Raw genomic sequence first — 72,089 nt, forward strand, 5'->3', positions numbered from 1 at the left:
ACAGCATTTTCTTAAATGCAAATGGTGTTTCGATGTTTTCGATGTGTGAAGTGCAAGTGAGATAGTTTGATTCGTGTTAGACAACGAAGAAGTGATTAGTTCAGCACCATATACAAATATGCAACCTATTCCTTTTCCATTTTTTTTTTAATTTGATTAAACCAAAACTAATTTTTTGTACACAAACATGCAAATAAAACCAACTTCTCCACACAGGTTTTTCTTCGCAAATTTTGACTCTACTCCGATTTCCGACCGGAAACGAGGCGAATCAAGCTCATTTCAACTCAGTTCAGGTATATAAAGAATTTAGGCGAGCTTCAAGCTCGCTTCAACACCACATGTTAATGTTGCAGCCTACGAACAAACCCCTCCTTGAAGCAATTGTTAAATGAACTTTTTTGTAAAGAATCTCAATTTCCAGATGTTTTCTTAACATTTTGTCTTGAAAATTGTCCATTTTTTTTGTTAATTTTAACTTTTGACTTTCTTCTATTTGTGTGTTTTTTTATTATAATTCTGACAGATCTTCTTTCAGTTGTACCAATTTTTAAATACAAAAATCTGGTTTTGTTGGCAATTTCTCACTGTACTATTTTGGAATACCAAAAAAACTCACTTAATTTTAGAAAAATCCAATTGTAGCTTTTTTTGTAAAAGATATAATGTACAAAAGCTACTACAAAAAATTGGCAAAAACTTATGTTCGATGAGAATATCTAATATATCGGGTCAGCAGTTATTTTAAGTCTTAAACAAAATAAAAAAAAAAGACTGACGCAAATCTGCATAAGGCCTTAACACCCAAATTTGAACTCATCAACCCACCAATGGTTTGGGCTGTAGGGGCGAGAACAGTCTTCATTACCACACAATTTCAACCTTTTTTAATGTAGACACAATATTGTTAATAATATTTTGTTAAATTTTTAGAAAAATCTTTAATAAAAAACAAGTATTTCTTGAGAGAAACAATGGAAGTTTATTTAATTGCAAGAGGAAAGTCTTGAATCATTTGCGAAGCATTGGCCGACCCTTATATTTTGCGTGGCCCCAAATCTAAATGAGTCTAAAGGCATACAATCTCAATATCACTTTTTAAACTTTTCTTGTTAAATTGAAAACAGTGGTACGCTGACGATAGAGATACTTTTAATTTGACAATTCTGATCATTAACGTATTCTTCGAGGTTAAATAAGTTCCATTAACTAACGATGATTTTTTGATGACAATTTCGATCATTTCGATGCATTTCAAGGAATTAGTCTGAGAGGACATGATTTCGCTTCTTCCTCGATCGTTTTGAATTCTTGTGTTAACGGAATTATTAATACTTTTTGCAAAATACTGTGTTATGTTAATGTCAAATGCATGCCCGTTTTCAAAGATCGACCAGCAATCTAAAAAATTAGGGTTTCGACAACACTACAGGCAACAGCAGTTATTTATTTAATATTAAAATCTCATACTTCTTATACAATAAAATATGGCCTGAACCAAAAATACGATAAAGGTTTTCAATATCCATAATTTAAAAACTCTGTATAGCATGAGATTTTGTATGATTCTATTTCTACATAACTCAAAAAAAAGAAACTAAAAACAACATCATCAAAATACTTTATAGTTTTATTTTTCCTTTTCGTAAAACTGAAACTGAATCAAAAACATTAAACCTAACCCACTCCTTCACAAAATAATGGCGCATTGAAAAACAACTAAATTGGTCGGTTTTTTCGACTCTACACAATGCTCGTACGACATGATTCATAATATTGAAACAACAAAATATAGGTAGCCATAACTTTTAACTTGAAAAACATAAAACAAAACAACAACAAAATAATAAAGTAATATTATTTCCACTCGTACATGCGACAAACAATAGGTATTCCGCATCATATAAAAGCCACAAGATGTAAGAATACATAAGAGTATAAGGATGGTTAAGGACCAAAGTTATGTCACTAAACTTATAAGGACTTTGGTATAAAGAAGGACCTTTCTTATACATGCGCTGGCTGCATGGTTGTGGTTATTTTTGTATTGAAAATTGTATTCAATTCTTATAGCTTTGAGTTATTCTTTCAATATGTCGTAGATGGAACATACATAGTTTATTATGCTGATGTTTTGAATAGGTAGGTTAGGTACATTTAAATAGGGTCAAAGGAGGTTACTTTTGTAGTTCGATTTTGGTTTATAAAACTTTTGATTGGTTTACTACTTTTCTCTTATCTGCAAGTGACTCTTAAGAATAGTTGCAAAATTTTTAAGATCAACTTTAAAAATAATTCAACAGAGAAAACAAAACCGTGCACAATCTTAAAGAAATTTGTAAAGGGCCATTATTTTAAAGCTTGATAAAGTGTAGAAAGAGTGACAAATTTTATTTCATTTTAAATGTTGGCCTTTGTCAATTAGTGTGGACTCCTTGAGAATGACGATTGTTTTTAAATAATTTTAAACCTTGTCCATAGAAATGTTTTCAATTGATCTACAAATTTGGGATTGCATAATATTAATCCCTTGTTAAGCTCAACTAAAAATACAATCTGACGGTGTCGAATCAAAATATCTTTTTGGCCAATTGAAGTCGTCGACGTGAACGATTGCTTGCATTGTTATTCGATTATGACGACACATATTATAAGTTCAATACTTCCTGTAAAACACTTATTGAAAGAAGCGAAGTTTTTAAAAACTACATTTATAGATTTAATAAAATTTTAATTTTTTATTTTTGACAAAACAATTTGTTTATAAAAAAAAACATTACGATGGTTATGCTAGTACTCACATATAGATCCGAGATTTGGTTGCTTAATAAAAGGCACTCCGATCTCTTAGTCGCTTTCAAGAGAAAGCTCTTTAATTGGTGATTCTGAATACTCTACAATCTTAAAATGTTTGTAGATATTGCGACAAACATTAAAACAATAAGCTCGATAGACTCCGGTGGGCTGGCCACCTAGGAAGTATGAGCAGAGACGAACCAGGTCGGAAAGTCCTTTGTAGTACATTTAATGGTTGGCGATCTGATGCTGGTAGTAATACCCGTGTCATAATGGTTAGGGCGTTGGACTGTCATGCCAGAGGTCTAGGGTTCGATCCCTGCCTATGCCATCTTTTCACGGGTACTGCATCTTGCGAGGAATTGACAAATTCTCCAAGAGTAACTCTTGTCATTAAAAAGTGCTTTCTCAAATTAGCCCTTCGGATTCGGCATATAAACAGTAGGTCCCCTTCATTCCTCACAACATTACTCGCACACAGGAATGGTTGAGAGTTGTAAGTCACTAGGCCCTAGTTCCAAAGGACTGTTGCGTCACCCAATTTTTATAAGATCTAATGCTGGTGTGGACCAGAACGCCCAGGGGTTATGCAACTGGATGGCATCGGCTAATGACCGGAATAAATGGAGAGAATTGAGGCCAATATCAATGTTCTGTAACTCAGGCGATAACCTTTCTTTTCGTTACAAAATGAAACAGCACATCACTCGATTATTGCCTTTGGAAAAAAAATTGGTGTCTGTTACTGAAAGTGATAAGTTCGATTCACAATTGAATTATCCATTAAAAGGTGAGCGGTAAGTTCAACTGTCAATCTTCTTTGACAAGAAAATCAAAAACAATGAAGAAAGTTGGAAGTTGCAAAATATTTTATTAATATACGGTCTAATGTGGAAGAGCGAAATAAAAAGATGCGTATACATAGAATACAAAATCGGGACAACACTGACCTATTTGAAATGACGGAAGAGCTATTTCAAGAGTTGAAGATCCGTTCACATATGGAACTGAATTGCATCTTGGTCCCACTAAAGGGACCTATTCTCAGTGGCAATAGGTTGAACATTATTGTTCCGGAAGATAGCCGAAATATTCAAAATACTCAATAATCAATAAAGTTTAGGAATTGATACTTTGTCTCCGACATGTTTTATTCACCTGCTTCTAATTAAGTAAGAAGTTTTTAAATTTTATGAAAAAAAGAGGTTGGGATGCAATCTACACTGATGACTTCCCATCCCGTCTGTCGATTTGTCTTGCTTAAATTAAGTAGATTTTCGTTCTTTAATTTTAATTTAATCTCTCAAATTAATTTAATGAATGAAATTAATTTGAGAGATATCGAGAACCGAACATCAATTTTTACCAATTTTGAGTACTTTTTTTGTCTAGATTTTATTTTTTATTAAAAAACGGACTGTGCGATTCTTATAAGAACATTTTTGAAAATAATATTTTCTGTAAGATAAGAAAAAGTTTTTACAAATCAAAAAAACTTAGAAAAAAAAATTGTCACCTCCAAAATTTAACGACTAAAATATGATTTCATCTCCAAAACAATTTTTTGCAACGAAAAATAGCGTTTTTTGACATCTGATAAAATTTTGAGAAAAATCGAATTGACAGTTAATTTTATAAGAAATAAAAATCTAAAAAAACTTTACTTAAAGTTTGTAAAAATTGAATATTGATTCAAAAATATTTTTAAAAACTTGAAATTAAGGCTTCAAACTTATTTTATCTTATAAGAAATATTGTTTTCAACATTCTGCAGATGTAAAAAAAATCGAATTGAAAGTATTTTTAAAAAAAAATGATTTTCGACTTAAATATATTTTTAAAACTTTGAGATATTGGCCTTAAACTAATCTAACGTTTATTATCAACTCCTGTTTGAAGAATCAATACTTTCCTGAGACCTGGAAAATAGCGAAGGTCATACCAATATTGAAAGCTGGTAAAGACAGGGAAAATCCTAGTAGCTATAGGCAAATCAGTCTTCTTAGTAGTTTGAGTAAAGTGTTTGAAAAAGTAATAAAAAAAACTCAACTTATCAATTGAAGAAAAACATATTTTTCCAGACCAACAGTTTGGATTTAGAAGCCACCACAGTACTTCACATCAAGTGCTTAGGATTTGTAACATTATTAAAAATAATCGTTCTGAAGGAAGATCTACAGGTATGGTCCTATTTGGCATAATGCTCTTATTTACAAATTGGAAACATTCGCGATTCCAAGTTTTTCCATAAAAACAATTCAAAGTTTTTTATCAGCAAGATGTTTTCAAGTGTACCTACGTTAATAAATGTAAATCCGTGTTAGTTAATATTCACTATGGTATCCCTCAAGGTTCAGTTCTTGGTCCTGTCTTATATAATGTGTACACGTCTGATTTTCCACAGCTACCTTATTGTGATTTAGGGATTTATGCAGATGACACCTGCATACACTCTTCGCATGAGTTTGGTCTCAATATTGAGACCAATCTTCAAAATGCACTTCATATTTTAATGAAATATTATCACAAATGGAAAATTAAATTAAATGCTGAAAAGATAAAATCAATCTTTTTCACGAGAAAAAGAAAGCGATTATTTCTTCCCAGTAATTAGCTGGAAGTCAATGGTGCTACTATAAAATGGGAATCCAATGTGCATTATCTAGGAATAAACTTTGACAAGCGGCTTATCTATAAAGAATATATCAGTAAAATAATTAAAAAAGTTAATATTGCAATTAAAATGTTGTACCCGATTATAAAGAGAAAATCGCATTTAAGTTCTGAAAATAAGATAATTATACAAAACGTTGTGTTTCAAGCAATGTTGTTGTATGGATGTCAGGTTTGGGGTAATTGCGCAATCTCCCATATTAAAAAACTCCAAGTGTTTCAAAAAAAAATTTTAAAAATGGTGCTTAATCTACCCTGGCATTATTCAACTAATGATCTTCATATTCAAACAAGTGTTGAATTGATTTGCACAAGAATTCGAAAATTAACTGATAATTTCCTAATGAACTGTGATATTTCTGACAACCTTTTGGTAGTGCAATTAAACACTTAAAAATGTATTTATTTATTTTTGTTATTTATTACTTTCTATTTATTGTTTATTATTTATTATTTGTTATTTATTATTTATTATTGATTATTTATTATTTGTTATATGTTATTTATTATTTATTATTTTGTATATGTTATTCATTAATTTATATTGACTGAGCTTATTTATTTTTAATTATTTATTACTTACTATTTGTAGGGCTTATTCTTGATTAAGTTTACTTTAGATTTAATTCAATTTAAAATATTCATGCAAAATTTAAAATGATCATGCAATAAAATATTGAACTTAAAAAAAACTCATAAATAAATTCACATGCAAAAATAAAAAAAGAAGACAAGTTAATCATTTGGGTGCTTTATTCGAACTAAACTTCTTAAAATTCACAAAACTCATTAAGCTTAAAACTATATAACAAATTATATAACAAAAATTAACTGTTACAAAATATCAAAAGCAGTATTTTTCGTCATTCGATTCTGCTGTTATTAGTTGAGCTTTTTATAAATAACATTAAAATAAACTTAAAGAGCGTTTGCAAAAAGAATGAGAGTTTTCTCTTGAGCATATGTAATGTACATATGTGCATATGCCAAATATCGTAAAACGAAGTGTTACTGGATGGTGTCTTCAATATTCTATTTTATTTACTCATTAATTTTATTAAAGTATTTCAACTCCTACATGTTTATGGTTATTTATTTATTATTTGTTATTTATTACTTATTATTTACTATTTAGAATTTATTATTTATTATGTGTTATTTACTATTTTTTTTTATTATTAAGTTAGTATCTGCTTTTGGTTTTTTAGATTTTGTTGCTAAATAATTTGCTTGTTTCTTTATTTATTTACTATTGATTTATATGTTATATATATATATATATATTTAATTAACTTATTTATTTATTTATATTTATTCAATTAAAATGCAACTTTTTTAATACTTTACGTATCCTTTGTGTTTTAAAATTCAATCTATTTCTTACTGAAATGTTTGTTTTACTTAAATGAAGGTTCTTATCATATTTTCCTTCAAAATATAAATGTTTTCTTTTTGTAATTATAATGTTGTAAAAATAACTTATTCAGTGAAAAGATACATTTTTAATATCAAATCTCTGTGTAAACTGAGCGGTAGCAAACCAAATAATATTTTAAAGAAAAAAATAAATATCTATCTATATTTCTTATAAATTGGAAGCTATAATCTCAAATTTTTGAAAAAACATTTGTGTCGAAAATCTATTTTTACCAACATTAAGTAATGATTTTTTTTAGGTTTTGATTTTTGGTACAAAAAAACTGTCAATTCCATTTTTCTCTAAATTTTACTAGATTTTGAAAACGTTATTCTTCGTTTCAAAAATTTTGTTTAGAAATAAAATCATTTTTTTTAAATGTTCGAGGTAACAAACAACGCTACAATATAAAATTAAGAATTTAATCAAACCGCTAGCGTTATTGGTTCGTGAGATATTTTGGGTTAAGCAAAATGTTCATCTTTTTTCAAATTGCTTTGGTAAAACCACAATGCACACAATTTTCTCAAGATCCCCTTCTTGATCTTTCTGCATTATTGACTGTTTTACAAAATCTATTTGAAGTTGACATCTTAACTGGTTCTTGAGCTTTGGACGATGATAAAAACGAACGTACACTCGCACACACAGACATCTTTCTAAAAATCTTTTATTTCTACTCCAGGGACCTTGAAAAGTTGAGAAATTTCGAAATGTTCAATTCAACAAATCGGACGCGTTACAACACTGTAGAGCAGATGATGATGGTGATTGTTAATTTTAGTCTTTAAAACGATTCAAAAAAGAAAATTTAACACTTATCTGCGTTAAACCTAAAACGTTCGAATTTATTCGACCCCATGGTTTAGGTTGTAATCATGAAGACAGACAGATGGACGGTATTGCCGGAAGCACTTCTTTGACATTCTTTACCATGTTTAATTAAAATTTCGTTTTCGCTTAATTTTATTTTATTTAAGGACTTAATTCATAATTGAGACCAAAATGATTTTATTAAAGCAGGTTTATATGAAACAGTCCCAATTGTGGTAGGAGCCATTTCATTGGGAGTTAAGTCCTTTGGAAGGGCTTGATTTAATAACACTATTTTTAATTATGTCAAAGTGCGGAGAAAAAGTCTAAAGATATCAATTTTGACAATATCAAAAGTGGACTTCCAGCTTCGAAAACCATAAACAAAATCTTTTGTTTATACACAGATGTTTTATAGAGTGTTTTTAAGTATAGTTTTTAAATGTATTTTAAAAAGAAAAGATATTGATCATGATTTTATATGGATTACTTTCTTCCATCTCCTTTCTTTCAACTTACTATAATATGAGAATTTTTCTACGAGTATATTCTCGTATGAGGAAAAGAATAATTCAAGAGTCCGATTTCTCATTTATTTGTCTCCCTATAGCAATCTGGTTGAAATAATCTCTGCTGAACGATCAAGAATGAAATTGAAATGTCAATCACACAAAGAGAAATAAGAAGAAATACAATAAAGTATAAAAAAGAAATCATCCAAATCGAATAAAAACACCAAATACAATATGACCAAGACCAAGACCAACCAATGCTTCAACAAATATACTATACGTGGGATTGGGACCTTTAATAAAATACATACTATCCGTATTTTAAGGATACTATACGAATACGAGTATGATTTCAGACTTTCATTCTGCTCTTTTCAATACAAAACATTAATAAATCCTGTATGCTTGTAGATACTAGATAGATCCTTCGTACATTAAGCGAGTATGTGTAGAATGAAATGAAAACGTATCTCATAGTTTATAGACAAGAATGGAAGTACTATAAGTCTTTAAGCTCATACAGCTGTTCAATATCGAGGTATTCTTCCGTATTCTAAAGGGATTTTCAACTCCAACCAAGACGAGCGACGTAATCGCTATATGTTATATTGTATACCGGTACCTGGTTTGCATACTTGTAATCTTATGACATTTTGTAATTTATGATGTATAGAAGTGTGTAGACTTCGTTCCTACTTCTTCTAAATAAATGAATGTTGGAAAAGAAAATGGAAATTAAAATTATTTAAGAAGTGAACTAGAAGAGTGTTCGAGAGACAAAATAAATCAACATGTTATTCTCGGTTGAATTAAAACAAATTTTACACTTGTGTTTTCTGAATTATTTTGTAAGTATGTAACATGTAAACAGACTGTAAAGTTTTTGTCTTATGGAACCTGAAATATTATTAAGTGCGAAATATTTGTATGCCCTTAAGGTACATACCTTCGTACCTAACACGAAGATTTTGATTCATGGAATGTGTTTACTTGACACACTTAAACCAGTGAAATTTTGAGAATCTTAGGAAAAAAATTCATATAGATTCTCTTGGCAACTTAACCCGTGTTTTGTTGGAAAATCGGTCCATAGTATAGTAGGATTTCACACGAATAACAAAAACAATATCCATAGTATGAATAACACCGAGTAGAATCTTACTATGGATGGGTTATTGACAATTATACGAGTCTCGAAAGGATCTTATGCGATTTCGTTCTCAAATGTTGGTACGATTGATATGGCATTTGTATCTCAAAGGCTGTGTTCGTTGAGTAGATGTGCATTTCGAATCATGTGTGTTTTCCATTGGGGAAAAACAATCAATCTGCTACTGTTGATATTATTAAGTTTTCTTAATGAAAATGGATAAACTGAGCTTATTTTGCAATAGAAAACAATAGAAAAGATAATTAAGATGTTTCCACCAAAGGTTTATCTTAGGTTAGATTAAATAAATCTTTTTGGTGTTTCCACCGCACATGAAGATTTAAAAATGATTAAGTATGACAGCACTTTTAAAAATGCAAATGGTGTTTCGATGTTTTCGATGTGTGAAGTGCAAGTGAGATAGTTTGTTCTTTTTTTTTTAATTCAAAAGCACTCCCGGTGTTATTAGTACCCTTTATATGTTTATATTTAAACACAGTATAAGAGCGTTAGGAAAATAGGGAAGGACTTAAAAGAAGATATCGGTGTACATTGGTCTTAAAGTTCTAAACATCGAAATGAGGAAGGAAAAACAGAGTTGGCCAAAACATTCCACATTCTCGTTTGCGATTTAAGAAAGAATCTCTGTACTTGACAGTAAGCCCAAAATTGAGCTCAAGGGTAAACTGATGAGAATTCCTAGAAGTGCGAGTATTACGCCTGAATTGTTAAAGGGGTGGAATGCAACTGGCTAATTCGACAGAACATTGTTTGTAAAAATATCTATAAAATAATGAAAGGCATGAAACATTGCGACGGTGTTCTAGCGATGCAAATGTTTCGATTATAGTTCTGTCGCCTATCATTTTTAAAGCCCTTTTTGAATTCTATCCAAGAGATATAAACTTGTTTTGGGGGCACCTGCCCAGATTGCGAATTATATTCAAGCTTTGGACGGATAAAAGCTTTGTAGATCAGAAGGTGTGAAACATTTCTTGCATCTTAGGAGAAATCCTAAGCACCTGGCAGCATTTTTGGCTATATCAAATATGTGATCATTCCATAAGAGGTGATCTGTGATATTCATACCGAGTAATGAAAGTTGATTAGTTTCCTGGATGCAAGTGCCGCTCATGGATAGCGGCATCGCGGGTGGGTTACGCTTTAACGACAGGAGACAGCATTGAGTTTTCAAAGCACTAAATTCTACACGGTTTTTGATTCCCCATTGTACAATGCTGGTGAGATCAGAATTTAATGAGGTTATCATACGCTGCCGTTTAAATTCCAATTCTGAAGGACAAGGTTGTGAATCTAGAAACGAATATGAAAAGCTGAGGGTACTGTCGTCAGCGAAACAGTTAAATGGATTGGAAGTGACAGACAAAAGATCGTTTATGAATATAAGGAAGAGAGTCGGAGACAACACGGAGCCCTGAGGTACACCAGCATTTATTTTATGAATTTCAGACTTCAAACCATCCAATACAACTTGTATTGAACGGTTAGAAAGGTAATTTCTAATCCAACGAAGAAGGGATTCATCAATACCAAAAGCACGCATTTTCAATAAGAGAGCTTGGTGCCAAACTCTATCAAATGCTTTTGAAATATCAAGTGCAATAATTTTAGTTTCTACGAAACGATGTAAAGATTTGTTCCACTGTTCGGTGAGATGAACCATGAGATCACCAGTGGACCTATTGCTACGAAAGCCATACTGTCGGTCATGAAGAAGCTTTCGATCTTAAAGATATTTCTTAAGCTGAAAATTAATCAGCGTTTCCATGACCTTAGAAAGAAGGGACGTAAGTGCAAGTGAACGATAGTTTAAGGGAGAGGAGTATTCACCTTTTTTAGGGACAGGATAGACAAATGCAGTTTTCCATTCACTCGGGAAGAGACCTGTAGAATAGGACAGATGGAAAAGCTTACGCAGTGGTTTTGCCAGCGTTGAAGAACACCTCTTCAGAACAATAGTGGAAATACTATCCGGGCCAGCGGATTTGCGTATGTCATGGTTTTTCAGTACTCTTTCGACTGCACGAGTGCGAAATAAGATTCGTCCCATAGAATCATTTACGCTCTCAAGAACAGGAGGACTCATGACACTATCCGGTAGCGTTGAATTAACAGCAAAATGGTAAACAATGAAGAACTGAGTTGTTCAGCACCATATAAGAATATGCTACTTACACCATGTCCAATTTTTATGTAATTTGATTAATACAAAACTAATTTTTTTGTACACAAACATGCAAATAAACAGACCATAATATATTATCTGTTAAGTCAACTCCTCCACAGGTTTTTTCCCAAATTTTGACTTGACTCCGATCTCCGACGGGAATCGAGTCAAATCAAGCTCATTTCAACTCGATTCAGGTACATACAAATTTGAGGCGATCTTCAAGCTCGCTTCAACATCACATGTTAATGTAGTGGTCTACGAACAAACCCCTCCTAGAAGCAATTGTTATATGAACATTTTTTATAGAACCTATATTTCCAGATGTTTTCTAACCATTTCTTCTTGAAAGTTGTCAATTTTATTAGTTTTAATAAGTTTGTTTAACGTGAAACTAATAATTTTTAGTTTCTTATTAATTTAAATTTATGACAAATTTCAATTTTCTTATAATGATTTCCTTTATTTAATTAAAAAATTACAACTGTGGCAAGTTCTGTGTCCAAGAGAAAAAAGGGCACATTTAAGATGTTGCAATGCAATTTATAGGTTAGTTAAGTTAAGTTGAGTGAAGTGAAGTTGTATATATTTCATTAAAATATGTTTAGAAAAAGTATTATGCAAAATGTACTAAACATCCTCCCCACCTTGAGGAGATGCGGTTTCCTCAATTTCAATAGGAAGTCTTCTTAGTTTCATTGAAGCGCGTTCAATAATGCCAGTTGACGTTTTTACTGTTGCTTTGCGAACGATGTCATCCTTTCCCGGCTGCACCTCTATGATTTTTCCCAGCTTCCATTTGAGCGGTGGTGAGTTTTCTTCAACTATGAGCACGACATCACCGATTCTAAGATTGTTCTGTGACTGTGACTGCTTCCACTTTGTTCTCAGTTGCAAGTTTTGGAGGTATTCTGTCGACCAACGTTTCCAAAACATTTGAAAGTACCATTGAAGGAGCTGATAACGACTCAATGAATTGATGGATTTCACTTCAAGGACGTCTGGTTCTGGCAAGCAAGTAAGTGGACAACCTATAATAAAATGACCTGGGGTTAGTGCATATAAATCAGAAGGGTTATCAGATATTGGAGTTATAGGTCGTGAATTAAGTACGGATTCGATTTGAATTATGATCGTGTTTAGTTCTTGAAAAGTTAGAGATGCATCCTGTAATATACGCTTCATGTGAAACTTTGCGGACTTAACGGCAGCTTCCCACAATCCTCCGAAATGAGGGGATCTTGGAGGAATTGTTTTCCATGTGATATTGTCCGCAGCACAGGTACGAATAACTTCATTTTGAACGTTCGGAGATAGGAGCATTTTATAAACAGATGAAAGCTCATTACGAGCTCCAATAAAATTAGTGGCGTTATCACTATAAATTGTAGAAGGATAACCGCGACGCCCGATAAATCTTTTTAGAGCTGCAAGGAATGCAACTGTTGACAAATCATCAACAACTTCCAGATGAACTGCACGAGTACTGAAGCAGACGAATACAGCAACATATCCCTTAATAGGGGACGTTCCTCGGCGTCGGAAGTGTATGTTAAATGGCCCACATAAATCAACTCCAACAATCAAGAAAGGACGGCATTGTTGAACTCGGGATCTAGGTAAATCTCCCATAATATGTATTTCTGGCACAGGTTGAGCACGAAAACATCTTATACAACGACGACATACCCTTTTGCAAATAATTTTTCCGTGTATTGGCCAGAATTTCTCTCGAATTATGCTTAGAAGGGTTTGAGGCCCTACATGTAAGTATTTGTTATGATAGTATGTTACTATCGCCTTAGTAAACACATGATCCTTGGGTATTAATATCGGGAACCTTGCATCATAATCCAGATCAGCGTTACTTATTCTACCACCTACACGTAAAAGGTTATCACCATCAATAAAAGGACGAAGTGATGCTAGATGTGATCTTCCAGGTATAGGTTTTTTGTTTCGTATAAGCTCGATTTCTGAGGAGAATTGTTCTTGTTGAATTGTTCGGAGTATGCACTTCAATGATGTTTGTAACTCCTTTGGAGTGATTTCCCCATACATTGGCTGTAAGTACTCTCGTTTGACCGCTAAACAGTTATTTTTATATCTAAATAAATATGCCACAACTCTTAGTGTTTTGAGATAATTGTTGTGAAATTTTATTGTTTCCCAAACTGGTTCGACCTTAGATCCAAAAAGAATAATTTTTTGTGTTTTCCGTTCAAGAACTGATTCATCAATTGAATGTTGGCAATTTTCTGCTAGCACTGGCCATTTATCTGCATCTAGTTTAAGATACTTTGGACCATAGAACCAAAGATCTGATTTTAGTAGTTCAAGAGGGTACGCACCTCGGGATATGATGTCTGCAGGGTTCATTTTCGATCGTACATGATTCCATTGATCCACCGTTGTCAGATTTTGAATAATCGCTACTCGATTGGCAACGAAAGTTTCGAAATTTGAAGATGCTTCTGAAATCCAACTCAACACAATAGTGGAGTCTGTCCAGTAGAAAACCTTAGAAAACTTGCCTTTAAAAATATTTAAGATTTTTTCTGTTAGATGAACCATCAATACAGCTGCACATAATTCCAAACGAGGGATTGAAACCTTCTTTACAGGAGCAACTCTAGATTTTGAACATAAGAGGTTTACTGAAATTTCTCCGTTTTCCTTACTGGATCGAATATATAAACATGTACCATATGCGTATTCAGAGCTATCAGCGAAAGCATGAAGTTGAATGTTTTCAGACCCATAAAAAGCTCTACGATCAAATTGAAACTTTCCGACATTTTCTAATTCTTCTCTAAACCTTAACCAACGACTGTGGTATTCCATTGGCAAACTTTCATCCCAATCAAAGCCATGTTGCCAAAGTTGTTGCATAAACACCTTTGCTAAAACTATAATTGGATTTATTAGTCCCAAGGGATCAAAAAGCTTAGCAATTTCAGATAGCACTATTCTTTTTGTAATGGAGTTATTGTTATGGTTCTCAGGGCAGTCATAAAGCAGCTTATCAGATGTTGGATCCCAATAAGTTCCTAAAGTTTTTATTGCGTGTGAATCAGCAATTCTAAAAAGTGATTCCCTATCAACTTCATCTACAGCTTCCAAAATTCTATTGTCATTAGAACACCACTTTCGCAAAATAAATCCTCCTCTTGCCAGCAGTTCTATCAACTCTGACTTTAACTTTAAAGCTTCTTCAAGTGTTGCCGCACCAGTTAACAAATCGTCAACATAAAAATCCATTTTAACAGCCCTAGCAGCATTGGGAAAATTTTTACCTTCATCTAGGGACAGTTGTTGTAATGTTTTTGTTGCAAGGTAAGAAGCGGAGGCGGTTCCATATGTTACCGTATTAAGTTGAAATGTTTTCACCTTATCAGATTCATTTTCTCTCCAGAGAATAAGGTGAAAACAACGATCATCTGGGTGCAGTACAATCTGGCGGTACATCTTTGATATATCAGCAGTAAAGACGAAAGCAAAAAATCGAAATCTAACTGCAATGGAGAAGAGATCTTCTTGAATAACTGGACCAGTGAGAAGAGTATCATTGAGAGACACTCCTGTTGTAGTTTTTGCAGAGCCATCAAAAACAACTCTCATTTTGGTGGTTGAGCTAGATGGTTTCACTACACAATGATGAGGTAGAAAGAAATGAGGTTTAGAGAGATCTACATTTGGTGCAATTTCCATATGGTTCAAAGTAAGGAATTCATTTACAACAGCAGTATACTCTTGACGAAAGCTACTATTTTTGCAAAAACGTCTTTCCAAAGATTTAAAACGATTTAAAGCTTGGGAGTAAGATTCACCCAACTTCAAGGAATCTGATTTAAAAGGCAATCGAACCTGGTATCTTCCATTATCAAATCTACAAACATTAGCCTTAAAGTGCTCCTCACACTCTAACTCCGATTCTTTGAATTTGAACTCTGTATTAATCAGGTCACTTCCATTTTCAATTTCCCAAAATCTCTTGAGTTCCTCACATAATGTTATATCTTTTTGATCTGGGGTTGAAAGGTAGGAACCTTGTTTGTATAGTATTTTTTCCTGATTATGCTGATATGGTCCCGAAACTACCCATCCTAGTACAGTTTTTTGAAGAATTGGTAAATTAGGTCCCAATCTTATTTGACCAATGGACATCAAATCAAAAAAGATATCAGCGCCTAGTACTAAATCAATTTTTTGTGAGACATGGAACGATGGGTCAGATAAAACTATATTTTTTGGTATATTCCAATTGGATATATTTATATTATGCTCAGGAATATTATTAGTTAATCTTCTTAAAATAATGACTTCAACTGTGGTTTTGAATTCCGATGATCGTGAAGTTAAAGTTATATAACCTTTAAACTGGGAAGAACAGAGGCTCTGCGATATTCCACTAATTAACTGACTAGCTTTAACCATTTTTAGTCCGAGAAGGCGAGCAAAGTTTTCGGTTATCAGATTTAATTGGGAACCTGAGTCTAATAAGACGCGACATGGAACTAGTCTATTTATGCCGTCATACACATTGATTAAAGCAGTAGCGAGCAGTGTACTTGGATTTGTACTTTGGCCATCAGAAAAAGATGATGACGTGAGAATGTGTTTAGAATCGGCACCGGAGGAGGAGGGATCAAAAACAGCTGAGTTTGTGTTCAGTTGATATGTTGATTCATCGATGATAACTGGGTTTGATGACGGAGCACTGTCGCAGTGCAATAAAGTGTGATGCAATTGCCCACAGATATGACAACCATTGGCACAACAATGGGATGATGCATGTTGGTCTGTTTTTAGACAATTTTCACACAAGTGTAGTTCTTTAGTTTGCTGATAACGATCAGGCACAGGTAAATTTAAGAATTTAAAGCATTTATATATAAAATGACCAGATTTGTGACAGAATGAACATCTGATTTTCGATTCTGTTGTTGTAATAAATGATTTTTGCACAGGGCGTTGATTATTTAGATTACCCTTATTGTGAGTATTATTCTTAATTGAACTAGTGTTAGATAAAGAATGATTTAAGATGTTACCTTCTATTATTTGGCACCTTTTTTTTATGAAAGCATTGAATTCTACTAGAGTTGGTAAGCGGTCCACAGGGGATTCTTCATTCCAACGATTGGCAGTAAAGTTGTCCAATTTTGATGTCAATAAGTATACTATTAAGTCATCCCATTGTTCGACGGGACGTTTCAAATTCCTCAAGCAGGTCAGATGATTATTGTTCTTGTCAATTAAACTTCGCAACTCCTCAGCTGATGGTTTCGAAACTCGTGGCAAATTAAAGATGCGGTGGAGATGCTCTTGAGCAATGACGCACTTGTTTTCATAGCGTTCCTTTAGCCTCTGCAGAGCCTCTTCATAATTTTCTTCCACAATTTTTAGTCCGTCAATTGGAAATCTTGCTGCTTCACCTAACTTGCTGACCAGATGATGAAATTTAGAGAGATTTTTGAGGTGTGGATTGTTGTGTACAAGAGAGCTAAAGGTCTCAAACCATGACATCCATGTGGTAATGTCGCCTGTAAAAATAGGAAGTTCAATCTTTGGAAGTTTAACTGGATCAAACCTGTTTTGAGTCATATTAAATGATGTTGATGAGTCCAACGATAGACCTTCCAATTTATTTAACATAACCTGAAGTGATGACGATGTGGAGTAGTATGATTCCTCATTATCCGATCGAGTTGTAGTTTTAATTTCGATGGGATCTCCTTCTTCAATTTTTAATTGAACTTTCTGAAAGTTCGCGAACGATTCCATGAGTGCCTCGTGTCGAAGTTTGATTTCTGGAACTGAAGTTAGATCGGGTTTTTGCTCAACTCTCAACACAAAATCACTGCAGCGTTTTATTTGATCGATGAGAACAGATCGTCGTGTTCGAAGTTGTTCCAATTGCTTCTGCTTCTTTTCGTTCACTGAACCTTTCTGTCCATCGTCTTCTTCGTTTTCTTTACCCATGTGGTTGTGGTTAGGTTATAAAAAGATTTGTATTTGTATTATTTGACGTGTTTCTTGATGAAATCACGTCGGGGTCACCAATGTTTAACGTGAAACTAATAATTTTTAGTTTCTTATTAATTTAAATTTATGACAAATTTCAATTTTCTTATAATGATTTCCTTTATTTAATTAAAAAATTACAACTGTGGCAAGTTCTGTGTCCAAGAGAAAAAAGGGCACATTTAAGATGTTGCAATGCAATTTATAGGTTAGTTAAGTTAAGTTGAGTGAAGTGAAGTTGTATATATTTCATTAAAATATGTTTAGAAAAAGTATTATGCAAAATGTACTAAACAAAGTTTTTTTCCCAAGTTAATATAACATTTGATTTTCACAAAACTTTCTTCTTTTTGTGTGTTTATTTATTATTATTCTGACAGATCTTCTTTCAGTTGTACCAATTTTTAAATACAAAAATCTGGCTACTGCGGCTACTACTTTTATTTTAAACAATAAATAAAAAAGAATGACTCGGTTTTGGAACTACATGGCAAGAATTGCATTCGTAAAAAAAATTCTAACTTATTCCAACAGATTTAAATCAGATCAGATTAAAATAAACATTATTATTAACTTTACATAGGTAATCGGTCTGATTTGTCGAATTGAAAATTTCGACATTTTGGTAAAAATTGACTTTCGGTTCAATATCTTTTTAAAAATAAGAAATATTGTTCAGTAAAATTTTGAAAATACATAGCTAAATAATGTTCCATGAATTTTGTGACCTATTAGTTCTAATTGGAGCCTGATAAAATTTAAAGGGCTTTTAGATAAAAGTGCTTTTAGTGTTTCTGTATGAAATCGGATATAAGTTATTTAAATATTTTTTTTTGTTGGTTGAAAGTCCGTCATTTACGAAAATGGGTCACTTAACTATCGCACAACGCATAAATATTGTTAAAACCTGCTACAAAAATGGTGATTCTGAAACCGCCAAATATCGGACTTAAACAGGAGACTATAGTCAAATGGGTGCTTGAACAACAGGCGATGGACGGCTGCGATTTTTCGAAAAAAAATGTCTTCAACGATGAAGCGCATTTCTCACTCAGTGAGAGGTAGTATTTGGGGTTACTTGAAAAGAGGGCTTGAAAGGAGGACATTACATCTACAAAATGTCACTGTTTGTTGCGCTCTTTGGTCCGGAGGTGTGATAGGACCTTACTTCTTTAAAAACCATGATGGAACGACTTTCACCGTCAATTAGGAGCGTTATGGTCATATGATAACCGACTTTTTTGTCTGTTATTAAAGAATACAATTTGGAGAGTGGCATGGCACACAACTAGAGCGAGTATGGTCTACCATACTACCGCTGAAGTTCTTGTCGTGGCGATATCAACTGAACCCAAGATCATACGATTTGATACCGCTGTACTTTTATTTTGTGGGGTACGCAAAAGACAGTGATTATGCAGGTAAACCTTAAACTCTTAAGCACTTGAAATCAACATTTATTAAGTTATGGCTGAGATATCCCCCAATATGTGTCAAAAAGTGGTCGAAAATTGACTCAAAAGAATCGGTATTTGCAACCATTCGCGCGGTGGTCATTTAAATGATGTAGTGTTTCACAAATAATGTAAAAGTTCAAACTTTATAATAAAAAGAAATATTATGTAGACAAAAACATTTAATATTAGTTTTATTTACGTTTAAATTTGAAACCGCCCTGTATAATCTTGATTTCCTATTAACGTTGATAAAACGCGCAATTATTCTGACTGGGAACTTACCTTTTGCCTTGTCGGAACCAAATGTCATCCAAGGCATGATATTCAATCATCAACAAAGGTTATTATTCGGCATGAAATTATACGTTCAAAGTATTTGAATTTCTGGATGCAATAAGCCGTTGAACTTTTTGCTATGAATTTTCAAAATTTCTTCCACTCCAATTTCATATAAAATTGTTTAACAAAATTTTTTTAATTTATCCAAATGTATTGCACTTATTGTCAAGGTTTCGAAGTATAAAATAAAATAAAAAAAGAATGATTTGATAAAAAATTAACAAACATTTTTTGGAATTTAATTTCGGTACTATTCTAACTATTGAAAAATACAAAAAATGTTAAATTTAATTAATTAAATTTCTTATTTAAATCGTTATAAAAACTAATTAAAACGCCTAATTCCCTTCAACTATATATAGTACAACAAAAAGCACAAATTCCAATTATTAATAACAATTTTGTTATTAAAAATTTTACATCATAGGCACCAAAGTTCACATCAAATTAAAATTATAAAAATTCAACATTGAAAACTTAGGATTTAATCCGCTTATTTTCCGTATATCATCATCATAACTACCCACACGCTAAATATCTAACGTTTCGATTTAATATATTGATCGATTTGAATTAATTGCGAAATAAATCCTCATATCATCAGCTTTAAAAAAAATACTCATTTAATTTCAGGTAAAAATCAATAATATCAAAAATAACATTTGAAATAAGAATTTCATGTGGCAATTTATTTAATTCAAATAAATAAGGTTTGTATTTTGTTTTTAATTGAATAAATCTATCCCATGGATTGTAAAATTAGCAAAACTTCATTAAAATAATTCACACTGGCAAAATTATAAACTAATTATTTATTTTTAATAAATGAAACAAAAAATTTCATATTATTTCATATGCGTTGCTGATTGAATTGAATTGCAATGAAAATGAAATAAATAAATTATCTCCCTCCGGCTCCGGAAGGGTGGATTTTAAAAAAATTAACTACATATTTAATAAATATTTCAAATTGAATATTTTAATGTTGTCACTATATTGCATCATTATGCAATAATATTGTACAAAAATATTTTATTTCTCATTTCGAAATCCTTTATGCGATTAGGTATAAGGTTCCTCTACATATTCCTGGAAAACAAATTTATTTCATCTAGAAAATTACACATCCTAATTCCTAATGACCAGTCAGAGTCAGAATCAGAATCAGAACCATAGACAGAACCAACATCAGCAATTGAATTAACATTAAATGGCCAAATGATGTTCGAATGTCCAAAAGGACTCGCCCTCTCCTCTCGTTCAAATAGCTTTGGCTTTGGTGAAATGTAGGTATTTATAGGTATGTATGTATATTTGTATACATTTTGAACATAATGCGGTGCTATTTAGAACGTTTTTCTATTTTCAAATAAATCACGCTTACATCCGTTACGTCGAATAAATATTTTACATTATATTGCTTGATGTTATGTAGCCGCCAACAACAACAGCAACAGGATCAAGCATTGCGAAGAGGGATATAAAAACGAGGATAATGGAAATGTCTGTCTGTGGCCACAAATAGGTCAGATGAAAGCAAAAATATAATTTTTTGGTTCGTTTGTTTTTATTTTGACAAAAAGATTTATATTGTGTTAAAGCAATTTATCTCTGAAAGCAAATTTAGAAAAAAAAGCTTCTATACTAAATAAGGATAATTGCACAAATAGGAACGACTTGTAATCTAGTCAGTGTTTAAAAGTGCTCGTCTATAGTTTTATAGTTTAAGTGACTTTTGAATAGAAGTCGAATTAAGGACACAACATTTGCCATCATCAATCGCCAATAAAACTTGTTGGTAATTATGATTTATTTTCTTCACAAAAAATTAATAAAAACTTAAAGTATTGAATTTAATAATTGGTAACTAATTCAAATTCTAAAAAAAGGAGACCCTCTAAACTGCACCGACTACAGAGGCATCAGTCTATTTAACATCGCTTACAAAATATTCTCTGGCCTAATATGTGAACGTCTAGAACAATCTTCAACAACCTGGCAGATTCTTATCAGTCTGGTTTTAGACCAGGAAACTACACAGTCGATCAATTATGCACATTACGGCAGATTCTGGAAAAATCCCATAGCTGTATAGAGCGGAGGAATTCCAGAGATGGAATCAACGGTGGCGTCTACAGTTCCAGTAAGGTTGAACTACTAAGTGAACACCTTATAGGGCTTCTTCGACTTATTCGGAGCCCAGGCCTATATGAAGCGGTTTTATCCGGCTCCCCATACTTGGAGTTATACTTAAGATCTGTTCCTCCAGGTTGAGGGTTGTGCCGTCGGGGTGACTTCCTGGCCACGTAAAAGCTTTCGTAGTTGCGAAGCACCAACAAGCCTCGGATGCATACGATTTTACTGTTGACAACCAACTCAAACGAATTAAGGACAACGAACTGCGGATATGCACGTGGAATGTTGTTGTCGTAAAAGACGACAACACCAAAGATATGTTCTTCGAGCTCTTAGTGATTTAAATGCCAAGCTAAGAAAGGAAGACATCTTTGGTGGAATAATCGAAGAAGAACAGCCTTCACGACAACACTTCCGACAACGTATTCAGGCACATAGATTTTGCTGCGGGCGAAACATCATGGCAGCCAGTAATCGTTTTCCACACCTCAACATCCACAAACTTACTTGGAGTTCTCCAGATCAATATACTGTCAACCAGATTGACCATATTGCGATAGACGCCAGACACGCTCCCAGCATCATGGATGTACGAACTTTCCGAGGATTTAACATCGACTCGGACTACTACCTCGTTGTAGCCAAGGTAGCACTTCGGATTTCCATACCCAAGGCAAAACAGGGAGGTGCTGGGAGAAGATACAACGTCGAAAGGCTACAATCGTCTGAGATCGCCAAATCCTTTTCCGACCTAGTTACAAGTAAACTCTCGCGAAGTTCTCTGCCGCCAACACAATGTATCGAAAACCAGTGGCAACATTGACAAGATGCAATCAGAGGAGCCGCCTCGGATGTGCTGGGTTTCAAGTAGCTACCAACAAGGAACCCCTGGTTTGATGAGGAATGTCGGCAGGCAAATACAGCAAAACAACAGGCACGCAAAGCGGTACTGCATAAAAGGATAAGAGCTGCTCATGAGTTCTATGAGCAGAAGAGGAGAGAGGAACACCGACTTCTCAGAAGGAAAAAGAGAGGGCATGAGAAGTGTGCGGTCAAAGATGTTGAGAGGTTTAAAAGCAGTAATGAGTTCGAAAGTTTTATGAACAGGTGAAACGAAATTTACAGGTACATAAACCTAGAACCAAAGGCTGCAAAGACGAAAGTGGAAACATCATTGTGGAGCCGAAGTCAATGCTGAGGATATGGAGGGACCACTTCTGCAGACTGTATAACGGCGACGACGAACTAAATTCCGCTGTCAGGCAGGATGATCTATTCAACAAAGACGACGAAAGCCAACAATGTCGTCCTTACGACTTAGACGAGTTAAAGTTTGCTATATCTAAGCTGAAGTCTTGAATGTTGAGCTTTTTAAAGCAGCTGGAGATAAGTTGGTTAGGAGCATGCACCAACTTATCTGTAAGATATGCTCGGAAGAAAGCATGCCCCATGAATGAAACCTCAGTATTGTTTGCCCGATTCTGAAAAAAGGAGACCCTCAAAACTGCACCAACTATAGAGGAATCAGTCTACTAACATCGCCTATAAAATCTTCTCTGCCGTAATATGTGAACGTCTAAAGCCGATTGTAAAAAACCTGATAGGTCTTAATCAGTGTGGTTTTAGACCAAGAAAGTCCACAGTCGATCAAATATTTACATTACCGCAGATCCTGGAAAAACCGCAAGAACAACAAATCGATACCAACTATCCTTTCATCGATTTCAAGGCCACATATGACAGCATCTACAGGGACGAGGTGTACAGATCCATGTCTAGTTTTGGCATCCCCGCCAAACTCGTCCGTTTGTGCAGGATGATCATGGAGAATTCACGCTGCTCAATAAAGGTTTGAAACAACTTAACAGAACCTTTCGATGTCAAAAAAGGTTTTAGACCACGTGATGCGCTGTCATGTGATTTTTAACTTCCCATAGGAAGTTATTGTAATGGGTCCGATTTGTCCAATTGAAAGTTTTGACGTTTCTCGACGTTTCAAGGTCCCTAGAGTCGAAATAAAGGATTTTTAGAAAGATGTCTGTGCGTGCGTGTGTACGTACGTTTGTACGTCCGTACGATCGCTACGTTTTTTTCGTCGTCCATAGCTGCAGAACCAGAAGAGATATCGATTTCAAATAAATTTTATTATGCAGATAATAAGGCAGAAAGATGCAGAAAGGGATCTCAAGAAAATTGCGTTTGTGGTTTTTTACCATAGTAGTTTGAAAAAAAGGTGAGAATTTTGGTTAACCCTAAATATCTTACGAACCAAAAACGATAGAGACTTGAATTAAATTGTATATAATATATTGTATAAACAAAATATGTCACCTTCAAAATTTTACGACTAAAATACGATTTCATCTCCAAAACAATTGTGTGCAGCGAAAAATAATGTTTTTGACATCTGATAAAATTTAAAGAAAAATCGAATTGACAGTTTTTTTTTAGAAAAAATAAAAATCTAAAAAAAAAACATTACTCAAAGTTGGTAAAAATTTAATATCGATTCAAATTTCTTTTCAAAAACTTGAAATTTAGGCTTCAAACTAATTCATCTTATAAAAAATATTGTTTTCAACATTCAGTAAAACTTTGAAAAAAATCGAATTGACAGTTTTTTTACAAAAAAATAAAACTCTAAAAAAAAAAACAATACTAAAACTTGTTGAAAATTTATTTTCGACTCAAATAGCTTTTCAAAAAATATTGGCTTCAAACTTATTTTATTTCACAGAAAATATTGTTTCGATTTCAGTAATTTTTATATACAAATCCAACAGTCCGTTTTTTTCATAAAAAATAAAATCTACAAAAATTGTACGCAAATTTGGTAAAACTTGATACGAGTACGTATAGACAAACTTTTAAGCAAGACAAATCGACAGACGGGATGGGAAGCTATCAGTGTGGGTCGCATCGCAGGCTCTTTTTGAACATCGTGCTTGAAAAATAGTACAGAGCTCACACATCAACACTAGAGGCACTATCTTTTAAAAGTCTATCCAGTTAGTAGCATATGCTGATGACATTGATGATGTCAATGGGGCTTTTGTGAGTATTGAGTCAGAGGCGTCAAAAATGGGTTTAACGGTTAATGAGGGCAAAACAAAGAACTTGCTGTCGTTAAGAAAAGACATACAACACCGACGTCTTGGTCAAAACTTCACCATCGACAGACGTAACTTCAAATTAGTCAAGGACTTCGTCTATCTTGGCATCCCAAGAACACCAGCGCTGAAATCAAGCCTAGAATAACTCTTGCTAACCGCTGTTTCTTTAGACTAAGAAAGCAATCGAGTGGTAAAGTCCTCTGTCGAGTTACCAAAGTGGCGCTATATATACTACCCTCTTCATACCCGCCCTGCTATATGGTGCAAAAGCATGGACTAATGATAGAAGCGGATGAAAGCACCTTAGGTCGTTTCGAGAGACCAAAAACCAAAAACCACAAAATAAAATAGTATAATACTTAAATTTGGTAAGAATTATTTTATCTTGTGAACAAAGAAATAAATTAACTTCAAAATATATTCACTTTATAATAAATATTGTTGTTAAAATTTTTCAGTTTTCTTTACAAAAACAGTAAACAAAAGTTTTAAAGCCCAACCTATGTAATTTGAAAAAATGTTGTGTGACAAAATCTTAATAGTTCAAACTTATATCAACGACTTAATATTTGTATGTTATCCAACTAACAGAGTTGTAAAGACTTAAGTCTTTTAATGACCGCTGTCAGTAAAGTCATATTCAATCAATTGAAAATTTTAGCTAAAAGTTAAAAGTCATTTTCTTGACTTTGACTTGAATCCAATTGACTCACAGTCAACTTGACTTCAGTCTGTTTGACTCTGTAGAGTCTTTAAAGTAACTTTAAAGCCAATTTGGAAAAAGTCATTAAAATACATTTTTTTAATTTATTCATTTTTCGTAAGAACGTTAGAACGTGTGTACACACGCAGGCACAAACATCTCTCTAAAAATCTTTTATTTCGACTATAGGAACCTTGAAACGTCGAAAAATGTCAACATTTTCAATTAAGCAATTCGGACCGATTACAATAACTTAATACGGGAAGTTAATAAATTAAACAAAACACATTCATTTCATTCCAAATAATGTATATTTGTAAAATCACTGTTATTTCATTGCTCACAGCTGTACATAGAAATGAATAGTTTTTTAAAAAAGAAAGCTAAATGATTTGAAAAAAAAGCAAATGATTTATGTCAACAAGTATTTCTTCAATGACCTGAATTAATAAAAAACATGTAAAAATTGTAACTCCCCTTGATTATTTTGATCTACAGCAATTTTTGAGTATCATTGTTGTAGATCACTTACATGGTTTTATTTCAAAATTAAGCTGATATTATGTATTTGGGAAAGTATTGTATAAACTTTAGAAAACTTCTTGATTCTCGGGAATATTTACAATCATAAAAAAGGTAATTCAAATTTCAAATGCTTCTCAGCGAACTAATATTAATATATACTTAAAAATGTGTTTCTTTATGTATATGTTTCATAATACACAACCTTGGGTGCTAATTTCAATACCTATTACCTACTTTCATCAATCATTCCATTCCACAAAACCGACAGCATCAGAGGCTATCAACCTTGCATACAATTTGCACATCATATAACATGGAATATTGTCATATTACAATGCCATAGCCATAGTCAAGTCATATAGATAATAGCCTTAGCCGGAGTCATCCTGGATTTCAGGGTAAAATATGTATATATGAAGGTATACGGTACAGTATGATATTCCCTTAGAGCAGGGTGTCCCTAATGACAATACTGAGTAGGTGATGATATGATGATGCTCTTTGGTCGTGCTGAAGCGGCAAAATGTTATATGTTGTAGTAGTAGTTGTTGTTGTGTTGTTGGTGGATGTTGACTGTTGGGGTCGGTGGGTGAAAGAAGTATAATAACAGCAGGATGTTAGGACATGTTGAATAAATCTCTCATAAATATTCATTACAATTGACGCTCAAGTGAATGTTCGTTGTCAGGCAGTACATGTTTGTTGTGGTAACACCACATAAAGAGAGATATCCCTTAATCTGTTTGTTTCAGTAAAAATTCACAGTACCGTGATGAAAAGCTAATTATTATTACTAAAATATATTTTAAAATTAATTTGAATCTACTGTTTTTGAAACGTAAGGACTCATTTTGCATCAAGGCTATTTTAAATCACATAAAGGGCTGTTCAATAGGAATGGTTTGAATTTGACAGCTCTTGGTGGCCATATTTTTTCTTTTACTTTCTGTCAAAATATCTTCTTTTAGTCAGTCTCTACTCTAGTCACTTCCAAGTCGACTATTTAACTTTTAGTCAATTCCGCATCACTCACTAAAGCATGGCCGGTTGCAGATCATACAATGGCGAATTTTGCGTCATGATTTAGGCCTACACTCATACAAAATCCAACGGGCCCAGGAGCTGAAACTAAACCCTTTTTGGAAGCAGTTGGAAGTTGATCCCTATTTTGGTCAAAATACCATTTTTAGATAAAGGGTTCGTAAACAAGACTAATTGCTGGATTAAGGGCGACACCAATCCACACGAGATTCACTTTAATGTTTGGTGCATTGGGCATCATCGGTCTGTCAAAATCAAATCAAATGGGGTGGCGCAACAGTCCGTTGTGAACCAGGGCCTAGTGACTTACAACTCTCAACCATTCCTGTGTGCGAGTACTGTTGTCAGGAATGGAAGGGACCTACAATTTAAGGCCGAATCCGAACGGCTAGTTTGAGAAAGCACTTTTTCATGACAAGAATTACTCTTGAAGGAATTGTCAATTCCTCGCAAGAGGCAGTACCCGCGAAAATTATTTTTTTTTTAAATTATGGTGGCACAGGCAGGGATTGAACCCAAGACCTCTTGCATGACAGTCCAACGCACTAACCATCATGCTACGGGTACTACATCATCGGTCTGTACTTCTTCGAAAATTATGCTGGCCAGGCCATCACCGTTAATGGCGATCCCTATAGATAAATGATAACCAAGTTTTTGTTATATAAATTGGATGATTTGGACAGTGGACACTAAAGACATAATCGATGTTCTTATCACGAGCCGATTCGACTTGAATAAGCCACAAAAATCAGGTGATTTGACCTCTTTTCTTGTGACGTTTTCTTAAGTCGGCTTCCAAATACAACATAATCAATGCAATCGTTCAAATTTAGCCTGAACTGTACGTTTCCCATGCGCTCCAACCAGCGAAGCCACGGCGGCCGCGTCTACTTAAACTATGTTATATATTTCACAAATAGTTTAATTGATATGTCTCTCAAATAAAGATACAATGTTATTGATGTCTCATATACAACTTGTTTTATTCAATTTCAAAACCGACCCGCTTTGAATTGAAAGCCCTTCAGGAAACATTTTTATAGAGAATAATTTCACTTTACTCGAGGTTGAGGTACGAAGATTCGACATAGAAACAAAATTTTTCCACAGTAGCATCATTTTCGAACATAAACGATTTTATCTCCAAAACAATTTTAAGCAACGAAGAAAAACGTTTTTGACATCTGGTAAAATTTTTGACAAAAATCGAATTGATAGTATTTAACAAAAAAAAACGTAAAAAAAACCTTACTAAAAGTTAGTTGAAATATATTTTTGGCTCTAATTTCTTTTAAAAAATTTAAGATTTTGACTTCAAACTATTTTTATCTCACAAAAAATATTGTTTAATAAAAACCCAACTGTCATTTTTTTTTCATAAAAATTGAAATCATCAAAAAATAGTAGGCAAATTCTACTAGAACTGGTAAAAATTGGATTTCAACTAAAAATCGCGTTTTGAAATCAAACTATTTCGAAATATACAAAGTATTTTTGGTAACTTAAAATTTTTTAAGAATAATTCAACTGACAACGTTTTTAATAAAACACTAAAATCTACAAACTTTTCAAGCAAGACAAATCGGCAGACGGGATGGGAAGTTATCAATGAAGGTCGCATCCCTCCCTCTTTTTTTTCTTTTTAAATTTTAATAGGAACTAACGACGATGTTCTTTCAAGTAAAGAGATTTTTTTTTACCACACATCGAGAATGTATAATGCTTAACCGAACTCCGTTTTGTTTTTCCTCCTAATTTAAATACTCAAAATATATTCAAAGTTTTAAGAACACTGTGCTTTGTACACCCGTATCTCCTCTTAAGTCCTTCCCTTTATTTTCTTCCGCTTCTACTGGGTTCCAACGTTAACATTTTAAGAGTATTAATAACCTCTTTAGTGCTTGTAAGCTTAAAAAGAAATGAAGACATTACATTTTTTTCTGAACAAGCTTATTTATTCTTTATATAATATTTGGTGATCAAAAATGCCTTCAAAATTCAAATTTTAAATTCAAAAACCTTGACTGTCAAATGACATTTTAGAATATTAAAAAAATTGTAATTTGCAAAGTTAGCAATGTGGGTCACATGTCAGTTCCGTTTTGAATTTTAATTTTGTTTACTTTAATTTTTGATAAATCTTCATGTGATTCATTTCAACAGGCTTTACAATTTTTCGAGATTTAAGTACATGAAACTTTTTTAAAGTAAATAATTCACTTAACCCTTTATAACTAAACACAAACAGTAAGCGAGTAATGAACTTTCTCTTAAAACTTTTGTATCCACTTCACGCCTTTAGTAAAATTGAATAGAAACAATGTCATTAAATAATTATAAATTCCATCTGTCAGTAAAATTTCGATATCAATGATGTCTTTGCTGTTAAAAATAATGTCGTCATAGTCAATAAACCTGAATCTTAGATTTTGTTTTAATCCTCCAATATCCAGTTAATGGTTATCAACGTTATTCTAGAAAATGAAATATAAATAAATACTGTTAATAAGTGTTCATTATTTTGGGACTCACTTAATGTTTTTAAGTTATATCAATTTCTAAAAGTTAGTAAATATACTGGTACAATCCACCTTAAAAAGGATATAAAAGTTGAGAAGCTTCTGCAAAAATTTTGTTAAAATGTAGTGAACGAAAGTATAACCCACAAATAAAGCACTAAATTTTTAGTGAACTGTAATAAATATGAAATCAAATATGTTTACACATAAATGTAAATTCACAAACATTTTAATTTTCGACACTTACTAATTTTTATTTAATAGTCCTGAATTTTTTAATACTCGTAGAAAAACGTGTATTTTATATTAGCTTTAATTTCATCTAATTTTATTTAAATTATTCGTAATTTTTAAATTCTTAAAGCTTATATTTAAATAAAGATGTTCACTTGCTTAGATTGTTGGTCTTTGGTATAAAATTATATCCTCCTGACAAGTACGGAAAAATAAACGCAGAGACTTTTCCATCAACATTGACTTTTTCACTTGCATTAATTTACACAGATCCTGAAGGTATAGCTACTTGAAAGCTTGAAACCCGTGGGCAAAGAAGTTTAAATTAAAGTGTTCATCCGATTCTGTATTTTTCCGTGAGTGCGCCTTTGAAACAGATATACGATTGGTATAGGTATCCCAATGCCATACAACTACGTGGAAATCTGAGGCCACGTATCCCTTTTGTATCACTGTTTGTTTTATTTGTTTTAATTTGATTGGCTGATACAAATTACACGCATTGCTATTTTTTTCAATAATCTGTTTAAACTCAAGGTTTTTCGAACAATGCAATTAAGTGATGGAACATTTTGCTTGAGGGGAGAAAAATCGTTATAGTGTGAAAATTAATTAATTGAGTTGAAATTGTATAAATACAAAAAACACTAATCTTAGATTGTGATTTAGTAGTTTAAAAAATAAAAATGTTAAATACAGTGTTTTGTATAAAATGAGACAAGTGTTGGAGTCATTATTTATATTGGTTCTTAAGAGTAGTAGTAGTAGTAGTATGTGATTTTATTAAGCAATAATAATTTGTCTTTGTTTTACATTTTTCACAATATTAGAGCATTGGACTGTGCCGTCAGCCTGAAAGAGAGAGTATTATTTAAACAAAGTTTAAATTTACATATACTTTAAAAATAAAAAGGCTTCATTGATTTGATTGAAATAAATTGAAAAAATTGTTATCAATATCTTATGATTGAATTTAAAGTTAGTGTACACAAAATTATAAAGCTTCATTCAGAATTTGGTTTCTATATCTTTGTGCAGTTAAGACAAAACTACTTAGAACATTCCAGTTTGATCCATTAAGCACTTCGAGAGTTTCCCTAATGCGCATAACGGATTGGTTACAAAACAGGGCAAATCCCTGTGAAGTGGAGTACGTTTTCCACTGTTCTATGGTTGCAAAGAGTACACTCCGCGTTTTTTTCAGGGCCATATGGTCGGTAGCTTAACCGTATCAGCTCTTCTGTGGTTTCAAAGATGGTTGAAATGGTCTTTAGCGGATACTTGTCATGGAGATAGTTGTTTTCACCAAGGTTGTGCTGCAAGGCCTTATACAAATTACGAGATTAACTGCCTTCAGCTCTTTCCGTAAAGTTCTCGAAAATTTTGGCATCAATTCTTTCCAACAATATTTGGAAGGTCGGGTCCCAGTTTCTCCAATCGCTTTCCACTAACTGAACATTATGTAGCACCTCCAAACAAGACCATTCTACGAAGAACTGTGACCTCTCTCGGAGCAGCTGTCTCACAATGGCATTAGGTAGTCGATGATTTGGAAGCGCCAACACTTTTTTAATATAATTTAGATGCATCTTCAGCGTGAAAATATATAGTTGCGGGACTCCGGTCTCTGAGTGCAGCATATACGTAGGTGTATGCTCAGGGAGCCAGAATATTTTTTTTGAGGAATTATCTTAAAAACTTTTCAACCTCCTCGTACTGTAGAAATCTCCACACTTGACCAGCATAGCATAAGATCGACCTCATAACCGCTTCGAAAAGTTTATATTTTGCACTTGGTGCTACATATTTTTTCCCCAGCACTCCCTTCCAGTTGCAGTTGATGGCTTGTTTAGATTCTATTAGTTTTGCCTGCAGGTGCTCCAAGGTACTTATACTCCTTAACCAAATCCAGTGCGACATTATTCCAGGTGCATCTCTCTTCTTTGGCGTATCTACCAGATCCATTTCGAAATATCAAAATTTTTAATTTGTCGGTATTGACTGTGAGGTTCCAGAGGTCGCAATATATTTTAAGCTTATTTATCATCATTTGCAGCATTTGAGGTGATTCCGCAAAAATTACAATATCGTCCGCATACATAAGTGCTTTGATGTGGTACCAGCAAACATTACTCCTCCGGCAAGAGCCGATGTGATGTCATCTAAAAAAAAGAGAGAACAGGAGTGGGCTTAGGAAACATCCTTGCTTGACTCCAGCCGATGTTTTAAACCAATTGGATCCTTCGTTACCGTTCCATATAGCTGTCATATTGCTTTCATAGAGCCACCTTAGTACTGTAGTTTATGGGAGATTCCAAGGCAGCTAAGCTCGTAAAAAAGGGCGTCTCTATCGATTAAATCAAAAGCCGCTTTGAAATGAACGAAAAATGCGTACCTACGGCTTCTTTCTCTTGTCTAGATAGGATCTAGCAATGCAGGTGAGGGTGAAAATATGATCAACAGTAGAGTATTATTTCCTGAAGCCTGCTTTGAACTCGATGAGTAGTTTGTTTTGTTGTATCCAATTTAAAAGTCGGCCAAGAATAACTCCGGTGAAGATTTTCGTTATAGTTTTGAAAACAGAGATACCTCGATAATTACAAGGGTCATTTACGTCACCTTTTTTGAATAAAGGCAAAATGATGGTTTTGGGGAAGCTTTCGGGAATGACACCTTCGTCAAATATATACATAGTTCAAAGCAGTCGTTGGTTTTTCAAACAAGTTTTCGATGACGTTTATGAAAAATTCATATGGGACTCGGTCCTCACCTGCTGCCTTGTTGTATTTGCATCTATGTATTACCTCGATGACTTCTTGCGTAGAAAAATGTTGGTCCAGCCTATTGTTTTCTATGGAAGGGGTAGCGTATAACAAGGAGTTTGGATTTGTCCTTGAGTTTAGAAGATTTTCGAAGTGATGAGCTAAAACATTCATGTTTATTTCGATTTCTCTTGCAAAGGGAATCCGTTTAGCGATCGGGCAAGACTCCAAAAAGACTTGTCCCTAACCTCTGATAATTTTCGTAAAAGCTGTTGAGTGTAGTAGTGTTGCTTTTTCTTACATATCCTTTTGTATGCTTTATTTGCTTCCTGATACATCCTTTTCGAAAAGTCTGAATTAGTATTGGTTCTTAAGATATTCTTACTAATTTGTAACAGTTGTGTGGTTTATACTTCCAAAGAAAATTATTGTAATCGGTCCGAAGTGTAAAATTGAAGATAGAAGACAGATAGAACCTAAATACTTTCAAAAATGTCAACATTTTGGTTGACCCTTAATATCTCTCGACTCTAAAGAATTCAATTTGATATTATTCATTAAGAATTGATTTCAAGTTTCTTTAAAGAATAACTTTTGCACATAAAGAAATATTTTTAGGAAAATCGGAATGAAGCGAAGTTTGTAATACACACAAAAAAAAACCGAAACAAAATACTATCAAAACTTGGTAAAATTTGATTTTCGAATCGAATATCTTGGCAATAATTACAAATATTACCTTAAAATTTATATTATAATATTCAAAAATGTTGTTTTTTTTTTAATTTTTAGAAAAATCAGTAAACAGTTCTTTAAAAAAAGAAAAAAAATTGCTCAAAATAGCTAAGAACTAGAATTAACAAAAGTATTGATTTAGTTATAATATTTTAATAAACTTTACATCGTTTTGGAGAAAGTAAACTTATTGAACTTAATATTTCTAAGGCATTTGATTAAGTTTGGCATCAATCGCTCTTATAGAAAATGCGTGCTTTTGGTACTGATGTATATCTTCTTTGTTCAGTTTAAAATTAAGTATTGGACGGCTTCAAATCTAATATCCACAAAATAAACACTGGTGTGGCCCAGGGCTCCGATGTTCTTTCTTATTTTTATAAATGATCTTTTGTCTAAAACTTTATACCACTAAATTGTTTCGCTGATAATAGTGCCCTCAGCTTTTCATATTTGTTTTAAGATTGACATCCTTATTCTTTGGATGAGGACTACCATGGGCAGCGTATGATAAGCTCATTAAAATCTGATCTTGACACCATTGTCGAATCAAACACTGCGTAGAATTTAATACTTTGAAAACCCAATGCTGTCTCCTGTCGCAAAAACGTAACCCTCCCACAATGGCACTTTCCGTGAGTGGTACTTGCATCGAGAAGACTGAACAACTATCAGTCATAGGTATGTGCATTATAAACCACTTGATGTTAAGTGATAACATATTTGACATCGCCAAAAATGCTGGTAAGTGTTTAGGTTTTCTCCGACGATGCAAGAAGTTTTCTATCCCTTCTGGTCTGGCTATAATTTACAAAGCTTTTATTCGTCCAAAATCGAGTATAACTCTGGGCCCCAAAAACGTGATTGAATCTTCTGGATAGAATTAAAAAAGAGATCTAAAAATGATATAAGATCGTTCTCTTACCAAGACATTTGCTTCTCTTGAACACTGCCGCAAGCTCTCATGTCTATCATTGTTTTATCGTTATTTTTAAAAACAAAGTTTAAGTGAAATATCCAGTTGCATTACTTCCCTTAAACAATTCAACCGTAATACAAGTTCTGCTAGGAATGCCCATCAGTTTATCTTTGAGTCCAATTTCGGATGTACTATTAATTAAAGAGATTCTTTCTTTGGCCGCACTACGCGAATGCGAATTGCGTTTTCAGGTTCAATATTTCCCATTCGTTGCAATGTGCAGGCATTCAAAACCTAATTGCTTGCACTGTTTTTAATCATTTTAAGGGTATTCTTAACTTCTTTATTGCGCTCACAATATAAAAAAAAGAAAATCAGACATACAAACTTTTTAGAAATGCTACATACATTTTTTAAAACAAGTTTTCGGCGAAAAATCTCAGGAACAAAACAGATATTGAAATCAAAATTGTTTTTTAAAAATAAGACAACTTATTTTATAAAAGACAAAAGCCAAAAAAATCAACATTCAACAAAAATTTATATAAAATGGTTTTTGACTAAAGTGTTATAAGAATAAAGAAAATGAGTCCAAATTTCTTACCGACCGATAACAATACTTTTCACTAGAAAGTTAATAAAATTTCATTTCAACTACTTAAACATTTTATTTGTAATGTAGGAAATTACACATCAGCAAAAAAGTACTCCTCAGCAATTTTTATCAATGACATATCCGAAAAAAACTAATTTTCTTCTTCGGTAAAATTCAACAACATCATTAAGAAGCTATAAATTGTTTTGGTCAATGACAATCCAGTTGTTACAGAGAGCGGCATTATATCACCCACTGTTAACAAAGTTGGATTTTGAGCCTTCATCATCATTATCACCAACATTTTACGTTCTCCCACGGACAATCTATACCAAAGACACGTATTATACACATAATGGCAAACATCATCATTCTGAAACTAAATTTCAATCAATATTTTTCGTAATCCGTAGTATTTTAATATTATCATTAACTCTTACCGATATTTCCGTAACTGTTCCCATGCCACAATACGTGTAGAGCATTATGAATGAGTAAATCAAATAAGCATAACCAGCTGGCCAAGCTCCCATAAAAGTTATGAAAATGGTCATGCCAATGTTGAATGAGGTTGTAAAGGTTTGAATGAACAAAACAGCAAAGTACACATCACTCAGGGTCTTGGTGAAACTATACAAATATTGTCTTTGAAATCTGTGAATCTTACGAATTCGCGGACTATTGACTTACTCTGAGTACTTTTGGTGCCAGCTTAGAATGTCCCTTAGCAACGGCAGTGTTTGATCGCTATTGTCAATTTCCATATCAGTCGTCACTTCATTCAAATCCTCAAATTTTATTCTCAAAATATTTTTAAACAATGGCACTTGCAGCAAGAACACAAAGAAAAACATGTCTCCGGCAAAATTGCCAAAAGATCCCATCAGTATACAAGTCGAATGAGCTACAAACAGGATCAAATGTCCAATATCGCTCTTTGGGTCGATTCCAGGAATCAGAAATTGCATAACAAAAATCTTCTCCCCGAAAAATATCAAATATGATATCGGAAAAGAAATAATGACCAAGGTACCGATCAAATAAAGACATGCATTGAATTTCAAAAACTTGGAAATGATGCTAGTGGCATTGCTTAGGGCATTTTGAAAATCAATACTCTTCTCCTGGTATATTTTATAGACATCATCAACTTCATCGAATATCTTACGATAAATGACCCGATGTTTTGTGAAAGAATAAAGTTTGCTAAGACCTTGTACGGCACTGCCTACCATGCACAGGGCTTGAAATATGGCAGTAAAGTCGTGGTCAATGTAAATTGCCACATAAATAGTGTAGCCAGATAAGACGAAAAAGGTGTTAGTAGCTGCTATGACGAAATAAGTCATCAAAGTAAAACGATAATTTCGATTGAAAACATCTGCACCAACTAATACCGCACATTTTCGAGCGATCATAAAGATGCTGTTAAACTTTTCTCGACAATTTGACATTTTTTTCAAAAATCTTTGTATACAGTTCAAACTTTTGTAAATTTCTATATGATTTTAAGAAGTTAGTAAATTGTGTTTGAATTCAAGAACCGACTAACTTCAAATGAATATAGGTGTTTATTTTTCATAAAAGCATGGAAATAATTTTTGTTTTGATTTTATTGTTTAATTTATATCATCAAATATGATTGACAGAATGACAGGATAATTGTTATTGTTATAGAAAAATAATAATTGCCAATTTTTAAATAATTCAAAGCAATTTATTAATTTTTTAATACAGATTGTTTTAATATTTTTTTCATAACTAGGGAGTTCATCAAATCAAAAATGATTCATAGAGTTTTTTACAATTTTGAAGTTGAAGTGCAAATTTATTCTAAGTAAGCTCATGTTTAATAATAATAAGTTACAAGAAAAACAAAATTTGTACAAAAAAAAACTTCATTTTCCTGTTTCCATTCCCATTCGTAAAAAAAACGATTGTAGTGGTTTTTTAGGCAAGATAAGAATAAGATGTCAAAAAATATTATTTTGTCAAAGTGTCTTAAAATTTCAAGATTAAAATAGAGTTTGACATTAGATGACAAATGGACTTGGAAACAAATTTATTTACAAATATCACACTGATGCTTTTAAAATAAATCTCAAATTTCAGAAATAACTAAAAACAAAATGCTCAAAGGTTTTTAAACATTCTTTAACAAAATATTGATCGTCTATAGACAGGCGGACAACAAATTTCAGTAAAAAACGATTTTAAAGCTTTAAGGTGAAATTTAGAAGAGATTTTTATTTTGATGTCAACTATATGCTCCAATTTTCTGTTCTGTGTAGGTTTTTATTTTTGTTTAAACTGGGAGTTGTTTTTTTTTTAATTTTACCAAATGTTAACAAAAATGTTTTCTTATAAGATTAAATTATTTAATGCCGCATTTTAAAATACTGTATCGTTAAAATTTGTGTAAAAATGTAGGGTCTTACTGTATGATTAATATTCTGTATTTTAAAAAACTGCGTCGTAAAATGCTGTATTGTCAAAATATTGTATTTCATAATGCTGTGTCCTAAGCTCTTCGTTTCAAAATGCCAGGCGTCAATATTATTCTGGATCCTCGGAAATACTATCGTATGAGCATTTTACTGTCCAAAATTTACCAAAATGTAAGTTTTTTCAAACCAGATTTAAGGTTTCGAAATGTCATCATCCTCAAGCTTTATGGAAACATTGTTTCGCAACTTTTAGTATCCCATTTTCAATGTCACAGTTGATGCTTTGTGGCTTCAACTGAATGGAATATTTCAAAGCTTGTTTGAGTAAAACAAAATGGACGACTGAATCGCACGAAATTGTTGCGGTATCCATACGTCCGTAGGTTCAGAAAGTTTTTTTCGTCCTCTATACCTCAAGAACTAGTAGAGGTATCGACTTCAAATAAATTTTGTTATACAGATTATAACATTTAAAGAGGGATTTGGCATATCAGATAATATATTCAATCTACTAAACATTGTAAGAATCAGGATGAATGAAGGCAAAAAAACCTACTGTTTCTTTGTAGACTTCAAAGCAGCGTTCGACAGTATTTGTCGGAAAGCTCTGTTTGTCAAGCTTTAAACAATAGGTATTTCAACAAAATTCCTAAACATTGTAAAGGACCTCTATGCAGGGGCAGCAAATACAGTATGGGATGGTAAAAATCTATCAGAGTGGTTTGATACAGAAATGGGCGTGAAACAGGGTCGTCTTCTAAGTCCTATGTTATCTGCACTGTTTATTAATGACATGCATAACGTCATAGGTGGCGGAATACATCTAAATGATCATGTCATCCGAATGCTACTGTACGCAGATGACATTGTAATTTTTGCAAACACTCCAAAGGACTTACAATTAATGGTAAACAAGCTCTATGAATATTGACAAATGCGGCATCTCATAATTAATCTGGAAAACTCAAAAATCAATATATTCAGAAAAAATGGAGGCAGAAGGAATATTCTAGAAAAAAATTACTCTTGGCACGGAAGAGATTGAAGTGGTCAAGAAGAATAAGTACATGGGCTTATGGCTGACGCCAGGGTTGAGTATAATCAAACATTTCAAAGAAAGAGCACAGCAGGCAAAAATGAGCTTAAATTTGACTTGGCACACTTTTGTTTCGAAAAAGGGCATCAGTAATTCATCAAAACTAGAGTTTTTTAACGCAGTAGCAAGATAAGTCTTGGGGTATGGAGCACAAGCCTGAAGGCACCAGCAATACGATGAAATGGAGAAGGTCCAACGATATTTTCTAAAAAATCCATGAAGGTACCAACTTCATCTCCTAACTACATGCTTACCTTAGAACTTAAACTGAAACCACTTTTTATTTACACAATGAAATGTCACATGACGTACAATAAAAAATACTATGTGTATGTAATGACAACCGTCTCCCACATATATTAGCAAATATAATAATAACCAAAACATATACTGGGCTACACAGTGGCCAAATGTGCAACAGACGGCTCAACCGAGCCATTGATGCAAATTGCAATGTTTAGTGTTAATATTATTAAATAGAAACTTGAATTAAATTCTATAAAATGTGTTGTAACGTAATACCAAAAACGAATATCTTTTTGAACAAAATCCAATTACGGTTTTTTTTTATAAATCAAAGAAACTGAAAAAAAATAATTGTAACCTAAAATATTTTACTAACAAAAAACGATTTTTAAATCTACTAAAATTTAAAAAAAAAATCGAATTGACAGTTTTTTTTTACAAAAAATAAAAACTGTAACAAAACATTACTCAAAGTTGGCAAAAATTGAGCTTGGACTCAAATATCTTTTCAAAAAATTTAGATTGTGGATTCAAACTAGTTTTATCTTATAAGAAATATTGTTTGGAACATTCGGTAAAATTTTGAGAAAAATCGAATTGACAGTTTAAAAAAAAAGAGGCTGGGATGCGACCCACACTAATAACTTCCCATCTCGTCTGTCGATTTGTCTTACTTAAAAGTTTAACTATATGTACTCGTATGAATTTTTACCAAATTTGCGTACTATTTTTTGTAGATTTTATTTTTTATGAAAAAACTGGACTGTTGGATTTTTATATAACAATTATTGAATATCGAAAACAATATTTTCTGTGAAATAAAATAAGTTTGAAGCCAATATTTTTAATTTTTGAAAGCTATTTGAGTCGAAAGTAAATGTTTACCAAGTTTTAATATTGTTTTTTTTTTTAGAGTTTAATTTTTTGTAAAAAAAACTGTCAATTCTATTTTTTTAAAATCTTAAAAAATCTTGAAAACAATATTTCTTATAAGATAAAATTAGTTTGAAGCCAATATTTCAAATCTTTGTAAGGATATTTGAGTCGAAAATCTCTTTTTACCAACTTTTATACCTGTTTTTTTACGTTTTTATTTTTTGTAAAAAAAAACTGTCAATTCGGTTTTTCTCAAAATTTGTCCTAATGTTGAAAACAATATTTCTTATAAGTAAAAATTAGTAAGAAGCTATTACCTCAAATTTTTGAAAAGATATTTGAGTCGAAAATCAATTTTTACCAACTTTTGTTAGTTTTTTTTCGGTTTTTATTTTTTTTAAAAAAAAACTGTCAATTTGATTTTATTCAAAATTGTAAATATTGACAACAACATTTTTTGAAAGATAAAAGTAAATTAAAGCCAATATCTCAAATTTCTGAAAACATATTTGAGTCGAAAATCAATTTTTACCAACTTTTATTAATATTTTTTTTAGGTTTTTATTTTTTGTAAAAACACTGTGAATTCGATTTTTCTCAACATTTTTTAGAATGTTGAAAACAATGTTTCTGATAAGATAAAATAAGTTTGAAGCTTAAATTTCAAGTTTTTGAAAAGATATTTGAATCGATATTCAATTTTTACCAACTTTGAGTAATGTTTTTTTAGATTTCTATTTTTTATAGACAAAAAAATGTCAATTCGATTTTTCTCAAAATTTTATCAGATGTCAAAAACATTATTCTTCGTTGCACAAAATTGTTTTGGAGATGAAATCATATTTTAGTCGTAAAATTTTGGAGGTGACAAGTTTTTTTTCAGGTTTTTTAATTTCACGTTACAATATATTATATAAAATTTAATTCAAGTCTCTAGCGTTTTTGGTTCGTAAGATATTTAGGGTTAACCAAAATTTTCACCTTTTTTCAAACTGCTATGGTAAAACACCACCCACACAATTTTCTTGAAAGCCCTTTCTGCATCTTTCTGCCTTATGATCTTTATAACAAAATTTATTTGAAATCGATTCCTATGGGAAGTTAATAAAAACCTAAAAAACAATGCTTACTTGAGAAGAAATTACTTTCAACTTAACTATCTTTTCAAAAATTAAAAACATTGTCTTTGAATTAATTTTTTTTTCACTGAAAATGTTGTTTTCAAAATTCAATTTTTTATAAAACAACAGTCAATTTTTTCATAAAAAATTAAAATCTTGTTAGCAAAAATAGGTTTTGAAATCAAACTTTATGCAAAATATTGTTGGTAATTTTTATTTTTTTAGAATAATTCAAATGACAACTTTTTTAACAAAAGACGAAAACATACAAATCGGCAGACGGAATGTGAAGTTATCAGTATGGTTCGCATCCCACCTTTTTTAAATTGTTAGATCGTTTTTTTTTGGTTAAACATATTTTATCTATACAGTTTTTGTTTAAAAATATTTGTCGCCTGCAGTTGTTTAAAAAATATTATTATTACTGATTTATAGTTGAACTTCGTAAACAAAAATGTTGACCGTTTCCAAGATTTCGAACTTTGAAAAAAATATATTTTTTCAAGACAAATAGTTGACCTTTTTGATCATAAAATATTATGTAGACAATATGAGAGTCTATGAGTTTCTGAGAAAATTAAAAACAAAATAACGGTTCTATATGGAGTGTCCTTCTGGAATAATTCGAACATTTTTTTTTTCATTGAAAGAAGCCAACTTAAGAATACAGATGAAATTTAATTAAAATATATCATTTCGTTTTTGAGAAAATTCGAAACATCGATTTTTTACCAAAAAAATTGTATAAGGACTACTGTCATTTGTTATCTTTAAAAAATTGAAGAACAAAAACTGCCTTACGCTAATCTGCTTAAATCCTTAATTTGCAAGTTTGAACTCAACCGACCACTTTTTTCGATATGCACACTATTTACATTTTCAAACCGATTTTCATTTTTCAGCCTAATTCCAGCATTTAGATACACAGAATTTTGAGTTACAGTATTTTGAAAAACAGTTTTTTAAGATATAGTGTTTTAAATACATTATTAAAATCCATACAACATTTTGATCCCAACCCCGAAAAAGGTGTCTCGAAAATGCGTACACATGCAGACACGGACTTAACATTTTTGATTAAGGTTCTAAGGTAATTAAAATTCCACATTTTTGTACTCTACAAATGGAACAGATTACTATAACTATCCCATCTAAGTTCATAGTTTAAAATTGATGATGTTGTAAAATGTGGCTTAATCGTTTTTTTGCAATAAGCCCTTCAATATTAATTTACCTAAAAACATCAAAATCATTCCCTTAAATTTTAATCAACTTCTCATTTTTCTACCACTCTCAACAATTTCCAAAGTAGGTATACTTTCGTCTTTGGCTCAATTCATAAATTATAACTGTGACCTTGGTTTAAAATTGATATTAAGAATTGGTAATACACAAAAGCCGTTGCCACACGTTGTGGTAGTATAGCAGAGCTTACATCATTAAATATTTAACTTTGAATCAGAAAAAATGAGAATAAAATGAAAAAAAGAAAATACTAAACAAATATGAGCCATATAATATCTTAATCAAAATTTGAGCTTACACATTTGTACTAAGGCAAAACAATACATAAAACGAGAGACCTATATGTATAGGTATATCCTTGCACACAAAACAAAAGAAATAAAATTACTTGTGAATTAAATATCAACATCCACTTAAGCCCACATTTCCAGATCTAAGTGAAGCCGACACACAGTGCCGTTCATCGTCGTCATCGTCCTTTTTTTCCTTTCGTCCTTATTGTTCTTTTTTTTGGTTGTTGCTCTTGTTGCTTTGGATTTTCAATTTGCATTAATATCTATTATCTTATATCTTCAAATGGCAATGTACCTAAAAACATATTTATTAAAAATTTAAATTAAATATTTAATTTAATTTTACGCATTACAGCCACTGGATGGGTGTCAGCAAGCGAAAGTGATTCAATTTCGCTATGCTATATGCAGTAAGGTTTTTAGTCCTATGGTAGGTAGGTGCTCGTAATGCGAGAAAAATACATACACCCCCCTTTTTTTAGAGTGGAAAGAGATCTTCTACAGATTGAATTTGCCAGCAAACAAGGATTGAACAAATATGAAAAAAGAAAACTTTTATTTAATTTAATTTTCTTTAAATCCTTGTGCGAAAAAAAAGTTTTTTATTACATAAAATGTGTGAAAATTAAAATAAAAAAAATTATTATAAGTAAGAAAAAGTTTCTTCATAAGACGTGTACTACCAACGTATCCGACGATGTTATAGTAAGACATTTATATAGATGAGGATGAGACTTGGTTTCTCTAAGAAGCTATATAAGCCACATAGCCCACAGCATCATTTTGCAAAAATTTAACGATGAAACTTTAGAGAATATGTACTACATACGTATACATAATATTTGTATGCATGTCTGTATGTAGAAAATACACTCATGTTAATCAGGAGTTCTGGGAACTGTGATTCTGATTATGTAAATTTAATGCAAAAACTGGATTGGAAGTCTTACTTTTAATGGTTGAAGAATTTCAAAGGACTCATAGGGTTACTCTGCAGGATTACGAAGGTACATTGTTTTAAAGTAGCTAGTAGGTATGCATAATATATGTTTATTTAAAAAAAAAGTAGGATACTTTAAGTATAGATATTACTGTCTTTCGATCTTTGACACTTAATACATCTGTCAATTATTCACTTACAAAATGTATCAAAAAGGGTGCCACAAACATATCCGATGTCCTTAAGAGTATCCAGGAGAATCCAACCACAACTACGTTTATTTAATCAATTAGAGAGCTGAAAGTAAAGAAACATTAACAGTAACTTAAGCTCCTGAAGAACTTTTAAATTTATCTTTATTTTTATTGCAACATTATCTTTAGTCATGATGCACATTAATTTATATAAGCTCTTGCCCCCTGATGTTTGTCTACTTTTTTATTTACGCTTAATGCAAGCTATAAACATAAAAACTTTTCTTGTGATAGGATCAAAAAGTATAAATAGGTAATAGGAATGTTTTCCGAAAGAAATGGTGAGCCTATGGTACCTTCTAAAAGCTGGTGTAAAAAGAGGATATTAGTGACTTCGCGTTGTTGGGAGGGTTTGTAGTTTAATAACTTTTAAGCGATTTTTATAAGGTGGTAAGAAAATATTATCACCTCAAGGAAGACCACGGAGTGCAAATCGGAGAAATCTGCGTTGTACTGATTCAATACTTTGAGAGTGAGAGTTCTGATGAGGAGTCCAGACTTTAAAATCGTATTCAGGGACAGCTCTAACAGAGGTTTTATTGACATAGGGTTTCGAATATAATATAATCAAAATGGGCTCGAAAACTTTGCTGTGTTGCGCAAATAACGCCTAGATTGCGAATAGAACAGACAAAATGAATGGTATCATCGTGCAGACTGTATGTTCCGGAGGAAAGATCGCTTAATTGAGTTTTTTTACTTAAGTCTGTAGAGAAATAAAGTACAACGTTCAGCCTGCCTACGTATAAGCGGATCGCTCCGCACGACCCCGTCTGCGGCACTGGACACCTTGCTCTACCTTACACCTCTTGACATATTTAGTAAACAAATAGCTGCAAGCTCTGCTATTCGCGTCAATTCTTCGTCGCAGTGGACTAACAACAACATTGGCCACTCCGTAATTCTAAGGTACTTATAGAATCAATTCCAAAGCACACAGACTACACCATCCCCCAATTACAATTCGATAGGAATTTCCAGATTTCTATACCTACCAGATCTTTTTGGGAGGATAGGACATTCTTGGAGGATGAGTCAATCCACTTTTACACAGATGGCTCAAAAACCAAAGAAGCTGCTGGTGGTGGTGTGTACTCTGAACGACTGAAATTAAGTCTCTCATTCTGCCTTCCCAATCATTGTAGCGTGTTCCAGGCGGAACTTTTGGCGATTAAGGAAGTCTTGTCTTGGCTCAAAGAAAACGTGATATCAACATCTGATATCCGTATTTTCTCCGACAGCCAGGCCGCTATCAAATCTCTGGACTCAGTCTCTACAAGCTCTATAACAGTCCATAACTGTCGATCATCTCTAACGGAGATGGAGCAACAGTTTAATATTCACCTTTGCTGGGTGCCGGGCCATAGAGACATTCCAGGTAACTGTAAGGCAGATGAACTCGCCAGGAACGGTACAGTACAGCCCATCCTACCACGTTTGGCAAGTACTGGTATACCAATCGCTACCTGTAAACTGCTACTAATTCAAGACGCTGTGAGGAGGGCAGGCACCAGGTGGACCAACATCACCACGTGTCAAGCCACAAAAAACATGTGGCCAACACTGGATTTAAAACGTTCAAGGTGCTTGCTCTCTCTAAGCAGATCGCATATAAGCTCGATAATAGGTGTCATAACCGGACACTGTCTAATAGGAAAGCACGCCACGAGACTAGGCGTTTTCTAAAATGACTCTTGCAGAAGCTGTATGGACGAGGAAGAGGAAGAAACGGTTCTTCATCTTCTCTGCACATGCCCTGCTCTAGCTCGAAAACGCAAGAATTACCTAGGAGAATTCTTCTTTAACGATCTAAACGATCTAAATCATATCAGTATAATCGGCCTCTCACGTTTCGTAAGGGACTCTAACTGGTTCCATTGAGTTTAGGAGGAAGCCTCAAGATTCATGTGGTATCACAATGGGTCATTAACTGGCCTAAGTGTGTCCGTTTCCATCTTGGACAGCCGCTATAACCTAACCTAACCTAACCTGTAGTGAGAACGTGCAAATCAATTTCTTTTTTTTATTCGTTAAGATTGGTTTAGGTGGATCTACCTTTCAAAAGTCATGTTGTTTTGATCCGAAAATAGGTCTTCAATAAAAAAAAAAGAGAGGTTCGAAGACAATGCATTCGTAAAGTTTGGATATGAGCCGGCAGTTCTTAACATAATTTTTTGCTCCTTTCTTAAGAACAGAAAAAATAAATCCAAATCATTGGAAAGATAGCTTAAGAAATGTAAAGTCAGAACAGAACTAAAAGGGGTTTACAGATAGGGAAATAGCTTACTTTTTTTTAAATAATGTTGTTGGCAAACCATCCGGACTAGGTGATAAATCATCTTTAAGTAGACTTTATTTTTTGTCAACAATATCATAACTTATTTCGATTTAAGTAAGGGAAGTGCATGAGGTACCTTTAAAGTTGTCAAAAAAGATATTTGTTTTAGTATTGCATTCGTAAAAAATTCCCGTCCGTCTGAATACATTTTTTCAGGAATCAATGGATGTGTATTTCATTTTGAAATACATGTTTACAATTAACAACCAATATCAGCCAAATATCCACTAAGCTTACGCTTTCAACAATCTATCAATTTCATGAAAATTTCAATGATAAATTTACGCATTTACTGCAAATTCGCAAATTCTTGAATAGATTGTGAAGCATTTTTTGAAACCATTTCTTATTCAAATTTTCTTAAACCACAAAATATCAATAGAAAATTCTGATCCCTTGTTCGATCATCTTTAAAATATTCGATTTAATTTTAGCACCGTCTTTTTAAGAATAAAAGTCGTCTGCAATATGTTCCAAATATAGCCATAGGAAATTATTTGATCAATAGCGCAATCTTTTTACCCTAACAAATATGAATTGAGGACCTTAATCTTAATTCTAGGTTAGCTTAGGTTAAGTTAGGTTAAAGTGGCTGTTGGTTGGGAAGTCCAACACACTTAGACCAAAGTATGGTCCGTTGTGATACTACATGGATCAGTTGATCAGCTTAACTCGTCGAACCAATTGGAGACAAATAATGTCAAAATTTTTTAGATCGCTGATATCGTTGAAGTAATAGTCTCCAAGGTGGATTCTAAGACTTTGTGATAAGGCAGGAGATGTGCAGAGAAGATGAGAGATTGTCTTCTCCTTCTCCTCGTCTATGCAACTCCTACAAAAATCATTTGCAGATGCTCCAAGTCGAAAAGCATGCCTTCCTATTAAGCAGTGCCCAGTCAGGACACCTATAACGTAGCTAATGTGCAATCTACTCAGAGAGATTAATTGTTTTGAGCTCCTGGCGCTAAGATTAGGCCATATTAGGTTTGTCGCTAAACTGGTGGTGGTGTTATTCCACCTGAAGTTTGTTTTCTCTATGGTATCTTGCTTTAGCATAAGTTTACATGTAGCTAAGTAGAAACCTATGCTAGCATTGTGAGCCAGCAGAGGTAAAGTTGTTCCGCTTTGTGCAAGTTCGTCAGCTTTTCAATTTCCTTGAATGTCTCTATGGCCCGGCACCCAGAAAAGGTGAATGTTGAACTGTGTAGCCATCTCCGTTAGAGATAATCGACGGGCTGTTAGTGAGTTATTGGAGACAGAGTCTAGGGACTTTAACGCAGCTTGGCTATCCGAGAAGATGCGTGTATCATTAGTTGATATAAAGTTTTATCTAAGCTGGTTTTATAGCCAGGATTTCAGCTTGGAACACGCTACAATGATCGGGTAGACGAAAGGAGAGACTTAAGTTAAGTCTATCTGAGTATACGCCTCCACCAACCCCATCCTCCGTTTTTAAACCGTCTGTATAAAAGATTATAGGATCATCGTTCAAAATGTATGTATTCTCCCAAGAAGACCTGGCAAGTATAGTCACTTTGAAGCAATAGTTATTCAACTGAGGATGGGGTATGGTGTAGTCGATATTACTGTTTATAGTTCTGAACGAGTTCAAAATAGTGGTGTGGCCAATTCCATTATTGATCCACAAAGGGGAGGCTTGAAGCCGTATGGCTGTATTAGCAGTCATTTGCTTGCTGAAAATGCCCAGCAGTATTAGATGGAACAAAACATCAAGTGAGGCAGAGGGGTAGAGCGAAATGCTCCTCCCATACACAGGCAGGATGTTCGTTGGACTTTGCTGAGTTCATCGCGATTTGTCGCTATATTTAGCGCCGTCCACCATACCGCTACTCCATAAGTAAGGATCAGCCTTATGACCGAGATATATAGCCAGTATGTAGTGCGGGGCTGTTGGCCCCATTTACTACCAATGGCCTTTTTACAGGAGAACAGGGCTACTGTGGCCTTGTTTATTCTCTCTTGAATATAAGGTTACCAGTTTAAGTGGTACACCGTTTATGAGGGGAGGGTCAATGAGTGGGATTTTGTATTTCCGTGTGAAGAGGAAAAGGTCGGTTTTTTGTGGGTTAACGCCTAGTTCACATTGATTTGCCTATCTGATGAGCTTATTTAAAGCGTTTTGTAAGAGTTCTTTTGGTATATTGGGATATTTACCCGTTACTTCAATAACAAAACCGTCCGCATAAGCAAACACTCTGTATCCCTCTCTTGTTTATGTAATTAGTAATTCATTTTTTACTAAGTTCCAAAGAAGAGGGGATAGGACACCACCTTTTTGCGTACCTCTGCTGACACCCCTTTGTGCAGTAAAATAGCCCAGTTTTGAATTGGTAATCCTGCTTATCAGCATCTGATTAATCAATTTGCTGATCGACTTATCTACCTTCGGAGATATCAATACACGTGCAATTGCAGATGTGTTGACATCATTGTTAAATGTAACTTCTATATCTAAGAATGCAACTAAGGTGTACTCTTTATGATGGAGGGAATATTCAATTGTACGTACTATACTGTGTAGAGCCGTTTTAACCGATTTCCCTTTGTTGTAGGCGTGTTGAGCCTTTGAAAGGAGGGACTTATCAATACTTGCCCTTAAGTGGATATCGATCAAACGTTCAAAAGTTTTTAGAAGGAATGATGATAAGCAGATAGGTTTTAGGTCTTTAGGGATAACGTGGCTGGATTTTCCAGCTTTTGGAATAAAAACGACTTTAACTTGTCTCCAGGACTTGCATTTTCTTGCAGTTCAGCTGGAATTATACCATCCGGACTTGCAGATTTATTTGGCTTAAAGCTGTTAATATCCCATTTGAGTTTTTCCCTACTGACTAGACCTTGTGAGGGATATAATGTATTGTCACAACTTTTGCTACAATGTTTTTCCTTAATGCTTAAAACCGTGTACTATTTTTCTTTGAAATACTTTATTTAAAAGCTCAACAAAGAATCCACAAATTTTGGTTTTTGTCAACACTATGCTTACAATAGTAATTGTCTCAATTGTGCTTGTCAAAACAGCTCAAACCTTTTCACGGTGTCTTACGAGAAAGTTAACAAGCTGATTGAATATCTTATTTTCAAACAGCAACACAAATTTATGAAAAAAGATCAAACCGCGTACACTGAATTATGTAAAGCTTTTGCTCAACTTAGCCTTGCAATTATTTTATTGTTTTATTCAAACTTAAATCTTTCGGTTGTTTACCCTTTTTCTTGATTGGATCAAATCTTACCTTTAAAATAGATCCTATTAAGTATAAGAAACTTAGATTTTTGTTACTTTATCTGGTGTTCCTCAGGAAAGTCATCTTGGTCCTATTCTGTTCATTCGGTTTATCAACAACGTCATATTTGATATTGATAGTTTTACATTTTCGTGTTAGAAAAATAGCCTTTCCTTTTTAGAAGGAATGATTATAAGCTGATAGGTCTTAGGTCTTTAGGATTAACGTGGCTGGATTTCCCAGCTTTTGGAATAAGAACGACTTTAACTTGTCTCCAGGACTTGCATTTTCTTGCAGTTCAGCTGGAATTATACCATCCGGACCTGCATATTTATTTGGCTTAAAGCTGTTAATATCCCATTTGAGTTGTTTCGTAGTGACTAGACCTTGTGGGAAATAGAATGTATTGTCACAAATGAACCTTTTTCATTGAAATACTTTATTTCAAAGCTCAACAAAGAATTCACAAACTTTGGCTTTCGTCAATACTACGCTTACAGTAGCAATAGTCTCAGTTGTTCTTCTTAAAACAGCTCAAACCTTTTCAAGGTATCGGACGAGAAAGTTAACAAGCTGATTGAAAATCTTATTTTCAAACAGCAACACGAATTTATGAAAAAAGATCAAACCGCGTACACTGAATTTTTTAAAGTTTTTGCCAACTTAGCCTTGCAATTATTTTATTGTTTTATTCAAACTTAAATCTTTCGGTTTTTCACCCTTATTCTTAATCTAACCTTTAAAATAGATCCTACCAAGTACAAGAAACTTAGCTTTTTGTTACTTTATCTGGTGTTCCTCAGGGAAGTCATCTTGGTCCTATTCTGTTCATTCGGTCTATTAACGACGTCATATTTGCGCTCAAGTTAGATTCCCATTTCTGATGCTGACGATATGAAGATCTCCAAAATAATAAATGCTTTCACGAGCTTACATTGATAGATTTACATTTTGGTGTTCGAAAAATAGCATTTCCCTTAATATTTCAAAATGCCAGACAAAAACTTTATCCATAAACAAATTTTAAATGAATTTAATTCTTTGAATTTTCACGTCTTCTACTTAAGGGATTTATGCGTGGTTTTATAAAAAACTGGGCAACTCTTTCATATTGACTTGATACAAGCTGACGACTTTCTTGAAATCTGTTGTTTAAAAAAATATGTTGTTGAAACGGGCATTGTTCTTTTTATAATAACCGTTTTATTTCTATAAAGTTTAATAGCGGGCTGTTCAAAATGAAATGTTTAATTGTAAGACCCTATACAAAAACGATGAACAATAATCCTTAAGTCATTCTGAAGTATTTGGTGGCATAGACAAAATGATGACGAAAAGGAAGGAACATTCGTATAAGAATGTTACTACAAACAAAATTAAAATATTGAAAAAATTTTAATTTACATTTTCCAAAAATTCGAATCTATACCTACGGTTTTATTATTGTAATGTCTTCTTTTGAAAAAAATAAACTTTGAAAACGATGAATTGCATTACTATGTAAATTTTGAACATATCATTTCGCCTATGAAAAAGAAATTTCTTGTCAACTCATCCGAGTAACTATGCAATTCTATTCAACATTTACTCTTTATCCGCACCACACCGCCAGCCATAACCACCAATTGAACTTTTTCACCCTTTTCCTCATCTTTATAAATCTATTCTAAGCGTATGTAGCTCTAGGCTGATCTTTCTCTAACCTTTAACAAGTTGGTATACCAATCGCATGCAAATGCAGAATATCCCAATTGCTATTTCCTTTCGTATATCCTTTTCATTCATTTCATCTTGACGATATTCCAGGTGAGTATTGTATATATATGCTTATAGGAACATCCTGCTGCAGGTGATGAATCCACAGATGTAGAAAATTAAAAAAAAAAAAAGAATAAAAACTAGAAAAGAAATAAGAATGATTGAATTGAGATTGTGGTTCAAGAGATTCTTCCCTGCGATGAACTTATGTAAGCCCCTTAAGGGTCTTTGGTATATTATAATTGAAAATAATCTAAAAAGCTTTTCACATGGAAATTATCGTAAACTAGCTCCGCGTGCTCAGAGCTATATTCATAGATTCTAACTACAACAAAACACAGGATAACATCAGTCTATCTATTTCAAAGTGTGTTTGTGTGTGTGTGTGTGTGTTCTTACGAGTATATTGTGAAGAAAATCAATGTAATTTTGGTTGGAAAATTACATATTGATGAAAAGTTCTGAAGAAACTTCAGGGCATACCTACCTACCACCCTATTTTATTTTGCAAAGAGTTTAAGAGAGCTTCAAAGATGGATAAATAAGTTTTATACTCTCATAGTAGGTGATAGTCGACAAATACCCTGCGGTTTCTTGACGTATATCACTTGCAAGAACCTTTGTAAACCTTTTAACGATGTGATTTTTTATGATAACAACTCAGAGGTAGGTGTATACTGATGTGTTGGTAGTGAAATTACGAATTTCACCATTTCAGTTGATTTTTAAATTCAAGAAAAACTATTGGATTAAACGACGTTTTTTTATTTTAAAGAAAAAAACATAATTTAAAAAATTCGTCAGTAAAAAAAAAATTAAAAATAAGTTTTACCCAACAAATGTACACAATTCTTCAACACCAGAAGGAGTGTGTGCTGAGATCTTCGCTGAGTTGGTTGGTTAGACGTGGTAGGTAGAGCGGAAAACACTCTTGACTTGTTTCTTACCTCTGAACCTGGTAAGTACACTATTAGTGTTCTATCTCCTCAAGGCACATCTGACCATTGTGTCATATCAGCAAATTTCTCGTGTAAAAACTCTCCACCTAAGGAAAGAGCTTCTAACAGAACCGTTTGGCAATACGAGAAAGCCAACTGGGACGGTCTCAATAATTATTTTAGGATCTTTTACTGGTCACTATGCTTCCTCGATAGTGACGTTGAAGCCAGCGCTGATATGATAACAACTTTGATTCTCCTGGGAATGAGAACTTTTATCCCGAATAGGGTTAAAAGCATCAGACCTAAGGAAAATGCATGGTTCGATGCGAGCTGTAAAGAGGTTATTAGGGTCAAGATGGTTAGATTCCGGTGTTTTAAAGCAAATCCAACTGAGGAAAACCGGAATAAGTTCAAGCAAGCCAGGAAGGCCTGCAACGCCCATATTGGACGGACCCAATTTGTACATAACCAAAAATTACGGCAACAATTCTGTAATGTGCCAAAGGCAGTAAAAAGTTTTGGTCATTTGTAAAAAATATGAGGAATTCTTCCTCTTCCTCGGTTCCTACGCTCGTTGTGAATGACACTCCATTTGTTAGCTCTTTAGAGAAAGCAAATCTCTTTGCTAGGCAGTTTGCTGCCGATTCAACGCTGCCAGTAAGTGTTATGACTCCGCCTGTACTTGAGCGAGTTAATGATTCTATTGGGCAAATCTTTTTTCGCACTCGTACTGTAGTGAGAGCCCTAAAAGATCTCAACATACATAAATCTGCTGGTCCGGATGGTATCCCCGCTATTGTTCTAAAGAGGTGTTCTTCATCGCTGGCAAAACCACTGCGTAAGCTTTTTCATCTGTCCTACTAATCAGTTCTCGTCCCAAGCGGATGGAAAACGGCATTTGTCCAGCCATTCCCAAAAAAGGCGAATCTTCCTCACCGTCTTATTACCGACTGATTGCACTTACGTCCCTTCTTTCCAAGGTCATGGAAAAGCTGATTAATTACCAACTCAAGAAATATCTCGAAGATCGAAAGCTTCTTAATGACCGACAATACGGCTTTCGTAGCAATAGGTCCACTCGTGATCTCATGGTTCATCTCACTGAACAGTGGAACAAATCTTTACATAGTTTTGGAGAAAGTAAGATTATTTCACTTGATATTTCAAAAGCATTTGATAGGGTTTGGTATCAGGCTCTCTTATCGAAAATGCGTGCTTTCGGTTTTCATGGATCACTGCTTCATTGGATTAGTAATTACCTCTCGAATCGTTCAATACAAGTTGTATTGGATGGATTCAAGTCTGAAAACCACAAAATAAATGCTGGAGTGCCCCAGGGCTCTGTTTTATCTCCAACACTCTTCCTCATTTTTATTAGTGATCTCCTGTCTGCAACATCTAATCCAATACATTGTTTCGCTGGCGGTAGTACTCTTAGCTTTGCATATTCGTTTTCAGATTCACACACCTCTTCTTCGGATGTGGAACTGCAACGACAAAATATGATAAGCTTATTAAATTCCGACCTAAACAGCATTGTTCAATGGGGATCAAAAAACCGCGTGGAAAAGCGAAATATACCGCCCTTGCCATTATAAATAAATGTCACCAACCACCCTTTGTGGAATGATCACATACGCGATGTCGCCAAAAATGCCGCAAGATGTTTGGGCTTTCTAAGGCGATGCAAGAAGTTTTTTTCCCCCTCTGATTTGGATGTTATTTACAAGACTTACATACGTCCAAAGCTTGAGTATAACTCCCATATCTGGGCTGCGGCTCATGTAACTTTCTAAGCCTCTTGGATAGTATTGAACGTAGAGCATTTAGATTGATTGATGATATTACCATCATAAGGTCATTTACGTCATTTGAGCATCGTCGAAATGTTTCTTGTCTCACCCTCTTTTACCATATTTTAATGGTTTATGCTCCAGAGAAATAGCCAGCTGCATTCCTCCCCTTAAACAGTTCAACCGTAATACTCGCGATTCTAGCAATGCTCATCAATATACCCTCGAGCCTAACTTCGGTCGTACTGTCAAATACAGAGACTCTTTCTTTAGCCGAACTAAGCGAATGTGGAATGCCTTACCACACTCAGTCTTTCCTAGTCATTGCAATATTCAGGAATTCAAAACCAATGTGCACCGACATCTCCTCTCAACCCCTCTCTCCCTTTCCTAGTACTCACACTACATTTAAAATATTCTCACGAACCTCACCTCAAATATATCAAAAACTCCAAAGTAACAATTAAGAGTGAAGGTTTGAAAGCGTCCCATATGTCCTAAAAATATGTTTTGATATATTTTTAACTTAAATAGAAATATTAAATAATTTAAGAAATAAATGATCATAAAAATTGGTATATCCTTCTTCCGTATTTAAAAATAATTTGTTTCAGTGCTTGTGTATTGATGTAAATATATTAATTTCAAATTTTTTCTAGGCTCTCTTCAGTCTTAAAGTTGCTTTTTTTCGCGAACAATGTTTTAGTAACTATAAATAAATTTGTTTTTAAAATTAAGTTATTTTAAATCGTCCTTTTTTGCGCCCGTCTTTCATTAAAATTCACTGTAAAAATGAACTACGCGATACTTAAACAACGAAAACATTATATTTATATTAACAAAAAATGAACCGAAACTTTTTGAAATTTTTTTTTACAAAAACTAAAAATCCTTAGAAAATCAAATACACTGCTGCGTTGCACGAACTTGCTCATGTATCCAAAGTGTCTATTTAAAAACAGTTCCTCTATTCCAAGATTTAAAAATGTACTTTCAAAAAATTTTTTTTTTTTTTTGAAAATCGTTTGAGCGTTTCTTTTCTAAATAATTCTGTGAATTTTTGAAATTTGAGTTATTTTTTAGTGTGCAGTTATTTAGAACTTTTTAATATATGTTTTACATTTCAACATCGCAAAAAAAGTATTTCCCATTTTCAAGATATGGAAACAATCACATTTTTGCATCAAATATCATTCAGACATTATAAGATCGTGCATAAAATTATTGAAATCGATTAATTAGTGATTGAGAAAACTTAAAAACAAAAAAATAGGCTGGGATGCGACCCACACTGATAACTTCACATCCCGTCTATCGATTTGTCTTGCTTAAAAGTTTGTCTATATACATATATACATATATCAATCGTATCAATTTGTACCAAATTTGCGTACTATTTTTTGTAGATTTTAATTATTATGAAAAAAAAATGTAAATTCGATTTTTCTCAAAATTTGTCCTAATGTTGAAAACAATATTTTTTATACGTACAAATTTATTAGAAGCTATTATCTTTAAGTTTTGGAAAGATATTTGAGTCGAAAATCATTTTTTACCAATTTTTGTTAATTTTTTTCGGTTTTTATTTTTGGTACAAAAACTGTCGTTTTGATTTTTCTCAACTTTTTTCAGAATATTGAAAACAATATTTATTATAATATATATATATATAATATAATATTTATAAATAAGTTTGAAGTCTAAATTTCAAGTTTTTAAAAAGATATTTGAAACGATATTCAATTTTTAATAACTTTGAGTAATGTTTTTTTAGATTTTTATTTTTTATAAAAAAAACTGTCAAAAACATTATTCTTCGTTGCTCAAAATTGTTTTGGAGATGAAATCATATTTTAGTTGTAAAATTTTGAAGGTGACAAATTTTGTTTTCAGTTTTTTGATTTATGAAAAAAAACTGTTAAATGGATTTTTTTAAAAAAAATATATTTCTTTGATATCACGTTACACTTTATTATATAAAATTTAATTGAAGTCTCTAGCGTTTTTGGTTCGTAAGATATTAAGGGTTAACCAAAAACCTTTTTCTTAAACTGCCGGTAAAAAAAACCACCCACGCAATTTTTTTGAGAGCCCTTTCTGGATCTTTCTGGCTTATTATCTGTATAACAAAATTTATTTGAAATCGATATCTCTTCTGGTTCTTGAGCTATGGACGACGAAAAAAACGTCGCGAACGTACGGACGCACGAACGTACGTACACACGCACGAACAGACATCTTTCTAAAAATCTTTTCTTTCGACTCTAGGGACCTTGAAACGTCGAGAAATGTCAAAATTTTCAATTTGACAAGTCGGGCCCATTACAATAACTTCCTATGGGAAGTTAAAAATGATATGAATGCGCTCAAAACCTTAGTTTGCAAGTTTGAACTTTTTTGTCCAAATGGTTTCTCTACCAACGAAATGTCCGGTTTGATTTAAATCTCGAGTTGTACGAATGCAAAACTTGTCATATAGCTCCTACGAGTTTATATCGCAAGTAAAGCTGTTAGAACTTGTTTAAAAAAAATTGATTTAAGACTCATATTTTGAAAACAAAAAAATGTGTTCAATGCAAAATTATTAGTTTAATCTCATTCAAAATGTTGTTGATGTTTCTTTAGTTAGTTCAATAATTAAAAACCTGCAGCTTTATTCATTTATCTTCCTAATTATCTTGACCTAAAACGACGATTCTTGAAATCACAATTTTGCCTTAAGAAATATCATATGTTAAGGGTGATTTTTTAGCTATTATCTTTTTGGTAACACTGGTTTAAACGTTTTGAGTTTTGTTTCACTATCAAACATCTTAAGTTTGGTCTATAATTTAACCATGAATTGTCTTACAAACGAACAACGCTTGCAAATTTTTGAATTTTAAGATCAAAATGTTTGTTTTGTTAAGAAAGTTCATAGCGCACTTCTTCCATTTTATGATCAGTTTAATCGACCCACTAGCGGCTATTCGGCCATCAATTATCGATTCGTCGCCGTTTGCAGTAATTAGGCCTCTGTTACTGATCAACGTGGAAAATTTTGCGAAAGGATTTAGGTGTGACTGACGCCTTTTAAAATATAGCTTTTTTACCCAAAAACTGTATTCAGCGACAAAGCTCATTTTTGGCTTAATGGGTACGTAAATAAGCAGAATTGTCGAATTTGGAATTAATATCAGCCAAAAGCACGGCAAGACCTAACAATGCATCCAAAAAAAGTCACAGTTTGGTACGATTTATGAACTGGTGGCATCATTTGACCATACTTCTTTATGATGCTAATCGAAACGTAACTGTGAATGGTGAGCCCTACCGTGAGATGATATCTAACTTTTGTTTGCCCAAAATGCAAGAGCTTGACTTGCATGACATGTGGTTTCAACGAGACGGTGCCCCATGCCACACAGCAAGCGCCAACAATGGACTTATTATGAGAGGCGAGTTCGGCGAGCATTCTTTTCACGTTCGGGACCGGTCAAATGGCCACCTAGATCGTGCGACTTAACACCTTTAGATTATTTTTTGTGGGGCTGTGTAAAAGTTGGACTAAGCGGATGGACTATTTGAGGCGCAGTCAAGGTTAACATTTTCATGAAATAGTCTTCAAACATTAAAATAAAAGGACCGTCCTATCGATTCAAATAAAGATTTCATGCATTTTTTTTTAATTGTATGTGTTTTTTTTTGTGTTTTTAAAAATCACCCCTTATAAGGATATTTTGAAATTTTTAACTTTCAAAAAAATTTCATAAGCTATAACTTCAACCAATTAAATTTTCTTACTGTAGATCACTTAACTCAAAACCTGACTTATAGAATTTACAATATTTAATAAAAAATACGAACAAGAACTTACGGTATCCTTATTTTTGTTTACTTAAGGTTTTTCAAAACTAATGCAATATTTAAGTTCTTGTGTGATGTAAAGTTGATATACACCGAAAGGTTTTTTTTTATCTGAGACCTCTATTTTTACCACTATTTTAAAAGTTAGAAACATTAGACATTTAGAAAAGAACTGATTTTAAATTAAAAGTAGTGAGTTTTTTTTAAATTCAGGAGAAAACTCAGTTTCTATTTGAAGAGTTAAATTTAAATACTCTGTACTTTATCTGTAACATATTAATATTCCAAATCAACAATAGATGAAGGTCTCGATCTATATTAGTATCAATATAAACAGTTGTTTTTATTTAAAAAAAACATACCAGCAACTTCCATTCTGATGAAGAAATATTATTTCACCCACTATGGTTGTTGTCATATTTATTTATCTACCTACATATACTCGTAGGTTTCAATATGCAAGGACTTTTTCAATTCTTTCTTTGTATTTCCCTTTGTCCTGAATATTTCCATAACTTTAGCTATGTTAGTAGAGGAAATATTTTGCATACTGAATTTTACATGTTTTTATTTTCGTTTTTGTATTTTGTTGTTGTCAATTGTTCTAGTTTTTTGTTTTTAAAAAATAAAAAAAAAAGTATCTTTGTTGTGTGTAAATAAAAGTCCTTGCAAAAGCATGAGAAACAGTATGTAAGGACAATAATATTCTAGGATAAGCTTTGCTATCCATATATGCGACCATAACGTATGGGATATCGAATGTTCATATATGATAGGAATTGGAATTGGTATGGAAGAGTCCTTTACTTTTTTTTTGAGAATATCCAATGAAGGTAATTTCACAGTTAGTGTATAAATGGAGTGGGATTTGTATTTTTATTATGTGTTATAGGGAATAGAATGATTTAGCCCACCGACCACTTGTCGTATAGTTTCAAGGACTTAAGTTTGGCTTATGAAGTGGGACATTCTAATAAAGGACATACCGAAAGCAGATAGAATATTATGTGTGATTGTGAATGTGTGGTGTGGGTGGATATTGGAAAATTGGTAAAATGAAAGCTATTTCCTTTGTGCGTTTACTGATATTACATTGCAAAAATAACAATTTTGTGGTGATGGGTGCTTGTAAGTTCCTTTGATCGGAATTTTGAAGGTTTTTTGATTTTGTTTTTTGTCATGTTAAAAGTACCATATTCAAAATGAGAAAAAAAGAAAATATGCTATGGAAGTCATGTTTTATTTTTGTTTTACTACCGAATCGATAATCTTTTGGGGAAACTTCCAACAAAGAGTGGACAATATTTTTATGAATCTATTACTTAGATGATTAAAGTTCAAATAAATTCAACCATATCCATGATTTTAAGGTACGAACTAATTTTTAAACAAATAAGCATTCATATTATTGCAAACAGTAAGTTTTTAGAGAGGAAATATTTGAATTACGATGTTATTTAAATATTCATACAAATTTTGCAAATTTTATTCAAAATACGGTAAACTCAGGGTTTGATTCGAGCTGTAAGTAGATCGTAGAAGTGAGTTTCCATTTTTATAAAGCCAACCCTACTGAGGAAAACCGATATAAATTTAAACAACCTAGAAAGGATTGCAATGGTCATATTCGACGAACCAAGTTTTTGCATGACAAGAAATTAAGGTAAAAAATAGTACAATGTCCCAAAAGTATTAAAAAGTTCTGGTCATTCATCACGTATTCCTCGATTCCAACGGTCGTACACAATGATACTCTCTGTGTAAACTTGATTAGTAAAGCTAATTTGCTTGCTACGAATGTCACGAGCCCTCCTGTTCTTGAGAGCGTAAACGAATCCTCCTCACCTTCTTACTATCGTCCAATAGCACTTACGTCCCTTCTTTTCAAGGTTAAGGAAACGCTGATCAATTTTCAGCTTAAGAATTATCTTGAAGAATGGAAGCTTCTTAATGACCGACAGTTGGCTTTTGTGGCAATAGGTCCACTTATAATCTCATGATGGTTTATCTCACCGTATACTGGAACAAATCTTTACATAGTTTTTAGAAATTATTGCACTTGATATTTCAAAAGCATTTGATACGAGTTTGGCATCAAACTCTTTTATGGAAAATAAGTGTTTTTGGTATATTGAGAATCTCTTCTCCTTGAATTAGAAACTACCTTTTGAACCGTTCAATACATTTTGTATTAGACGGTTTAAAATCCAAAACTCAAAAGATAAAGGATCTGTTTCGCGGAGGACAGTACCCTCAACTCTTCATATTCGTTTCTAGATGTACATCCTTGTTCTTCGGACGTCCAACTTCAACAGCAGCGTATGATAAGATCATTAAATTCTGATCTTGACAGCATTTTCCAGCGTCAAAAACTTAATGCTGTCTCCTGCCGTAAAAGCATAACACACCCCCAATGCTTCTATCTATTCCCATTCAGAAAACTAATCAACTTTCAATATTTGGTATGTGCATCACAGATTAAATCTTATGGAATGGTCACATATCCGATAGTGCCAAAAATTGCTGCAAGGTGCTTAGGATTTCTCTGATCTGGCTGCTATTTACAAAGCCTTCGTCCGTCAAAAGCTTGAATATAATTCGTATATCTTGGCAGGTACCCCTAAAACAAGGTTAAATGTTTTGTACATAATTCAAAATAAGGGCTTTAAAAATATAGGCGATAGAAGTTTAACTGAAACATTTACAACGCTAGAACACCGCCGAAATATTTAATGCCTTTCGTTGATTTATCGATATTTTAACAAACAATGTTCTGCCGAATTAGCCAGTTGCATTCCACCCTATAAACGATTTCATCGAAATACTCGCCCTTATGGTAATGCTCATCATTTAAACCCCTGTAAATTATAAAAAAAAAGTGGGGCCCCCGATTTCATCCGTCTGTCTGTCTGACTGTTTTTTCTCCTACAGTCCAAACCATTGAGTCGATTCATTTTAAACTCTAAAAGTAAGGTTTTGAGCAGATTCGTATAAGGATTTTTTTTGGTCATGTTCAAAAATTCGAATTTTCTTAAAAACGAACCGATAGGTTTTTATTATTTCATTTTTTTCTTAACTTGGCTTCTTTCAATGAAAAAACGTATTCATGTATTGCTCCAGAAGTGTACCCCGATTTTCTGTTTTTAAAAATTTTCTCAGGAACTCATGAACCGATTTCATTTTTTTTACTGTGTTTATAAAAATGTCATTGTTTGTCTTTTGGATTTAAAAAAAAAATGTTTATTATTAACTTCCCATAGGAAAATATTGTAATGGGTCCGATTTGGCAAATTGAAAATTTTTACATTTCTCGACGTTTCAAGGTTCCTAGAGTCGAAATAATAGATTTTTAAAAAGATGTCTGTGCTTGCGTGTGTACGTTCGTTCGTACGTCCGTACGTTCGAGACGTTTTTTTCGAACCAGAAGAGATACCGATTTCAAATAAATTTTTTTATACAGATAATAAGGCAGAAAGATGCACAAAGGGCTCTCAAGAAAATTGCGTGTGTGGTTTTTTTACCATAGCATTTTGAAAAAAAAACTGAAAATTTTGGTAAACCCCAAATATCTTACAAACCAAAAACGTTAGAGCCTTAAATTAAATTTCATATAATATATTGTAACTTGATATCAAAGAAGTATATTTTTTGAATAAAATCTATTCAGTGGTTTTTTTATAAATCAAAAAAACTGGAAAAAAAATTTGTCACCTATAAAATTTTATGACTAAAATATGATTTCATCTCCAAAACAATTGTGTGCAACGAAGAATAATGTTTTTGACATCTGATAAAATTTTGAGAAAAATCGAATTAACAGTTTTTCTTTACCAAAAATAAAAATCTAAGAAAAAACATTACTCAAAGTTGGTAAAAATTGAATATCGATTCAAATACCTTTTGAAAAACTGAACATTTAGGCTTCAAACTTATTTTATCTTATAAGAAATATTGTTTTCAACATTTTGAAAAATTTTGAGAAAAATCGAATTGACAGTTTTTTACAAAAAAATTAAAAACCGAAAAAAAATTAACAAAAGTTGGTAAAAAATTATTTTCGACTCAAATATCTTTTCAAAAGTTTGAAATATTGGCTTCAAACTAATTTTGTCTTATAAGAAATATTGTTGTCAACATTCGGTAAAATTTTGAAAAAAATCGAATTGACAGTGTTTTTTACAAAAAATAAGACTCTAAAAAAAAGCAATACTAAAACTTGTTAAAAATTTACTTTTGACTCAAATAGCTTTTCAAAAATTAAAAATATTGGCTTCAAACTTATTTTATTTCACAGAAAATATTGTTTTCGATATTCAGTAATTTTTATATAAAAATCCAACAGTGCGTTTTTTCATAAAAAATAAAATCTACAAAAAATAGTACTCAAATTTGGTAAAAATTGATACTAGTACATATAGACAAACTTTTAAGCAAGTCAAATCAACACGGGGGATGGGAAGTTATCAGTGTATGTCGCATCCCAGCCCCTTTTTTTTGAAATTTGATATCTCGAAAATGATTCATGATTTTTAAATTCTAATGTAAAACGTATTTGTATTTATGAGCACTACAAAGCTGAATAATAAAAATATGTCGTATGCTCCATTCAAAGCAGAACGCAGGACTTTCAGGTCCCTATTTTAAGAGATTTAAGCGTATATGGTTATAAAATGAATTGTGGCTTATAAATAGGCCCTATTGAATAAAAATTGACAGATAATAACTCTAAAAATTTGTCATACTTCTCTGAAAAATCTGTATTTTATAAAATATTGAGCAGGTGACAAATTTGCCATGATAATTTGTCGAAAAACGATAAAATATAGAACAAAACCTTGGCATTTTGGTTCTCGAACAGTTTTTTAAATGTTTGAAGTAACAGAACTTTGCCATACAGACGAATCACGATTTATTATTAGAAAGAGAAGTTTATAAAAAATTATAAAAATAAATATATTTTATTCGCAAAATTTAGTGAAACCTTTAGCTATAAAGGTTAATAAATGAAAGGATATCGCAGAAAACGTTTCAGCAAGTGATTTAAGCAAGGACTGAAACCATAATTTATTCTACAAATTTGTCGGAAAATTTCTAACGATTGCGGAAATACACTTCATATGGGAATTTCTGTATGAAACAAACAGATAATAACTGTCCGGTATTTTCCTTAAAATTGTTATTGAAACAGATTTTGAAAGTTTCCACTTTGTAAAATAACAAAATTTTCACCTGTCGCAACTGTCAACAAATTTAGAAAAACATTTCGTCGAACTTTTTTTCAATTTTTTTAAACAAATTTCATAAAATAAAATTTACTAGATTTTACTTCTTGCTTTATTTAAAAATTATCTAATTGTATCATACTTACAAGAACTTCAGACATTTGTTACAATTTCAAAACAATTATCTACAAAACTACAGGAAATTCGTTTACAATTGGACACCACTTGTAATGTCACATTTAAGAGAATTATCAAAATTATTCACATAACAACCTACTCAAACTTAAATTAGTATAACTTTTTAAACAAACAATAATTTGAAGCAGGTACGACGGCAGGTACTCATGTTGCCAAAGGTCTTATGGCCAGTGTACATTTTTACTAATAGAGAAATCCAATTACAATGCAATCATAAAATTCCATTGCAATTAGGGTTGAGAGCTAAAGAAACTTCTTATATCCTTTGTGGTTAGCTTAGAGTATAAATGTATACACACTCGTACAATAACATATGTCATGTCCTTCTTGTCTCTCAAATTTTCTCAAGTCCCCACAACAGCCAAACAAAATAATATTAATAAAATTGCACATTTATATTGCCATCAAAATACCATTGTGATCCCATCAGCTTTATCTAATAGCTATTGCATATCCATTTTCTTCAGAAACGGTACCTAACCTATAGAGCAGAGGAGGAATTTTCCAGACGTATAGAAGATACCTACAATTCTTCCTTCCACCTACTCGTCTATAGATACATTAAATAGACGTACATATAGAAGACAACCATAAACTCTTAACCTTTTCGTATTATTTTCTTTTTTCACCATCACACAATAAAGGCTAAGGAAACAAAATAAAAAAAAACCTATCGTCATCGGCTTTAGAAATATCGTGAAAGACACATATCCTTTGAAAGACACTTGGAATGCGTCTTAGAAAACTTATCCCGGATCCAGGAAACAAAGATCCTTCTTATTCTCATCGTCGTTGAGTTCTCGTGTATCCTGCTCATTCTATGACAGTTAAATTGATAAATGCAACTTACATGACTCTTAAGTGAAACAAGACATATCGTATAGCCCTCTGTTTCGTACTGTTCCGTTCCGTTGTCACAGCCATTCAACACTGTTATTTGGTGTGTTTCTATAGGATCCAGGATATTTGTGTGTTTATCCTTCCTTCCTTCTTTTTGTTTGCTTTTTAATTTTGGGTTTAGATACCTAAGACCTAACCTACTGCTTATGTAGAAACAAAGCGCCTTTATATGCGTCAAGTGGGATTCAAAAATGAGCTCTTTACGCTCTTATTTCTAATAACACACAAAAACAGGGTGATTTGGACGTAGTCTTTGAGTGGAATTAAATTATTTTTAAGTGTGCCATTTTTGGAAACTGTTATTTGTTGATTATTTATGTTCATATGGCTTTTTTGAATAGCTCACATTATTTCACGTCCTCATTAAAATAATAAAATATGCTAACGTCTTGAAATTTTATTGTATTTTAAGCCAATTTATTTGATAGTAAATTGTACGATATTTCAAATATTGTTTCTTACTTATTTTAGAATGAAGGAAATAAAAATGGGGGGGGGGAGTATGTCTATTCGAATGGTTCTTTTCCTTCTTTGGAAAAGTTCGTATGTTTGATATGAATACTTCATTCTTATGAAATAAAAATAAAACAAAAATATTTAATTAAAAATAGGAACAAAAACACATTTAATAAAAATGACTGTATTTTAATTTTTTAGAAGAATTTGAGGTTAAATTTCTAAGTTTGGTAAAGTTTAGTGTTCAAAACCATACAAATGTAGACATTTTTAAAATGTAACTAATCACTTCATAAATAAAAGAGAAGTTACAAAATTATTCTATCCAAAGCACCCTTTAAATGTTTAGCTATTACATGTTTCCTTTTTACCACCTGGAATTCCTTTAATGCATCATGAACATCGCACAGGCTCACATATTTTCCGATGGGTGATGTTAAGTATTTTGAAATATAATACACTCAGTCTGACACCACTTGACGGTATCCATGTCACATTCAATTAAAATTATAAATGCCACAAATCACTTCAAGCTTAAAGGTGTACACTGCACAGCACAAGAGAGTGGTAAAATTCCATGGAAAGATTTAAGGTATGAGAATTTATCAAAGTCTTTAAGTTGTAATTAGTTGGAAAATAATAATCTAATAAATGTATTGTGTTTTTCTTAAGTTACCTCAGATAGCTTTAACATGATTTTTTCTAATAACATTTTTGTTAGTTTCTTAGAGACCTACCACCAAACGTTTCCAACCTAACATCAATTTGAAGGCATTTTAAAAATCTAAGTTTCTGCTCCTCAATTCCTTAGAAATATTTAAAAGTTCTCGTGTCAAAATGAACAAAACAATTAAATTTCGTATAAAATGTATTTTATTTGAGAATTATATTATTTAATTGAATGATGAACTGTTGTCAGAAATTTTTGTTGTCGTTTTGATTTTGTTATTTAGAATGTTATTCAGGATGTTTAAGTGAATAAATGAGTCATCTGATGAAACTGTCTTTAAAAACCATAGAATTTAAAATAAAGCACTAATACTACTACTAATATTAATAAAAACTAGTAGTACCCGTGGCATGATAGTTAGTGCGTTGGACTTTGCTTCAGAACTCGAGATTCTTTTTAGGGAACTGAAACTGAGCTTGGAAGAAAACTATTTCATCTTGGCCGGTGATTTGAATGAAGATTGGGGAAATCAACATAGTAATCCCAGAAGTAACCATCTTTTTATTTGATGAATCTTTACAGCGTTGAGTATGGCGTCGACCTGCTGGCTACTGAAAAGCCATCGTATCCAAGAAGTGGCTCCTTTCTGGATCTTTTGTTGTACGACACCAGACTGACAGTAACAGACAAAGTGGGTAATCAACCTCGAAACTGCTTACAGACAGTCGAGTACGACAGTGATCACTGCGGACTGGCTGCTGTAATGCAGATTCCGAACGAACGCGTGGAGTTGGAGGAATACGTTGCAACGCATTCTTACAATTACAGTAACATGCGTTGGCCTCGTTTCACCAACGCCTTAGCGAGAGAATTTCGTTCGACTGACATAGCCCCACCAAACAACAGAAACCTGACAAATACAGAAATTAACCAACATTTACAACAGTTGGACGAAACAATAAAACGAACGATGGAACGGAGAATTCCAAAGTACAACGGGACCAATTGGACGCTTACAGAAACGCGACAATTGACGCACTACGTAGGCACAAGAGTGGCTTACTGACAAGACTCAAAAACTTGTACAGACGACTTACAGACCCACGCGACTTGGAGGTTAGGACACTGAAATCGTCAATAAAAAATGTCAATCTGTTGATTAAGGAGAACTACAGGCTATCAATTAACAAGTACTGGGACCGCAAGATCCGGTCAGTTAATTGTAGTGACCCTAGTATGTTCCCCAAAAACAACAAGATATTCAGGGAAAAAAAACGATAACGACCTCCCGTGTCTTAAACTCCAAAGAACTGAAGAGAACAGAGACGTACTAATGACAGCGCAAATAGATCCAGAGGAAGCCATCTTTGACGATGACTTTTACATAATTGAAGATCCGAAGGAAAAAGTGGAGGCGGTGGGAGCTGCTTTCCAGCAGGTGTACAAGGTAAATGTTAGCATTCGCCCCAACCACGACCTGGAAAACAGAGCCCTACTTAATCACTTTTAAATCCGTAATGATATCACACATTGGCGAAATGAGAACCGCGGTTTCATGCGGTTCAATGACGATTCCTTGGCAAATGCCATAATCACCGAGCAAACGGGGCCAAGTCCCTTGTTAGTGACGAAGGTTGAGCTTCAGCTCATCTTCAACTCAATAAAAAACAAAAAGTCAGCAGGTATCGATGGTATATCCAACGATGTGCTAAGACATTTACCGACGGAAGCAATTGACATTTACACCACACTCTTCAACAATGCACTGAAAAATTCATATTATCCAGTACATTGGAAGACCGCTGTGGTTCATCCTCTCCCGAAAAAGGGAAAGGACAACTCCAACCCGTCAAATCTTCGGTCGATAAGTCTTCTTCCGAGCATCAGCAAAGTTTTCGAAAAAATCATTAATAGGGCTCTGACTAAGTGGGCTGCGGACAACAAAATAATTCCGGATACACAGTTCGGGTTCAAGGCGGGTCATGACACAATTCATGCTGCGTCTAAACTCGTTTCTGATATCCAATGGAATAAATCAAAACAACAATGCACAGGTGCTGTCCTGGTTGATTTTTAAAAGGCATTTGACACCGTATGGTTAGAGGGTCTTTACCTAAAACTGAGCAGGCTTGGTATAGCAAGCCATTGTTGTATATACTTTATGATATGCTTAACGGTAGAAAAATTGTTGTCAAAAGTGGCAATGTAACTTCTACCACAACATTCTCAATTAAAAATGGTCTTTAAAAGGGAGCGGTGAATTCGCCGATTCTCTTCAGCATTTACACTAGCGATCTGATAGGTAATCTTACAAAAGCAATTGCGTACGCCGACGATCTAATTGGGTACAGAACGGCCCGGAAGGTTGAGGTTATTAGAATTCTCTTGCAGCGTGATTTCGACAAGATTCAGCAATATTGCGACGACTGGAAACTGAAAATAAATGTCCAGAAGTCAGAGACAATTCTGTTCCGGACTCCGTTGGCTAGGGCCACTAGGGATACGTGTAAGAATTGGCGCAAGATGGTCATCGTTGATCTTCACGGGCAGCCATTAGCGAGCAAAAGTGTAGTGAAGTACCTCGGTATCTGGTTAGATCAGTATTTATATTTCGACAGACATATAAATGCTGCTCTGACCAGGGCCAAAGGAGCCTTCGCTCTGACGAAACGGCTGTTTTTTAGCAGTCGGCTTGACCTCAGAGTGAAGGTAATTTGCTACATGCCCCTCATACGGCCAATGATCGTGTATGGTTGTCGTGTGTGGTTCAACGTTACCCCCTCCCAGATGGAGAAGTTTCGGGTGTTCGAGCGGCAGTGTTTACGACGCTGTACCGGCTTATATCGAACAGCCGAATCTTCTTATGTGCATTATTATTCCAACGAGGTCCTGTACAACGGGGCTCGAATCAACAGAATTGACAATTTCGTGATAAAACTCGTTCGAGGTCACATTGCAAGAGCTATGTCTTCGGCATAAAAAAGGACCTTGATATTAGTTTTTTCTCATAATTTTCTAATAAATACAAAATAAATAAAATTGAATTGAAGTTAAAATAGATCTTAGGGCCGAAAGGCATTAGTAGTTAGTGTTATAGTTTAACTTAGAGTGTCCGTATGGGACCATTAAGTAAGTTGTAAGTTATGGATAATTAGGCTAGTTTTATGGATTTTTGTCTAGCTTTAAGATAGGTTTAAGAATGAGATTAAAAAAATTAAATTAAAAAAAAAAAAGTGCGTTGGACTATCATGCGAAAGGTCTTGGGTTCGATCCCTGTCACCTAAAGTTTTTTTTACGGGTACTGCCTCTTGCGAGGAATTGACAAATTCTCCAAGAGTAATGCTTGTCATGAAAAAGTGTTTTCTTAAATTAGCCTTTCGGATTCGGCATATTAACTGTAGGTCCCCTCCATCCCTGCAAATACTCGCAGACAGGAATGGTTGAGAGTTTTAAGTCACTAGGCCTTGGTTCTCTACGGAATGTTGCGCCACCGGATTTATTTTATTATTTTTTCGAGGGCGTTTTCATCTCATGTGGAGGTGCGAATCCATCACTCTTCTCGGCGATCTTAGGGAATTTTTTTTGTATTAGCATTTCAGAATTACATGAAAACTGATTGGACTACATAGAGAAACATTCTACAAAATTTAATAAAACCGGGACTATTTCTTCCTGGCGGTCTGTGGCATGACAGAAGAAATTACCGAGGTCTCCAGGCTACAAAAAAGCGACAGCAAGCTGTGTTAAAATGCAGGTGGCTCCTAGACAAGTTTAAGTGAAGAATCGCTGAACTTCCTTCTACTCACTTTACTGGTAGCACTTTCCTAACCGCAACTTAGGTAAGGTTAGGTTAGGTTATAGTGGCTGTCCAAGATAGAAACGGACACACTTAGGCTAGTTTAATGGCCCATTGTGATACCACATGAATCTTGAGGCTCAATGAAACCAGTTTGAGTCCCTTACGAAACGTGAGAGGCTGATTATACTGATATGATTTAGATTGTTTAGATCGTTAAAGAAGAATTCTCCTAGGTAATTCTTGCGTTTTCGAGCCAGAGCAGGGCATGTGCAGAGAAGATGAAGAACCGTTTCTTCCTCTTCCTCGTCCATACAGCTTCTGCAAAAGTCATTTGAGAATACGCCTAGTCTCGTGGCGTGCTTTCCTATTAGACAGTGTCCGGTTATGACACCTATTATCGAGCTTATATGCGATCTGCTTAGAGAGATCAAGCACCTTGAACGTTTTAAATCCAGTGTTGGCCAGATGTTTTTTGTGACCTGACACGTGGTGATGTTGTTCCTCCTGGTGGCTGCCCTCCTCATAGCGTGTTTCATTAGCAACAGTTTACAAGTAGTGATTGGTATGCCAGTACGTGCAAAACGTGGTAGGATGGGCTGTACTGTACCGTTCCTGGCGAGTTCATCTGCCTTACAGTTATCTGGAATGTCTCTATGGCCCGGCACCCAACAAAGGTGAATATTAAACTGTTGTGCCATCTCCATAAGAGATGATCGACAGTTATGGACTGTTATCGAGTTTATAGAGACAGAGTCCAGAGATTTGATAGCGGCCTGGCTATCTGATAAAATATGGATATCAGATTTTGACATCACGTTTTCTTTAAGCCAGGACAACACTTCCTTTATCACCAAAAAGTTCTGCTTGGAACACGCTACAATAATTGGGAAGGCGGAATGAGAGACTTAATTTCAGTAGTTCAGAGTATACACCTCCACCAACCCTTTCCTTTGTTTTGACCCATCTGTGTAAAAATGGATTGACTCATCCTCCAAAAATGTCCTATCCTTTTAAAAAGATCTGGGAGGTATAGAAATCTGGAAATTTCTGTCGAATTGAAGGGATGGTGAAGTCTGTGTGGTTTGGAAAAAATACCGCAACTTACAACAATGAAATTCGTTCAAGTTTTAATGTCTCTCAACAGCTTCGAATGGTTTAAATCTGCAGGACTAGGTGGCCGAACTACAAAAAGGCTCAGACATAAATGCACCAATCCTTGAGGAAATTTTTAACAGTTGTTTTTATCTGGTCCATATGTTAAAGTCTTGTAATACCCCAATAATACTACCAATAAGTCTATCATCATCTCATCTAAGGTCAAGTATTGATGAAAGACTTCTGTCCGACATGCCTACTGTAAAGGTTAATCGGTGGAAACAGCCTTACACACACTAGCACCATCCCTCGAATACTCCCTCTATCATAGATAGTTCACTTTTATTGCTTTCCTTGGGCATCGAAGGCGCTTTCAACAACGTGGACAAATCTGCAATCACATCTGCACTAACATCTCTGAACGTAAGAAGTTCGTTTGGGGAGTTAATTCATTTCATGCTGACCAGCAGAAAAAATATAAAATCTTAACTGTTCTGGATTAGAAGGATTTCAGAGTGTTGGCTAAGCGGATGACGTTGCTATATCGGTTTCAGAAAAGCATCTTACGTCCTAAAAGAATTCTTACAAAATGCCTTAGAAAACTAATACTTTGGGCTGATCGGTGTGGACTGGGTTTTAACCCACACAAAACCGAATTAGTCCTTTTCCATTTTGTTCACCCTCACAAGGTACTGCCGTTCATATGCTTTTTTTTAAGTTAAAGATTTTGTTTATGTTCATCATTTTAAATTTAAAAATACAAACAGAAACGAGAAGTTTATAAAATACATACACAAATATAATCTTTCTTCTTAAGAAAATCTAAAGACAAAAACATAGAAAATTCCCCAGACTGCCGATACATATCCATATATTATAGGCAATCAATTTAAAGTCAACCATAAATATAGAGAAGAAGCAATGCGGCGGCGGCCAATACAACCAGATGCCGCATCCTTCCGAGGGTTCATTATTCAAATATCCTTATGCCTGCAGCCACAGTCAAGTCAATATTAAAAAAGATAATTTGCATATATCTTTAGTAATATCCCCTTCCGACATTATCCTCATGAATATCAATTTGAAAAAGCGCAACAACCAAGCAACGAACAACGCCAGGACATTCATCATTGGGACATTATATACAAAATAGCTTGAAAGGAAAAAAAAGACAAGACGAAGCATCTACATAGATACAAACTATAGATGATAGTAAGCTGCAAACAATTATTCCATCCTGTTCCCATAGAGAATCCACAAGTTTATCCTTGCCAAACATCTTGTCAACGAAAGGATAACAATGTACTCCTGTGATCGGGATGTTGGGCGGGTAATGCGATGGCAAGGGTTTTTTTCGAAGGAAATCTCCCAAGATAAAACATTTTCTGTTTTATACATAAGTATAAATAGAATCCGATGAAAAATTGAAAATACGATGGACAAACAAGGAAGTCTACTCATCCATATATTCATCCTGCTGCTGGTTCTGGGGGTTCGCGTGTTTTCTCATAAGGATCAAGAATGGTCCGGTGTCCTAACTACACAAAGACGGTATATTGACAAAAGAGAAACAAGAAAACAGCATTCGACTATCCCTTGACAGATGGAAGAATAATACCGATATACAAAGCAAAAACAACAACTAAACTATGCTTATAAAGTTCCGCATATATAAATCGTCCCGTATGTCCTTCAGGGAGATTTACAAAAATAATATAAGGCGATCTTAGCCTGCGGCGGTAGGCCAACAAAAGGAAGTGGTTATAAAAAGCACCTGATTTCAATTCTGTTTGTTGATTGGTGATGGTGGCATAAGGATGCGGCAGAAAGTCCTTCAGGCTCTCCAGCTCCTATATTCTCAGTTTAGTGTCCTGCTACATATATGTATGTTAAACAGGGTATAGGGACAATGTTGTTTACCCTTTCGGAGTCAGCAAACGTGAATTGAAGCTGTTCGTTCTATCGTTATCCTTAGGGAATATTATACTCGTAGTGTAGGTAAGTAACCAATCCTAACACTTCGATCTATAACGTTGAGGTTGAGTTCAGTATAACGTATATCCTAGAGTGGGAGGCCTATAATAAATGCAAAATTACTATTTTGAATAGGACATAACTATAGACTAAAAAAGGCGTGGGGTTCTTTTGGGGGCATGGATTTATTTTTCCGAAATAGCTTGGGGTGCTTTATGATAGGGATTTTAGTTTCAGTATAGTTGTTTTTGTTGTTGACGATGATGGGAGATGACGATGGGTGTGGGTTGGTTTGATGGGCCTGAGTAACTTTGGACTTAAGGCTGGAGCAGAGATGGAGAGTCGTTTGCCTATACGAGATTGTTTTGAAAGTTTTGATTGCTTTGTTTTTATGATGCGAAAGTATAAAGTTTGATGATGGGTGGATTTTATTTCAATATGATTATTGTAGTTTGATTTAAAATTCAAATATTAAAAGGTCTTTTTCTTATTACAAACCAAATCATTTACAATTTGGAAACAAAGAGGGAGGAAACTATAAAAGTTTGAATTTCGAATTTTTAATTAAAATTGGTATTTAAAAAGGTTTCTTTCTCAACTTTCTCGAGCACCCACATGTTAACATAGAATTTTTGACTTCATAATTGAAAAAAACATTGAAAACACTTAAATGTTT

General features: G+C 33.4%; 2 protein-coding genes across 2 annotated transcripts; both read right to left on the bottom strand.

The window, feature by feature from the left end:
- Window positions 1–12,001: 12,001 nt before the first annotated feature.
- Window positions 12,002–15,836, bottom strand: LOC129946883 (uncharacterized). Its single transcript, XM_056057251.1, has 2 exons — window positions 13,901–15,836; window positions 12,002–13,834 (listed from the first exon to the last, which is right to left on the bottom strand). Exons 1-2 carry the CDS (start codon window positions 15,714–15,716, stop codon window positions 12,180–12,182), a joined length of 3,471 nt encoding a protein of 1,156 aa, XP_055913226.1. The 5' UTR covers window positions 15,717–15,836; the 3' UTR covers window positions 12,002–12,179.
- An 18,869-nt stretch (window positions 15,837–34,705) lies between these two features.
- LOC129946724 (odorant receptor 67d-like) lies at window positions 34,706–36,214 on the bottom strand. The gene is made up of 3 exons (XM_056057006.1): window positions 35,348–36,214; window positions 35,098–35,287; window positions 34,706–35,030 (listed from the first exon to the last, which is right to left on the bottom strand). Exons 1-3 carry the CDS (start codon window positions 36,109–36,111, stop codon window positions 34,809–34,811), a joined length of 1,176 nt encoding a protein of 391 aa, XP_055912981.1. The 5' UTR covers window positions 36,112–36,214; the 3' UTR covers window positions 34,706–34,808.
- Window positions 36,215–72,089: the final 35,875 nt, after the last annotated feature.

This window comes from Eupeodes corollae, chromosome 2, assembly GCF_945859685.1.
Source record: "Eupeodes corollae chromosome 2, idEupCoro1.1, whole genome shotgun sequence".
Classification (NCBI taxonomy): Eukaryota; Metazoa; Arthropoda; class Insecta; order Diptera; family Syrphidae; genus Eupeodes; species Eupeodes corollae.

Excerpts from the sequence above, each read along its gene's own strand:
- LOC129946883 (XM_056057251.1), bottom strand. The coding sequence starts at position 15,716 with ATGTCCATTGGTCAAATAAGATTGGGACCTAATTTACCAATTCTTCAA. Across the intron at positions 13,835-13,900 it reads TGCAGACATCATATCCCGAG|ATGCAGATAAATGGCCAGTG; the intron begins GTGCGTACCCTC and ends ATCTTAAACTAG.
- LOC129946724 (XM_056057006.1), bottom strand. The coding sequence starts at position 36,111 with ATGTCAAATTGTCGAGAAAAGTTTAACAGCATCTTTATGATCGCTCGA. Across the intron at positions 35,288-35,347 it reads TGGCACCAAAAGTACTCAGA|TTTCACCAAGACCCTGAGTG; the intron begins GTAAGTCAATAG and ends ATATTTGTATAG. Across the intron at positions 35,031-35,097 it reads GAACAGTTACGGAAATATCG|AATGATGATGTTTGCCATTA; the intron begins GTAAGAGTTAAT and ends ATTTAGTTTCAG.